The sequence below is a fragment of the Schistocerca gregaria genome, chromosome 3 (assembly GCF_023897955.1).
Source record: "Schistocerca gregaria isolate iqSchGreg1 chromosome 3, iqSchGreg1.2, whole genome shotgun sequence".
NCBI lineage: Eukaryota > Metazoa > Arthropoda > Insecta > Orthoptera > Acrididae > Schistocerca > Schistocerca gregaria.
Window position 1 is genome coordinate 246,059,855 of NC_064922.1, and position 72,089 is coordinate 246,131,943.

Below are 72,089 nucleotides of genomic sequence, written 5' to 3' on the forward strand. Positions count from 1 at the left end.
TATTTGTTGTTACATGTTTTAGATGGAAGGTATCGTTGTTAGTTATCCTGTTTGGGGATTCTTGTGGACGGAAATTATCAGCCGTGCTGGTATTCAGAGGTGCAGAGAAGAATTCATTTAATTCGTTAGCTGACACATGAAAAGTAGTTTCCGATTTTGCCTTTCCGACCCCCAAGCTACAGAGATTCTTCCATAGAGTCGTGGGTGTCAGATCGCTGCATACAAGGGAGCAAGCGTGCCTGATTTTGGCATTACGAATGCATTGTTTCACTCTGTTCCGTAGCTTTCTATATTCTTCGAAACGCTCGGGTTTCGGATCTGCCTTGAAACGCCTGTGGGCAGCATCCCTATTAGTCATCATTTGACGTAATTCAGCTGTCAGCCATGGAGCAGGAGATTTTCTTACACGGACTGTGCGCACAGGTGCATGTTTGTCATAGAGGGCAGTGAGTTTATCACCAAGTTCATTAATTTTGCCGTCGATTGTAGGTTCTCTGATTATTTGATGCCATGAGATTTCTGAGCAATCGGCTGTTAGAGCGTCAAGGTCAATACGTTTCATGTTCCTACAAGTTATATAAGGCGATTTGATCCTTGGGGGCTGCACAGTGTAGGCCAGGAATGTTACATCATGTGCTGAGAGGCCAGGGGCCGATGATTGACCAACATCTCTTACTCTGTCAGTCTGTTTCGTTGCGATCACGTCTATAAGAGTATGACTGTGCGCCGTATGGTGTGTAGGTTGTAATGGAAGAATGTTCATGCTATTGCAACTAAGCAGTCTTCTTAGGGCTACGAGAAGTTGGATATTACTTCCGCGATTTTGCCGAAAGACATGGAAGGAATGAAGCCATTGTACATGACTGCAGGCAGCGGTGGTCACGAGAATATACAGCCGCATGAAGCCGGGGCTCTGGATAGCCATGTGCCACTACCAAGAGGGAAGATCATCGTGTTTGTTCTGTGGATCTGGTGCTTCGTACTTCAAGGAGGAGGCCAGTTGAAGGCCTGCCACCAACCTGTCTTCCTGCTAGACACAATGAACCAATTCCATTAAGTTTCCGGTGTGCAACCGCAAGAATTCTTCTTCTTCTTCTAATATTTCTGTCGTATAACGTTCAGCCATTTTCAGAGTGAGCCACAATACTGTCGCTCCAGTTTTCTTTCCTTTATTGTGATTTCATTCCCCTGCCCCATATGGGCAGGGGAGGACTGTCAGTGTCACAATTCGCCGCTCTTTAGCCGAGTGACAGGACAACTTAAAATAAGAATAAAATGTTACATGCATAAGGTGATAAAGGGGAATGTAAAATAGAATAACGGTGTAAATGGAGGTAAAAAATATAGACTAACACGGAGATGTTCATGGAGGACAGTTAAAAAAGTCACCAGGAAGTTAAAAAACACAGTTGGCGATTCTTCAAAACTCACAGAAGACATTGAAAGGGCACGCACACGTTAAAAGTCGGCCACAGTAGTAAAAACACCCCGGAACAACACACTTAAAACCCACTTGGAGCACTCACGACGAAGAATAAAACTGCCAGGCGGGATCTGTCGAGGGAAAGGGCAGAGAGGATAGAAAAGGAGGGGAGAGCAAGGGGCAGCAGGGGAAGCGGCGGGATGAAGAGAGGAGGGGCATCAGTGGGTACACGAAGAGGCAGGAGATACAAGGGGCGGGAGATGAAGAGCGAAAGACAGGGCAGGAGGGAGTGCAGAGACACTGAAAGGAGGCACAAGAGATGGAGGGAGAGTAGGAGCGGGAAGCCACTCAGGAACAGGGAGGGGGAGGAGAGGGAGCCCTGAGGAGGAGGCAGAAAGAAGGGGTTAGAGTTGGTAGGAAGGGTAGATGTCAGGGCGAAGCTCATCATCCGGGAGCGGTAGATGGTGGAAGTTGTGTTGGGAAAGGAGATGGAGGGTGTGGAGATGAAGAGAGGGTAGGACACAACGGTAAATGTGCAGCAACTGGTTGGGGGTGGAGAGAAAGGGCGACACCACGGGGTGAGGGGGATCAAGGCGGCGGACAATATATAGTGTGTGGATGTGTTCAAGGAAAAGGAGAAGCTGGGGGAAGGGGATGAGGTCGTAGAGGATGAGCGTGGGGGACGGAAGGCAGATGCGGAAGGCGAGGCGGAGTGCATGACGTTTGAGGATTTGGAGGGTTTTATAGATGCGGGGAGGAGCTCAAATTCAAGGTACGGAGGCATAACAGAGGATGGGGCGGATCAAGAATTTGTAGGTGTGAAGGATGGTGGAAGGATGAAGACCCTACGTCCGGCCGGACAGGAGTTTCAGGAGGCGGAGGCGGTTGTGACCTTTGTTTTGGATGGTAAGGAGATGGGGAGTCCAGGTGAGGTAGTGGTCGAGTGTGAGGCCAAGGTATTTGAGGATAGGACGGCCATAAATGGTGAGGTAGAAGTCATGGAGGCGGATCCACTCCAGTGCTAGCTTCGTCCCTTTATACTCGTGTACCGCGCAAGTGCACATGCGGCCACAGATGCAAGTGCGCCAGAGACGTTGGTCGGTGACCGAGACGTGCACATGCGCGAGTTATATCTATGACTCCACAGTCGATCTGTGTTGGCATGTCGATGTATCATTGTCAGCTGCACTGTGACGGCGTCTTTGTGAGTTTATTACAGCAAGTGCCGGCTTCCATGATTTACCAAGATTGAAACCACTATCTCCATTAATTAAATTCGACTTCAAGCGAATTTCAATTGCCTCCTTGGCTTTCGAGTCCCAAAAAGATGATGTAGTTGCCAAAATTTCGCCGTTTTCATACAACATACTGTGACCAGTGTCAATGTAGTGTTCTGCCACAGCCGACGTGTTAGGTTGTAAAAGCCGTGTGTACCTCCGGTGTTCTGTACATCTTTCTTGGACAGAACAAGTTGTTTGTCCAAGGTAAAAAAGGCCACATTCACATGGAATCTTGTAAACTCAGGATTTTCGGAGCAGCAAATCAACTTTGACGGAGCCCACGAGTGCAGCTGTCTTGGGTGGAGGACGAAAAATCACTTTGGTGAGAATCCGTCCTATTTTTGGTGAGAGGCTACCCACATATGGCAGGAAGGACATCGATTTAAAGGCTTCATCGTCTTCTTCTGCTTTCTTCGTGGTCTCTTTCGGTTTCATTTTCAGTGCCTTCTGTATTTGCTGTGGGGAGTACCCATTGTCTTCAAACACTCTTTGTAAGTGGGAAAGTTCATCTTGCAGGCTGCTTTCGTCAGAAATAATATGCGCTCTGTGGGTCAAAGTTCGGAGAACACTCATCGTCTGGGCAGGATGGTGGCAGCTATTTGCACGTAAATACAGATCCGTGTGCGTCGGCTTCCGATACACTTCATGTCTCAAAGTGCCATCCTCTCTGCGCCGAACCAGAACATTCCAGAATGGAAGGCATCGCTCCTTTTAAATTCCCATTGTGAACTTTATTTGGTCGTGGAGGGAGTTCAGATGTCTTAAGAAGTTTTGCAGGTTATCTTCGCATTGGGGCCAAACTACAAAGGTAACATCAACGTACCTCCAGAGTACCGTGGGTTTCAAGTCAGCAGATTCAAGCGCCTTTTCCTCGAAGTCTGTCATAGATAAATTGGCCACCAGAGGGGATAAGGGACTATCCATGGCGATTGCGTCCGTCTGTTCCAAACGCACCAGCAGTTAAGGTCTGGGATGCGATTTTATATAACAGCAGGAGCACTCACGTCGCTATCCCACGCACCATGACTGCAAATTTGTACATGAGTCAGGTGATTCGACCTGTTGTCCTGTCTTTCATGAGCAGCATTCGAGGAGATGTTTTCCAACAGGATAACGTTCACTCAGATACCGCTGTTGTAACCTAACATGTTCTACAGAGTGTCGTGCCTTGACTTGCTAGATCGCCAGATCAGGGTCCAACCAAACACATACGGGACATCATCGGACGACAACTCAGCATCATGCACAACCAGCATTCACCTCCTAAGTATTGACCGACCAAGTGCACTAGGCATAGAACTCTATCCCACAAACTGACATCCGGCACCTGTACAAAACAATGAATACGTACTTGCATTCAGTAGTCTGGTGGCTACAGTGAATATTAATGTACCAGTATTTCACACTTGCAATGGCTTATTTTGCACTTACATTAACCTGTGTTCTGACATTATTAATCGCTTAAATTAGTAACCTAGACAAATGTATTCACGAAATTTCAGTACTTCGCTGAAATGCCTGGGCTAGTAGGACAGAGCGGATTAGGTCGTGGAAATGGGACCAAAATGAGTTCCTGTCAGTTGCACTCAACATACGAACTTTATTTATCAACACATAATATTACAACAAGGATGCACAACACTCAAACTTTAATCTACCTCCTTTGATTAACTTTAGATCGGCTGAAGACCACGTTCAAAATTCAAGACTCAAGGCTTAAGCAAAATTGAAATACAAAGTTTTTCTGGAGGTTTCACCCAAGAATATTTTCTAAATCTTCAAACTAATCGGCTGAAGGCCTTAGCTATTTAATTTTAATGGAACTATGCCGGAGGTCGCATGTTAAGCCATAAGAGAAGTTTCAATCGAAAGACAGAAGGCCTTATCTTAAAACATTTCATGCTAATTGGGCTGAATGCCCCATTCAAAAGCATAACAATCACATGCCTTAAGGGCAAGAGAAGAAGATTTATTTAAGAGATATTAAAACTCGGCTGAAGGCCACATATCAACAAAATATGTTTAACAGCATAAGGCCTAGAAAGAGTTACAATCTAAAAAGCAGAAGGCCTTATCTTAAAACCTCTCTAGGAAAAATTCTGATAAAGGCCCTATATAAAAATATAACAATCTCATGCCTTAAGGGCAAGTCAAGAGAGATATTGATACTCGGCTGAAAGCAACACATCAACCAAATAACTAAAATCCAAACAGGGAAATGACTACATAAAACACAAGGAATGGCGCTCAGAAGTTTCCAAGGGTCAGCCTGGGATTGTAACACTAACGCCCATTTAGGTGAGACAGGCAACCTGTCCAACGACTTCTTAGTCTGGAACCAAACCAACCGACAGACAGCTGACCGACCAAAATTAGTACCGCTCCACGCAACCAGGAAAACGACCACGAGGTTTCTATACACGACACATAGAATATTGGCGCCCACAACGACCAGCAGCGCCTCAGCTGTCGAACACCGAGCTGGACAGCAACAATACGACGAGGAAAATACACTGCCTGAAATTACGTCAAAGACCAGGGCAGGAACCGGAACGTCAACGGTCACAAGGCAGAAGATACCGCTTATGAACTTCCATAACAGAGAATAAATTAAGTTAAATTTCACAGGAAGACGGCTGGAATCTTAGCCAACTTAAATATACACACATTGTTACTCACGGGAATGTCCCATAAGGGACAACCAGGATCAAACGAAGAAATGTAAACAGTTGAGGCTCGATAGTAAGTTAAGTGAGGACTCAACTTTCATGTCCAAGATCGGTGGGCGACGAACTTCGTAGCTCTTGCAAGCAGCACCTCCACACTCCACGCACTACAACTCATGGGCAAGACAGGAAGTTAGTGACGCCAGTAAATGGAATAAGAAAACGAGGCAGCACTACCGTAATAGAAGATGACAAACAATTAACGGGATGAACATGAGCTGTGCACGGCTCATTTACATTTATTATTTTTTGGTGTTGCTATTTTTTCTGCCATTGTATTTGACATATTATCATAGGACTTTTTTCCGTATTACTAGTGCTTCATATGTACACTTACTGATTCTGCAGATATCAAGCCGATAATCACGTTTGGCGCAGCACGTTCCCATCAACCTATTCAAAAGCTTTGTTCATGCCAGCTCACAGTTTTGGCAGGTTTGCTAGTAGAGGAGGTGTTATCACCGAATCTCTCACGTAACGCCACACAAAAAGATCGCATGGGGTTATATCGGGAGAGCGTGGAGGCCATGAAATGAACTGCTATTCGTCAACCCCACCAAGACCGATCCATCGGTTTCTCAATTTGCTGTTTAAGAATTCACCAACACCATGATAGAGCTGTGGTGGAGCACCATCCTATCGTTAGAGTCCACACTGTCGATCTCCAGTTGTGCCATAAGCCGATAACCTAGCATGTCCAGATACACATGTCCTGTAACGACCAACCGTTTCGTTACTCACAGCAGGCCTACGTAAAGTGTAGCTGTACTGCTACGGTGAACTGATGTGGATGCATATCAAACACAACACACATTTTGTCGGCGCCTAGCGCCATCTTGCCTAACTGCCATTACAGCGCTCTCGCGGCAGGAATCTGAATTGCGATTGCAACAATACAAAACTTTTTTAGTTTTTCTGTAAGACTGTTGAGTTTTGCTACGATATATTAATTAACGAAGATATCGGTGAATTTTTAAAATCATTTGTCATTTACAATTACCTTGCATGTTCACCATTAACGTTTCAGTACACTGCATGCGATTGGTTACTAGCAACTCCCAATCACCAGACCAACAAAACAGGAACACAGTTCAAAGTCAATTGGGAAAAATTCATACAAAACACCACACTCCTATGCCCGCATCTCGTGGTCGTGCGGTAGCGTTCTCGCTTCCCACGCCCGGGTTTCCGGGTTCGATTCCCGGCGGGGTCAGGGATTTTCTCTGCCTCGTGATGGCTGGGTGTTGTGTGATGTCCTTAGGTTAGTTAGGTTTAAGTAATTCTAAGTTCTAGGGAACAGATGACCTAAGATGTCAAGTCCCATAGTGCTCAGAACCATTTGAACCACACTCTTATTTGCGTGGAACCAAAAAAACTTTTCTTTACAGTTAACCCTACACAAGCCCATCACTCGTGATAGCTAATGTTACAAACTCTGCTTTGCAGGGTCTTGCTACCCAATAAAAACTCATTCACTAATGAACAGCAGCCACAGAGAAAACGGTTAAGTGCCTAAGCAGAAATCCCGGTTTACTTTTCACAGGTGTTCAATGTGCCCTCCACTGAATGCACGAGAATCATGTACACTGACGGAAAAAACTGTAACAGCAAAAAAAACTTAATATATAGTAATGAAATTTCGTGAGTCTAGGAAAAATATTTAAATGTTTATCACTGCCAGATCACAGGTTAGTGTAAGCACGAGATAAAGCATTGCAAATATGAAATGCTCCTACCTTAATAACCAGTGTAACAGCAACGCAAGCATGAATACATGCATGCATTTTGTTGTACACGTGCCACGTGTTATTTGTGGGATGGAGACCATTACCTGTTGCACATGATCGGTCAGTACTAGGATGGTTAATGTTGGTTGTGTATGGCGCTGGAGTGAGGCTGGAGTTGTCATCCGATGATGTCTCATGTATGCTGGACTGGAGACAGGTCGCGATCGTGTAGGCCAAGACAACCTGATTAAATTTTTCAGGCTTCCAGTCGTGCCTACAGGTTTAAAATCCACGTTCTTTCCGTCGAGTTCTCCTCAGCCATTGTCCAGGGGCGGCTGTCGGGATTGAACCGGCGTCCTCCCGTCTGCGAGTCCAGTGTGCTAACCACTGCGCCACCTCGCTCGGCAAGCTGTTTAGTCGCGATTCTAACACCACAGTATGTGCTTAGTAACAGACTCATCCCAGTTAACATTGTGATAGCCGGACTCTTTTTTTCCTTGCTGCATTATTTATAATGATTCTTTGTTCACTTGGAGAAATAGAAGTAAATATTCTGTTTGTTGTGTTAATTTGTTCGCTAGTCATTTTTTAACCAGCCCGGCTTTCCCACGACGACAATTACCGCACCACTCTGTAGTCCAACTCTCCTTACCGTTGTAAATGACAAGTTGAGAGGCTAAGTGATATTATTTCAGTGATCAGGACAACAACAGAATCAAGAACTTGGCTACATAAGCCCACTTATCAGTATGACTTTGCACCCTCTCTGTCCTGGATACATGCACTGGTTCGGTTAGAAAGTGTGTCACAAATCCATTGTTTCCTCTCCTCAGATAAGCTGGACAACAACTTTTGTAGCTACCCCTTGCACTGGTTCGGTTGGAAAGTGTGTCACAACTCCATTGTTTCCTCTCCTCATATAAGCTGGCCAACAACTTTTGTAGCTACCCCTTGCACTTGTTCGGTTGGAAAGTGTGTCATAACTCCATTGCTTCCTCTCCTCAAATAAGCTGGCCAACAACTTTTGTAGCTACCCCTTTATACTCTACATAATGGTAATGACAAGGATGATGTCCGAGCTGTACCTAGGCTTGTTCTGTCAGACATAGATCAGGGGATATTGCTGGCCATATGAGTATTTCAACATCACACAGATAGTGTAAGTAGGATGTTTAGGTTTTTTTATTGGTAACGCCGCCGCCACGTACCGCTCTGTATGAAAATCACTGGCTGTGCCGTGTGCAGTCTGTGGCTGGTTTGCATTGTTGTCTGCCATTGTAGTGTTGGGCAGCTGGATGCTAACAGCGTGTAGCGTTGCGCAGTTGGAGGTGAGCCGCCAGCAGTGGTGGACGTGGGGAGAGAGATGGCGGAGTTTTGAAATTTGTAAGACTAGATGTCATGAACTGCTATGTATATAATGACTATTAAGGTCAATACATTGTTTGTTCTGTATTAAAATCTTTCATTTGCTAACTATGCCTTTCAGTAGTTAGTGCCTTCAGTAGTTTGAATCTTTTATTTAGCTGGCAGTAGTGGCGCTCGATGTATTGCAGTAGCTTGAGTAACGGAGATTTTTGTGAGGTAAGTGATTTGTGTAACGTATAGGTTAATGTTAGTCAGGGCCATTCTTTCGTAGGGATTTTTGGAAGTCAGATTGCGTTGCGCTAAAAAATATTGTGTTTCAGTTTAAGCACAGTCGTGTATAAATTTTTCAAAGGGGACGTTTCATAATAGTTGCTGGAGACACAGGCCCTGGGTGGATGAGCATTGTCCAGATGAAAAATGGTGCCATGGTAGAGTCGTATGAGAGTTGTGTGTCGCGTTTATGCCACGTCACTGCCCAAGTTTATTACATTTCGTTCAAAATGGCTCTGAGCACTATGAGACTTAACTTCTGAGGTCATCAGTCCCCTAGAACATTGAACCACTTAAACCTAACTAACCTAAGGACATCACACACATCCATGCCCAAGGCAGTATTCGAACCTGCGACCGTAGCGGCCACCCGGTTCCAGACTGTAGCGCCTAGAAACGCTCGGCCACTCCGTCCGGCTATTACATTTTGTTGCTATGTTTTGAAGTGCTGTATAGGAAGATTTTGTTACGAGACGTTAGGGAGTAGGTAGGATCAAAAGGCAGACTAAACGAACGACGCGCCAGATAGTCGCATAGTGTGAGAATGGCCATGCGAGCAAGAGCCGAATCGTACTGGAGCAGCGAAAGACAGTGGGCATTCACCTTGCCTCGCTGGACGCCAAGAAGTGAATTTCTATTATTTGAATTTACTGGTTAGATACTAACATACAACTCCAACCATGCTGAAGACATTACTAGTACTGGGGACTTTTTAATAATAATTTCAATATTATCCAATTCATCAGGAATTAATAATTACAAATGCTTATTGATGGAAAGAGCGGACAAGGCCTTGGACCAGTCACTAAAGCGCCGTGAGAGGGCAAGCACCAAACTATTACCATAGCTCGCTTTCCGAGGAGGTAATACATGAATTCGTGTATAAAAGCTGATCTCATGTAAGCCGGCCGCTGTGGCCGAGCGGTTCTAGGCGCTACAGTCTGGAAACGCGCGACCGCTACGGTCGCAGGTTCCAATCCTGCCTCGGGCATGGATGTGTGTGATGTCCTTAGGTTAGTTAGGTTTAAGTGGTTCTAAGTTCTAGGGGACTGATGACCTCAGAAGTTACGTCCCATAGTGCTCAGAGCCATTTGAACCATTTTTTTGATCTCATGTAAACACGGAACAGTTCGTAAAAAAAATGCCTAATGTGACGAACTTGTCCGATGTTATGCTAATTCTAGTCAGTCTACGATTGGTTTTAGAGGAGGTAACGCGCGAACTAATGTGTGAAGTGCAAGTTTGTTAAACTTGCTTCGATAAGCATATTTGTGCGATGCCATGACGATTCTAAGATCTTGTGAAGCATTTATGTGATTTTTGCGGTGCTCGGGAACTAATGGTTAATGACCGGGAATCTTATTATGTATATTAATGATAGATTGCCTCTACAAATCGTTTCAATAATTTAGGCATGAAACATAAGTATTTAACATCTTGACATTTTACGATACTTATTAGGCTTAGCATTTATACTTACATTCTTGTCACATTATTATGCAATGTGTATAGCACAAGCGTCAGAGCTCGGGACCTGCGGAGAAGATACCAACTGGGGCAACGTCTACGAGACGCGAGGTAAGCAAGTTGTCTACAATTCAGTTACGAGAAGTTGGAGGCGACCGCACTAGACTTCCATCGGTAAGTCACACGTAACATCACTGTGTGCCTTGCGTACATACTGTGCCAGACGATTGTTCGAACATTCATTCCCATGTGTACTGTGATAGTGCTACACGTTGTAAGCGGGCGACGTATCTTATGGTCTTTATGCAAGTGGATAACGTACCATACGCGCCAATGGATATTGTATCGGTCAGGGATTTTCTCTGCCTCGTGATGACTGGGTGTTGTTTGATGTCCTTAGGTTAGTTAGGTAGTTCTAGGGGACTGATGACCATAGCTGTCCCATAGTGCTCAGAGCCATTTGAACCATTTGATAATGTGTCTTCACTGTCGTCTCAAGCCCAGGATAACAAACAGGCATTCCACATACACTCAGTCGCAAAAGTATTCGGACAGCACGTAACGGCTCATAATTGTGCAGTTTGCTGCATGAACAAATACAGAAATTGCACTTTGCAATGTATTTGGAACTCTGGATACATGTCGCAACGTGAAACACGAGTCAAATACGAAAAATTGTCGTTGGACATGTGTCTGTTATGTAATATTCCCTAAAAACGGCATGGGAAGGTGCAACAAAAGTATTCGGACGAAAGGGGACACCGTGAGAGAATAGTTCATTCCGAGACGCACAGAGGGTGAAGCGACTGCAGTGTGTCCGACATTTCCGCGAGACGATAGCCATGATCAGTAAACACGTATCGCGAGCCTGCACGGAAATTGCCGCAATAGTGAACATGAAGAACAGTACAGTGCACGGCATTATTAAACGGTTCGACAAAGAAGACCGATTTGAATTCCGTTGCAGTACAGGACGACCACGGACATTTTCACAGAGAGATGAACGTGTGATTGTGCGAAAGGTACAACAGAATCGGAAAATATCTGCCACACGAATTGAAAGTGAGCTGGAGGGAGACCTTGGTATAAAAGTTCATCCCGAAACTGTGCGGAGAGTACTACGACGATCGCAGTACCATGGTCGAGTGGCACGCCGAAACCCATTCATAAATGCTGTGAACCAAAAGAAACGTATGCAGTTTGCGAGGGAATACGCCGAATACGATCAGGCTTGGTGGAATCGGCTGATATTTTGCGACGAATGTAAATTTACATTATGGCAAAGCGACGGAAAGGCAAATGTGTGGCGAAAGACCAATCAAGAGCTGAGTCCCAGGAACCTCAAACCAACAGTAAAGTTTGGAGGTGGGAGCATCATGGTGTGGGGATGCATGTCCGGCAATGGTGTGGGTGATTTAGTGTTCATTGATGATACGATGAACAACGTTCAAAAATGGTTCAAATGGCTCTGAGCACTATGAGACTTAACATCTATGGTCATCAGTCCCCAAGAACTTAGAACTACTTAAACCTAACTAACCTAAGGACATCACACAACACCCAGTCATCACGAGGAAGAGAAAATCCCTGATCCCGCTTGGAATCGAACCCGGGAACCCGGGCGCGGGAAGCGAGAACGCTACCGAACGATCACGAGCTGCGGACACGATGAACAAGGAAGCATATTTTAATATACTGCAAGGACATTTGAAGCAGAGTGCACGACATCTAGGTATTGCGAACAACCTTCATTTTTATCAGGATAATGATCCCAAGCATACCTCGCATATTGCACAAATGTGATTGCTCTTCAATTGCCCGAAAGTATTGCACCCCCCTCCCCAATCACCAGACCTTAACCCAATCGAACATTTGTGGGATAAATGGAAACGGACCCTCCGCGCAGACAGCTTCTATCCGAAGGAGACCTTGAAAGAGAAACTGCGCCAAGAATGGGCAAATATAGGCCCAGATTTCACGAAAAAACTCGTGGAAAGTATGCCTCGTGGATTGGAGGAGGTATTGAAAATGAAATGTGGACCCACAAGGTATTGACATTTTCGTCGTACAACTTATGAACATTTATTGGACAGTGTCCGAACACTTTTTTAGCAGCAGGGTGTGCTGGATGTTTCATTTTTGTTGTTAATTTCTCTGTTATTTGTGTTTTGGAAACGAAATTATACAATAATTCTTTTGTAATTAATGTTGTTAAGCATGTATATTGCTAGTAAATATGTTTGGGGTTCATAGTCAGTGTGAAATTTCCCACTGTCCGAATATTTTTGCGACTGAGTGTAGTTATAAATTTTGGCCCTGTCTCAAAATTAATTAAAATGCCACTGTGTCATTACAAGAATACTCAAATTAATATAAAACGCAAGTTTTGGATTTATCCTAAAATGAAACACAACCTCTCCTTTTCTCATTTTACATTTTAATTTGTCAAAGGTTCAAGTCATAAACAACAAAGGTTTTAATTACATTCAACTCTTAACAAATTAATTCAAATTTAGACGGTGAATATATTTCTATATGTGCAAGTATTATGACAAATGAAAAAATTTAACCTTTATCAACGATATTTACGTTATCATAGCTGAGCAGTGGACTAAGTTGGTGGAGAGCGAACTTTATCTTTTGAACTAATCAAAACTCACATGTACTCAATGAAGGGTATGTTAGTAATTAACTCTTGAATTTCTGTATTAAAAGCACACGCAGGCTGGAGTAAACAAAATTTCGACTTAACATTTAATCTCGCCCAACGCGCGTTGGTACATTACCAATCGGGAACTACGGCAGCGTTGCTGGATCTGAAACGCTAATTCCGTACTCTGGCGATTGAATTCAATCAGTCTTAACTTCCCTGCGTTCCGTAGAACGTTAAATTTTCCCAGGTCGACATTAATGGCAATTGCACACTCGCTGTGGGACGGAGCGGTGTGCACAAATCTCAGCCAGCAAAAATTCCTGCAGGAAGATCAACTACAGCTTTACGTTTGTGGCCACGATATGTGAAGTGTACTGACCTCACTTCGCAAACGTAAATTTTGAGTCTCAACGTCTTCGCTAATTTCCCGACATGCATGTGTGTGGCCCACCGCGAGACAGGAGCTCTCTGTGTGTTAAATTAATTCTTAAACTGCTTTAATATGACGTTACTCTCCCCGCCGCGATACTACTACGTCACACAGTACGGCTTCGGCCAACTGCTTCCTCGTTACAGGTGAATTCTTATTTTTCTTGCCCGGATCGCCGCTAGCCTCGTTAATGTAGTCTCGCCATTTACCCATGGTCTCGGCTGTGTGTATTTGTTGTGGTTGGCAGAAGAGCCAACCGTATGGTTAAGGAGGCCGAAATGCACGCGTCTCAGCTCACGCAGGCTGGCGTGAGGTCTGGAACATGACAAGGGAATTAGAATTGAGAAAAACGGACGTAGCTGGTGGAATACTTAACTTTAATCCATTAATGGAGAACGTCGGTCTTTATGGTACATGATTCACAATATCAATAATACGGATACTGGCACCTTGCAAGGTCGTAGCAAATAACGTAGCTGAAGGCTATGCTAACTATCGCCTCGGCAAATGAGAGCGTAGAAGTCGGTGAACCATCGCTAGCAAAGTCGGCTGTACAAATGGGACGAGTGCTAGGAAGTCAGACCTGCCGTGTGGCGGCGCTCGGTCTGCAATCACTGATAGTTGCGACACGCGGGTCCGACGTATACTAACGGACCGCGGCCGATTTAAAGGCTACCACCTAGTAAGTGTGGTGTCTGGCGGTGACACCACAGTATTCTAAAAAGGCATTATATTGCACGTGCCTTATTTCTTTCTACGCTCCAGATGGGCCTTCAGTGTTAATGTTAATTGGGGGTTTCCCAGTTCCATTAGCCATGTGCGCTGGTTTCCAAGTTGCATTCACTTTATCTCATTTACGCATGCCCCTGTCGTTATAAGGGTAGGTATTGTTTTGTTATTAGGTACATGAAGTTTCCATTTACTTCCTGTTGACAATACAGAGATATTTTCTCGCGATTTTATTCTATATCATACGCATGAAGCTTATGTAAGGTCCAAAGAATGTGAACACCTAACAATGTGGCACACTGGTGTGCCGACGGAATCCCTCAGTTACTATCAGTAGTGGGCCGAAGTCATGCCCAATGGCTCCACACAATTTGACGCCAGGACAAGTGTTTTATATCCGTTACTGATAGAATGAGATTGACAGTATCAGTAAATAATGCCCGTGAATATCTTAAACTAGCCTTTACAAATAGCTCCAGATACATGAATATTCACTCACTTCACCAAAAGAAATAACTTCCATAATAAAATCTTTAAAAACAAAGCATTCTAGTGGTTACGATGAAATATCAACAAAGATAATTAAGGCATGTTCTTATGAGTTTAGTACAATTCTAAGTTACTTGTGTAACCAGTCAATTATAACCTGGACATTTCATGACTGGCTAAAATATACAGATGTTAAGCCTCTATTCAAGAAATGGGATAAAGAAATATCATCAAACTACAGACCGATTTCACTTTTGCTAGCATTCTCAAAAATTTTAGAAAATGTAATGTACAGGCAGCTTCTCAACAATCTGACCACAGATAACATATTATCAGGAACACAGTTTGGATTTATGAAGGGTTCTGATATCGAGAAGGCTATTTACACCTACAGTCAAAATGTACTTAATTCATTATATAACAAATTACAAGCAGCAGGTATTTTCTGCGATTTGTCAAAGTCATTTGATTGTGTGAACCGCAACCTCCTTTTAAATAACTTAGAATTATATGGTGTCATGGGCAGTGCTGCAAAATGGTTCAAGTCATACCTCGCTAACAGGAAACAAAGGGTGTCAGTGCAAGGGACTAGTGAATTAAGTCATCAGTCATCATCAGAATGGGAAGAAATTACATGTGGTGTCCCACAAGGATCTGTCTTAGAGCCATTGCTTTTTTTGTGTACATTAATGATCTCTCATCAGTTACACTGCCAGAAGCAGAGTTCGTTTTGTTTCCAGTTGACACAAGTATTGCAATAAATAGTATGTTGAGTGTAGTTCTAGAAAGATCTGCTAATGATATTTTCATGAATATTAATAAATGGTTTAAAGCCAACTCACTGACATTAAGATTCGAAAAGATTCACTGTATGCAATTGAGACCTGTAAGAGGTTTCCACCCAGCATATGCATAAAGTATGAAGAAGAGCAGATAGAAGAGGTTGACAATCTTAAATTACTGAGATTACAACTTGATAATAAATTAAGTTGGGAGGAACACTCCACAGAACTGCAGAAACTCCCTAACAAATCTGTATTTGCAATTCGAGTGTTAGCAGACATAGGCGACATAAAAATGAAAAAGCTTGCAATCTTTGCCTACTTTCAATCCATAATGATGTATGGTATAATATTTTGGATTAACTCTTCAAGTCCAACAAGAGTTTTCAGAGTCCTAAAGCGTGTAATACATATTATTTGAGGAGTAAATTCACGAACGTCCTGTACAAAACCTCTTCAAAGAACTGGGTATACTAACAACTGCGTCTCAGTATATTTACTCCTTAATGAAATTTGTCCTAAATAATCTCTTTTTCCAACAAACAGCTCAGTTCATACATACAATACCAGGAACAAAAATTATCTGCACAGGAACTTAAACGCACTTACTTTAGTTCAAAAAGGGGTTCACTACTCAGGAACACTCATCTTCAATAATTTGCCAGCAAATATAAAAAATTAGTTACAAATAAAGATCAGTTTAAAAGGAGTCTGAAAGACTTACTAGTAGCCAACTCCTTCTACTCCACTGACGAATATTTTAATGGAAACAAATGATGTATTGTATATATTCATAGTGTTGTTATTTCAGCTTAAAAAAATTGAGATGTTCCTCATCAGGGATCTATGGAACTAAAAACTAATGTAATCTCATACAAGAGTATCACCGCAGTACCTCTCTAAAAGTTTGAAGAATGGGAACACTCCCAAGTCACCGCCGTAGTCGCCGACAATGATCACCTATGGTAGTGCAGAACTGCGAATCCTCACTGAACACAGTGCGACACCCTCATAAGCAGTCCATGTATCCCTGTCACGGTACCACGGAGCCTTTGTGTTGTGTTAACAGTAGCCTGCGCATGGGACGGTAATGCTCAACGTAGGCTGTTGCTGGTCTACTACCAGTGGTGCAGAATGCTGCTGGGAGACCATTACTGGTTCTCAGATGGCGGTTACAGGTGTGTAGGGGTTACTGGGTGCTTGGTGTACAGTACGGCGATTCTCCCATTTGTTGGTCTGGCGTGGTCTCTTGGAACCTTGATGACGTGGAAACCTGCTATCACGTTCCCATGCAGTCCAGCATCAGACCACTGACACATCCGATTGCTCTGAAAATGTGGATGTTGCACGAATCGACTAGCCGGCCAAAGGGGGACACACAATAAGATTCCTATTAAACTCTGACAGGTGCTGATAACGCTGTCTCATGCTAATATGTGACATCTCGGATTCTTTCATAGTAATCACTCAACATCTGACGCCATTCACGCCCCTTATATTACCTACCAGTGCTTGGGTAGCTCAGATGGTAGAGCACTTGCCCGCGAAAGGCACAGGTCCCGAGTTCGAGTCTCGGTCCGGCACGTAGTTTTAGTCTCCCAGGAAGTTTCATATCATCAAGCAATTTACCGTGACAATATAACTGTGCAAGCATCTGACAATTGGAAAAGGAAACAGCAGCGTTTTCTACATTTTATCATGACATCATTTAGAAATGGCAAATGAAACTTACTGTTAGAGCCAAGAATACATTAGAGAAAGCTGTCATTTACAAAAGAAAAATACCTCCGTCAGTTTTAAGCGATTTAGTGGAATTACAGAAGATCTAAATCTGCATGACCGAACTTGGAAATGAAAACTAGAAAGTGAGTGTAGTGACTATAACCACTTTGTAATCTCGATCGATTAGAAGAATTTTAGACTTTTAAATTCTGCAGACGAGAAAACGATTAAAGTGATGTCCATATGTTTTACTCAGCTGTTGTCTCAGACTGGTTGTGGATTTATTTTATACATGTGCCTGATAAGTTGTGTGACCTTAGATGCTGTATTTGAAAATGAAATATTAGCTCCCAAGTATTCAGTCCTAATTATACACTAATTTTTTCTTGAAAAATTCACCAACGTAACTACGTTCGTATCTATCACATCTTTGCGAGATACTGAGACTCTCAAATTAAAAATATGTTAATCAGCAGTAGAAAAAACAACAATGACAAACGGTGCAGAAATAGTAAGCGTCAAATAAACACAGAGTCCATTTATTTACCGACTTCGCTACAAAAAGGTCATTTTTAAATACAAATATAATTGCACGGTACAACCAACATCCACTATTTGCACAAAAAGGAGACCGTTGTGGAAAGCAAATAGAGTGGCATCAAGCCAGCAAAAACCTCTGTTTGCGTGCCGTGATGTTAAAACTAAGCCTACGCAGTTGACATATGTCGATCAAACGAGCCGACTCACGGTATTCGATATTGTATTTACCTACGATATGCTCTTTGGTTCGCTTTGGAGTAGATATTTTGCTACTAACACTTATTAAAATTCAGGTATTAATTAACAACGAGAATTCTAATAATATTTCAGTTCTTATTCGCTCATGTTTCGTGTGTATCTAGTACCTTTGAACTGAACGGTTTCGAGTATACTGAATGTCAGCAACGCACTCGTAAGCGCTCGTGTTACAAGTGTACTGAGACAAAAAATAATAGAGATTAAAAACAGGAATTTCGTTGCGACTGACAACTTTAGTTACTGGATTAAAAAAAAACTTTATTCACTACCGGTTTCAATTTAGATGCCCATCTCAGTTAAAAAAATTGATATTGTGTCAGCAGTATTAACATTGCCACAGCCTGGTAACGAACCTTTTGTAAGCTTCGATTTATGCGATACCAATATACTGACTGTACTGCACACATACACACTGTACAACATACGAGGGTTAGTCAAATGAAAACCTTAAATTTTTTAAAAATATTATTATTGTGCAGTAGTGGGACAAAGCTGTATCACTTTTCAACATAATCTCCCCCACACTCAATGAAAGTCCTCCACAGCTTACAAAGTGCAAAATTCCTTTAGAAAAAAATTCTTTTGGTTGTCCGCGCAACCACTCATGCACTGTGTGGCGTACCTCTTCATCAGAACGGAACTTCTTTCCTCCCCTTGCGTCTTTGAGTGGTCCAAACATATGGAAATCACTTGGGGTAAGGTCTGGTGAGTATGGTGGATGTGGAAGACACTCAAAATGCAGGTCTGTGATTGTTGCAACTGTTGTACCGGCAGTGTGGGGCCTTGCGTTGTCATGTTGCAAAGGGACACCTGCTAACAGCAGTCCATGTCGCTCTGATTTGACTGCAGGCCGCAGATGATTTTTTAGGAGATCTGTGTATGATGCACTGGTGACAGTGGTCCCTCTATGCATGTAATGCTCCAAAATGACGCCTTTTTCGTCCCAAAAGAGAGTCAGCATAACCTTCCCTGCTGATGGTTCTGTTCGAAACTTCTTTGGTTTTGGTGATGAGGAATGGCGCCATTCCTTGCTCGCTCTCTTCGTTTCCGGTTGGTGGATGTGAACCCAGGTTTCATCCCCAGTAACGATTCTTGGAAGAAAGCCATCCTCTTCTCGTTCAAAGCGCTGAAAAAGTTCTTCACAAGCATTAACACGTCGTTCTCTCATTTCGGGAGTCAACTGCCGTGGCACCCATCTTCCAAACACTTTGTGAAACTGGAGCCCATCATGCACAGTGTGGTGTGCTGACGCATGACTAACCTATAAACATGCAGCTATGTCATTCAGTGTCACTCGGCGGTTGTCCTTCACTATGGCTTCAACTGCTGCAATGTTCTGTGGAATCACAACTCGTTGTGCCTGACCTGGACGAGGAGCATCTTCTACTGAAGTCACGCCATTTGCGAACTTCCTACTCCATTCGTAGACTTGCTGCTGAGACAAACATGGATCACCGTACTGAACCTTCATTCGTCGATGAATTTTAATAAGTTTCACACCTTCACTGCGCAAAAACGGGATGACAGAACGCTGTTCCTCCCTGGTGCAAGTTGCAAGTGGGGCGGCCATATTTATACCGATACTGCGACGGTATGTGTGCATGTGCACTATGCTGCCACCTACGGGCCATTCTACAACCTGTCTGTAGCACGATTACCAACTTACAGGATAACGGCGCGAAATTTCGATTTGTTATTACAAATTTAAGGTTTTCTTTGACTCACCCTCGTGATTAAACGGTCATTTTTCGGAACATCATAATTGTCTCCCATTGCGATGCAGAAGTTTGAAATTTAACTCAAAGGTAACTTCAACCCTTCTCTGTAATGGTGCAAAAGAATGGCACCCTCGGGATCGCCAGCACTTCAAATAGCAAGATGTAGACTCACGCAAGAAAAGCTCCACATCCCAGAAGTTTATGTGAGGTGCAAGGTTGGTTTATCATATCGCATTGTCGCCAAGTTTCACCACAATTTTGCCCAACACCTCCGTGGACGTGTCACACAATGTGAAGTTCGTCACATCTCCTTTAACCACATTTCACCCCTCCTTTTGACATCTCTGCGATGGAGGTCAGAACCACTGTTTAAATCACGTGGTTCTCTTATGGGTTGCCGAGGTTAACATTTCAGACACACCTCCGCTGAGTATTGACACGGAAAGGCCTTATGGGGTATTATTAAGGTCGTCAGTGACACAACCTCTTCCCTTGACTGCCAGACATTTCGCGATCGGAAATATTCACAGTGCGATGGCCAACAGGATGACGTTTTTCACAACCTTTGACACTGCTAGAACGTTTCGATCTTTCTCTATTGTGGACCTGCATCACCACTGGAAATGATCGCATCCCTTTGGAGATTAGCGCGACAATTTTTGCTGTGGTGTAGCCCACAGGAAGGAACGTGTAAAAAGTAACAGTATATACCGAGGTGAAAAAAGTCATGGGATAGCAAATCCACATATACAGATGGCGGTAATATAGCATGCACACGGTATAAGAGGACAGTGCATTGGCGGAGCTGTTATTTGTACTCAGGTGAATCATGACAGGATTATGGCGCACGGCAGGAATTAACAGGCTCTGAACCCGGAATGGCGGTTGGAGCTAGACACATGGGACATTCCATTTCGGAAATATTAAAAGGATTCAACATTCTGCTACCCACAGTGTCAGGAGTGTACCGAGAATACCAAATTTCAGGTGCTACCTGTCATCGCGGGCAACGCACTGTTCGACGACCTTCAATTAAAGACTTGGAGCGGGCGCATTTGCGTAGTCAGTGCTAACAGACAAGCGCCACTGTATGCAATAACCGCAGAAATCAATGTGAGAAGAACGACGAACCTATCTGAGCCGTGCTGCGGCTCTCGTTGGTGTCGTTTGTAGGTTTCCGCCCTCTGTTGGAGGCCAGACGGTATCGTTTAGTTGGCGTGGCTGTGGGTGTTTGTCTTCTTCTCGTGTTGACTGGCGCCACTTGGTTTCGCAAGTGTTGCCTGTCCACTAATGACAGCAGCGGCGGTTGTCGATATGTAGTAATTGTTGCCCCATCTTTGGGGCGACGTCGTTGTTTTTCCTGGTCGTGTGAGTGGACCAGTTCGGTTGGGGACTCAGGAGGAGCCAGGTCCGCGCAGTGCCAGAACACGCCGGGACCGCTGGCGGCACGTACGGAGTGCCGGATGGAAGGGCTGTGGTCAGGAGGGTGCACGACCTCGTAGTAAACAGGATCCAGCAAGATTTAAGATGAGTGCATTTCAATCTAAGTAGAGCAACCCCCACCATTGTGATATCTCACGATTCTCCAGTGAGTTGGATTCGTGTTGCTGCTCGTAGTGTCGCGCGACCGCTACAGTCACAGGTTCGAATCCTGCCTCGGGCCGGTCGGTGTGGCCGACCGGTTCTAGGTGCTTCAGTCTGAAACCGCGTGACCGCTACGGTCGCAGGTTCGAATCCTGCGTTGGGCATGGATGTGTGCGATGTCCTTAGGTTAGTTAGGTTTAAGTAGTTCTAAGTTCTAGGGGACTAATGACCTCAGATGTTAAGTCCCATAGTGCTCAGAGCCATTTTTTGAGCCTGCCCAGGGCATCGATGTGTGTGATGACCTCAGCAGTCATTAGACAGCAGAATGGGGCGCTCCGCAGAACTCGCGGACTTCGAACGTGGTCAGGTGATTGGGTGTCACTTGTGTCGTACATTTATACGCGAGATTTCTACACTCCTAAACATCCACAGGTCCACTGGTTCCGATGTGCTAGTGAAGCCAGAAAGTGAAGGGACACGCACAGCACAAAAACGTACAGGCCGACCTCGTCTGTTGACTGAAAGAGACCGCCGACAGTTGAAGAGGTTCGTAATGTGCAATAGTCAAACATTTATCCAGACCATCACACAGGAATTCCAGACTGCATTAGGATCCAGTGCAAGTTCTATGACAGTTAGGCGGGAGGAGAGAAAACGTAGATTTCATTGTCGAGTGGCTGCTCACAAGCTACACATCACATCAGTAAATGCCAAACGACGCCTCGCTTGGTGTAAGGAACGTAAACATTGGACGATTGAACAGTGGAAAAACGTTGTGTGAGTGACGAATCACGGTACACAATGTGGCGATCCGATGACAAAGTGTGGGTACGGTGAATGCCCGATGAACGTCATCTGCCAGCGTGTGTAGTGCCAAAAGTAAAATTCTGAGGCGGTGGTGGTACGGTGTCGTCATGTTTTTCATGGAGGGGGCATTCATCTCTTGTTTTTTTGCTTGTCAATATCACAGCACAGGCCTACATTGATGTTTTAAGAACCTTCTTGCTTCCCACTGTTGAAGAGCAAATCGGAGATGCCGATTGAATCTTTCAACACGATCTAGCACCTGTTCATAATGCACGGCCTGTGGCGCAGTGGTTACACGACAATAACATCCCTGTAATGGACTGACCTGCACAGAGTCCTGACCCGAATCCTATAGAACACCTTTGGGATGTTTTGGAACGCCGACTTCGTGTCAGGCTTCGCCGACCGACATCGACACCTCTCCTCAGTGCAGCACTCCGAGAAGAATGGACTGCCATTCCCCAAGAAACCTTCCAGCACCTGTCTGAATGTATGCCTGCGAGAATGGAAGCTGTCATCAAAGCTAAGGGTGGGCCAACACTGTACTGAATTCCAGCATTACCGATGGAGAGCGCTACGAACTTCTAAGTCATTTTCAGCCAGGTGTCCGGATACTTTTAATCACATAGTGTTGGTAGTTCGAGAGCGAGATGTAATTCTAAAACCACTCATCAGTGATTCAAATGTCGGTAAGGGCAGAAAGTGGTGCCGAAACCATGAAACCTGGACTATGGAGAAATGAAAGAATGTAATTTGGTCGGATCAGTCTTCTTTCACATTTCTTCCAACTTCTGTCCGGGTTCAAGTCCCAACAGAGAAACATGGTGGTGGTTCGGTGATGATTTGTCAGCCATATTGTGGTATTCCATGGCCGTTATTGTTATTCTGCAAGGTCGCATTATTACTGAGGATTATATGACCATTTTGGCGGATTAGATCCACCCCATAGTACAATGTTTCTTCCCCAATGGCGATGCCATGTTCCAAGACGACAAGGCCCTTGCCCACACAGCTCGCATCGTCCAGGAGTGGTTTCGTGTGCTTGACGATGAATTTTCGCATCTTCCGTGGCCACCACAGTCACCAGGCATTTATATGTTGAAATGTGTGTGAAATCTTATGGGACTTAACTGCTAAGGTCATCAGTCCCTAAGCTTACACACTACTTAACCTAAATTATACTAAGGACAATAACACACACCTATGCCCGAGGGAGGACTCGAAACTCCGCCGGGACCAGCCGGACAGTCAGGCATTTATATCATTGAGCGTCTGTCTACTACTCTGGAGAGAAGAGTGCTTGATCACTGTACACGTTCATCTTCGTTACATAAACTTGTCACTGTTTTGTACGAAGAATGGTATATTATTCCTTTGTAAACCGTACAGGACCTGTGGTCATCCATTCCGAAACGACTGGCAGCTGTTTTGAATGTCAGTTGTATTCCTACAAGGTATTAGGAGTGCTAATGTTTTGCGTTTTTGGCGTTTCCACATATCTTTCACCCCATATACACACGGTAAATCATTTAAAACTTGCACCGCAAATGTTTTTATAAACAGAACGCTGAACGTGCACAAGTATCGCAACCTGCTAACAGACCAATAATTCAAAAACATCTACATCTAAATCTACATTTATACTCTGCAAGCCACCCAACGGTGTGTGGCGGAGGGAACTTTACGTGCCACTGTCATTACCTCCCTTTTCTGTTCCAGGCTTAATCGCATTTATTTTTATTAATGTAGCGCCAACCGGTTTCAACCTGACGTAGGGGTCATCTTCTGGGCGTTTACACCATTGGTTGACTGCTGGGGGTGTCACTCCTGTCTAGATAACGGCAGAAAAGTATAGGAAACTATAGTTCGTTTCAGATCTCAGCCGTACCGCATCCAATGGCGAAGTTGGTAGAGGGTGAGAAAGCGATAGTCGGTACTAATGGGCAACCCGCCATGGCCTGTTGACGGTCTCCAAATTTTACTCTGAGAAACACCGTGCTAGAAGAGCCTGCCATATAAGCGTCCTCAGTTCTTCGTTGCAGTATACTTCGACGTCACTAAACACAAGATGCAGTTCTTTTCTGAGAACTTTGCATTTTCTCATTAGAATTCTAACGGTATGAATCACGTCTATAGTGCCTACGCCAGTGATAAAGCCAACTTTTGTTGGACATAGTTTTTTCCCTGGTTTTTGTATTAATTTTCAAATTTATTACTATACTTGTTTTTTCGTAGTCCAAAAGTTACGTATTCTGTCTCTTTCCAAGCAATAATCCCCATTCATGGGGTCTGCTAGTTAACCAGATGTGGCACGTTAATTTTAAGGTGTGGCCAGATGCCCTTCCTGTCGCCACCCCGTACCCCCAGAAAGGAATTAGTGTACCGAAACTGTCTGCACATAGTGTAATCCATGGTGTAATGCGAATTTGTTCAGTTGTTTGCGAGCCGTGTAACTGAGGAGGAACGTGGGGACCAGCCTGGCATTTACCTAGCTGGATGTGGAAAACCGCCTAAAACCCCATCCAGGCTGGCCGGCACACCAGCCCTCGTCGAAAATCCACCTGGCAGATTCGATTCGGGAACCGCGAGCCTACCCGAGTCCAGGAAGCAGCGCGTTAGCGCTCTCAGCTACCCTGACGGGTTCCAAAAGTTACATATTATTTCATGTTTACTAGTACTTGTTTTTTGTATGACTTTGTCTCGTTTTTCATAAGCAGTATCACACAGTTTTTTTTGTTTTTTTTTTACTAACTTGCGAATAGCGCCTTTACTTACATCTCATACACATATCCTTTGCAGCATTGATCATAGTCGGTACCAATGGGCAACCTGCCATGGCCTGTTGACGGTCTCCAAATTTTACTCTGAGAAACACCGTGCTAGAAGAGCCTGCCATATAAGCGTCCTCAGTTCTTCGTTGCAGTATACTTCGACGTCACTAAACACAGGGATTAGAAAAAACGTCTACTAACCATGGGACCTTGTGATAATATGCCGAACTCGGCCAGCCTATCAGCTGGAAAATGCAATCCAGTACAAGACCAGCCTATAGATTTCGGCTCTTATGGTTCTCCGTTACGTAACGGATTAGTAAACATCTGTTTGGAACAACAATGACCCCTTGACTGAGTGGGTAGCCAACTAGGATGACTCTACTACGTTCCAGGCGGCGTCATTTAATTATACACTCATGACAGACGTTAACACGAAGAGATCAGAAGCCGCCTATGTGTAGTAACGACCGTACTGACATCGCGTCCTGTCAATCCTATGGGTCCGCAGTGATGTATGGTCCATCTTCACTGTCCTGCGGGTATGGTTTTATCTGGAGAAGCATATTTCACCATTGTGGCATTAGTCGTGTTTTATTTTTCTGCTGAGCTTACGTACGCCACACTCGTGAAGAGCCATCTACTCAGATTTTTGACGAACGTTTAAACAAGCAGGAGCAAATATCAGTTAAGGACGCTCATATCTGTTTACTACTCACTGAAGTGCACAAGTCTACCGTGTACTCTGCATTATGTCGTTATGGTGTTAATATGGTGTTATTTCTCTTGAAATCATATTGTAGGGCCAATTGAAATGCTTTGTGCACGGGACACCTGTAGAGTTGGTAAAGGATCTGCTGGTAAGAATGGCTGTAACAAAGTCTAACAACAGTACGGTTGTTCGATAGGGTACAACAGCATTTTGTGCGACGGCTTCGTACCTGCGAAGAAATTGGGGAATACCGCATCCGACGTAGTTGCGGAAGTATCACAGTATTTACGAGCAAGTTATATAGGCAAGAAAACTCATTTTAATATTTGTACTTTCTTGGAATTTCACTAACATCGGTAAAGCAACGGTTGAAGTTATTTGATCTTATGCTTACTTGTAAATATCAGACCACATATCAGCACCACTCCTTCCAAAATTTGATATATTTGCCCTTCTAAATCGTCCTTGAAAATTTGTTCCATCGGCTGTCCAGCTTCAGAATGAAGCACATCTAGCTATTACTGGTAATGATGGTCATCATTAGGTGCGAATGAAAGTTTTTAGTCAAAGATATCATTCGAAGTCGTCCCAAAATACACGAAAAGGCATGGACATTGTTGAAGGCAATTAGAATGGACTGAATAGCGGTGACAAATTGAAACTGTGACAGTCCTGTCTTTACGGCTTTCCTCGCTAAACGCGTGTGCTTAAAATGCACTGAGGTGAGTCATGGGTCAACGATGTACACAAACACAGATGGAGATAGTGCCGCGGACACAAGGGGTAAAACGCAAAGTGCATTTGTACTCAGGTTTTTCGTGTGAGAAGGTTTCCTACGTGAATACGACTGCACGACGGGAATTAACGCTGAATGGCAGTCTGAGCTAGACGCATGGAACACTAAATTTCGGAAATCGTTATGGAATTCAATATTCCGAGATCGGCAGTGCCAACAACGTGCTGAGAATGTTACACTTTAGGCATAACCTTTCACCATGGTCAACGCAGTGGACGACGGCTTTCACTTAACGACCGAAAGCAACAGCGTTTTGCCCGCATCTCGTGGTCGTGTGATAGCGTTCACGCTTCCCACGCCCGGGTTCCCAGGTTCGATTCCCGGCAGGGTCAGGGATTTTCACTGCCTCGTGATGGCTGGGTATTATGTGATGTCCTTAGTTAGGTTTAAGTAGTTCTAAGTTCTAGGGGACTGATGACCATAGATGTTAAGTCCCATAGTGCTCAGAGCCATTTGAACCAACAGCGTTTTCGTTTTGTCAGTGCTGATAGAAAAGCAATACTGGCTGCAATAACCCCAGAAATCAACGTGGAACCTACGACGAACGTATCAGTTTGGACAGTGCGGCAAAATTTGGCTTTAATGGGCTATGGCAGCAGACGAACGACTAGAGTGCCATTGCTAACAGCACGGTGTCGCCTGCAGCGCATCTCCTGGCCTCCTGACGATATTGGTTGGACTCTAGTCGACTGGAAAATCCTGGCGTGGCCTGGTTTAAGTTGGTGAGAGTTCGTGGTAGGGTTAGATCGTGGCGCACACCCAATGAAGCGATGGACCCAAGTTGTCAACAAGGCACTGTGCAAGCCCGTGGTGGCCTCAATGTGCTGTGTTTACACGAAATGGACTGGGTCCTCTGGTCCAATTGAACCGATCATTGGCTGGAAATGATTATGTTCGGCTATTTGGAGACCATTTGTAACCTTTCATGGACTTCATGTTTCCAAACAACGATGGGATTTTTATGGATGACAATGCGCCTTGTTACGCGGCCACAGTTATTCGCGGTTAGTGAGATACATTCTAACAAATGTAATAAATGATTTGGCCCCCCATGTCGCTCGACATGAATGCCATCAAACATTTACGGGACATAATCGAGAGATCAGTTCGTGCACAAAATCCTGCACCGGAAACACTACAGCAGTTATGGAATGGCTATAGGGGCAATACGGATCAATATTTCAGCAGGGGACTTCCAACGATTATTTGAGTCGATGTCACATCGACTTGCTGCGCTAAGCGGGGCAAAAGGAGATCCGACACTATTATGAGGTATTCCATGACTTTTTTTCACCTCGTTGTTCATTTTCGTTGGTACTGAATGTAATGTAACTTAGTCATACGAGCGAGTGGGCCTGCGGTTCGCTTCTCTATGTTACCACAGATGGCAAGTACCTGCCTCCGTCTGTACCGGAGTAGCAGGACGCGTAAGGGATTCAGTTTTGATCTGCCACACCAAAGAATGGCACTGAAATTCTGAAAGTGTCCACCAAACTGGGACGAAGGTCGTGCGAGCATTACTCTTGCTGTGACCCTCTAATTGAACAAGTGAAAGTAGCCAATGCTGGCTATCACTGAAATTATGAGTTTCAAAGTTTATTTGGATTCCATCTGTTTTTTATTCTTCACGCTGCATCAGACATCAAGGTAAACTGGTGATATATACTTACGGTGTTGTATAGCGTACGCCTACAAGAATCACTTGGTAAGTCGCTAACCACTCTCATTACTCACATGCTCACAGACTAAAGACCGGGTTGTGTGGCGCGGAACCTGAAACTGAACTGTATGCCGCGACCCAGCTCGATAGTTGGTCAACCGTGGGAGAACTCAAATGAAGTACCTTTTTTTCTATCTCAAATGTTCTCCAAAAATTGACCGTGAAATTAAGTTTTGTTTATGGTGTGATATCTAACAAACGCACCATATGTCGCTCTTTGATGAAGTCGAGACCTGATGGGGTGAAAGAGAGATCAAAATAAAGGGATACCTGTTTGGCTTAGATAACACAAGCACCTGCACAAATGGTTGGGTGCAAAATAATTAATGCATGGAAAAATCATGGCTTCAGCGTGGAATGTTCCATGTGAGTGAAAATAATGACTTTCTTTAGCACAGATGTTCTTCAAACCATAAGCCAACAATTGTCATCCGATATTGTCATCCATAGAAATTCCATCGTTGTCTGGGAACATGAATGCAACAGCCTTGCCCCAGTGGATACACCTGTTCCCGTCAGCTAACCGAAGTTAAGCTCCGTCGGGAATGGCCGGCACTTGAATGGGTGACCATCCGGGCCGCCATGCGCTGTTGCCATCTTTCGGGGTGCACTCAGCCCCGTGGCGCAAACTGGGGTGCTACTTCACCCAATAGTAGCGGCTCCGGTCAAAGAAAACCATCGTAACGACCGTCAGAGTGGTGTGCTGAGCACACGCCCCTCCTATCTGCATCCTCAGCTAAGGATGACTCGGCCGTCAGATGGTCTCGATGGGCCACTTGTGCGCTGAACACGGAGTGCCTATTATGGGAACATGAAGTCCATGGATGGTTGCAAGTAGTCTCCAGGTAGCTGAACATAACCATTTACAGCCAATGATCGGAACAGTTGGACCAAAGAACCCGGTCCATTCCATGTAAAAGCAGTCCACACCAATATAGAGCCACCACTACCTTAGACAGTGACTTGCTGGGGTCTGTGACTTCGTGGAGTCGGCGCCACCCTCGAACCCTACCATCAGCTCTTACCAACTGAAATCGGGACTCGATTGACCAGGCCACAGTTTTCCAGTCGTCTAGCGTCCAACCAATGTGGTCATGAGCCCAAGAGAGGCGCTGCAGGCGAGGTCTTGCTGTTATCAAAGGCCTCACGTTGATCATCTGCTGCCATAGCCCATTAACGCCAGGTTGCACGGCAGTGTCCTAATGGACATCTTTGTCAAACGTCCAACATTAATTTCCCGTGGGTTATTCCACGAAGTGTTGCTTGTTTTCTAGCACTGACAATTCTACACAAACGCCGCTGTTCTCGGTCATTAAGTGAAGGCCGCCGCCACTGCATTGTCCGTAGTGAGAGGTAGTGGCTGAAATTCAATATTCTCATCACGCTCTCGAGACTGTGAATCTCCGAGTATTGATTACCCTAATGACTTCGGAACCGTAATATCCCATGCATCTAGCTCCAACTAGCATTCCATTCCACGTTTAGAGTCTGGAAATTGCCGTTTTTCAGCCATAATCAAGTCGGAAAGCTTCTCACATGAATCATCGGAGTACGAATGAGTGCAATACACTGTCCTTTTATACCTTGTGTACGTGATACTACCACCATCTGTATTTGTGCATATCGCTATACCATGATTTGTCAACTGAGTATATATCGTGATTTTACAAGAGAGAGACAGAAAGAGAGAGAGAGAGAGAGAGAGAGAGAGAGAGAGAGAGAGAGAGAGAGAGATTAAAAGTCGTCGTATTCATAAACAAAACGTGACACTTCCTTCCAGTCCTCTCCTTAATACGAAGCAAAATGCGACATGGAAAGTTACTTCGATCATGCATTGTTGTGATATATATATAACAGCGAGCTACGTAAATCATACGCGAATGCACGCAGCAAGCTGCAAGTAATCGAATCCTGCGATATATCCGCCTGAGTGCGCCCATCTTGTAACACACTAGACAAGCGTCCCTATTACATCAGTCCAACGAAGAGGCAGCCACAAGAGTAATATGAATTTTGGCGGCTCGTGCCCTGATTGGCCGTCAATGGTCAAAGCGTCCCGAGCGACTAAGATATACCTCGCAATGCTTTGCAAAGACACGCTTCGCTAGCAGACGAATCCGCCATCGATCGAGATTCTCCGAGGAAAAAGTGACTCGCGGTTGGCGGGCAGGTATGCGGAATGTGAAACCGGGCAGCGCAAGAACAGCCGTGTTGCACTTTAAGAAATATTCAGTGCATTCCACTCGTCTTACGAAATTCCTATGGGTTGTCCAATATGATGACAGTTCAGCAGGAATTTGAATAGAAGCTGTTCAAGACACAAAAAGGAGATACATTTATAGCAAGACCTATCCTAAGTTATGTACTTCTTATACTCTGCTACAGAGTATTTTTTTATCGAGTCACAAGCAAACAACCCACAACATATATATTTAAAATAACATTTTTTTTCGTTTCGTGTAAAATTTGAGGAAAGCATTCCGTAAAATAATCCTTTTTATTTTTGCAGTCCGATATCACAGCTTGATAATGAACCGGTTTTCTTTTCAAAATCGCCCATAGCTACAGTGATTATTCGAAATTAAGTAACACAAACAGCATATTTTGCAAAGTTTGCAGTAAAAAACGTAGTCGCTGGTAGGTTACGTTCAGTGTGTTTTTATATGAGATGGCGAACGGCCGTCAGACATGTTGGACAAAGAAGACCTTGTTTGAGATCAAGAAAAGCTTTGTCACATGCAGAAGTCCAGTTTCATTTCACATTCTTCCGCAGTAGCTGAAGGAGTGGTTCAGCGAAGACCATCGCATGGGGAAAGAATTTTCCGTAGTAGTTGAGCTGTCAAACGACGTATGTCCTTGTAACATTTGAAATTCGCCCACTGGAGCACGTCAGGTAGGGAATCGAGTTTTTTCACTATGTATTGAGGTTTCTTACCAGTAACTAAGTAGTTGTCCGCCGCAGCAACTGTCGAGTAAGGTGCTCTAAGTAGCACTGAAAGATAGCCGATGCACTGGCAGTGCCAAAGTAGAATCTTATGAAGTCGTCATGTCCTCCCCTTTAGGCAAGCTGGGTGAAAACCGTTGCAATTGGTTCTTCATGTCCTAAATACTGGCTTGTACTGGAACAGAGCTGACATTCTCACTGGCACCACACAATATCTGCCGGGAAAAGATGTCGAGATCTTGCTGGCCATGGAACTACCTCGACATCACACGGACAGTACACAGAGACACGTGACACGTGGGTGAACATTGCCCTGTTCAAAACTGGGACCCTGATACTGTTAAATGAGAGTTAGCACATGAGGACACAGAATGTTCGTGACTTACCATTGTGCCGACGGAGTTCCCTCAGTGATTACCAACTATGACCTCAAGTCATACCTGATGTCTTCGCACACGAGGCATGACACAAACATTATCAACACTGTGCCCTTACTAAACATTAGAACTATGGGACCTCTCCCTGAATCGTCGCAGTACTTGATAACAGTCATACAGGATAATGCAGAACTTTAATTCATTGGTGAATACGCTGCAATATCATTCATCAGCAGTACATTATACCCAGTCACCGTACCACTGCGTGTTGTGATGTCACAAGCAGCCGTCGCATGTGGCGGTAATTTTTTATTCTGGTTGCTGCTAGGATCCGACCAATGGTGCTGAATGATAAAAAATGTTTGCAGGATCTTTGTTACTTGTTCTCGGATGACAAAAGGAGATCTGAAGACGTTACGATATGCTTGCTACAAAGTATGGCGATCATTCCATGTGGTCCTCAGACATGGTTGACTGGAATTTTGACACACCTCTTCCAAACTCTGTCATGTGCTTATAACGCTATCTCAAACGAGTATGTGGTATCTTCACAGGGATCACTCATCATCTGCCCTCACGTTCCCATACAGTCCGACATCCAGCTATTGTCACATCCGAATGCCCCACAAATCTGGATATTGCACAATTCGTCGAGCTTAACAAATGGAGACGAGAACTCAACACATTTCACGAGTGTACCGTGAATATCAGGAATCCGGTAAAACATCAAATTTCCGACATCACTGCGGTAGGAAAGAGATCCTGCAGGAACGGGATAAACGACGACTGAAGAGGATCGTTCAACGTGACACAAGTGCAACCCTTCCGCAAATTGCTGCAGATTTCAATGCTGGGCCATCAGCAAGTGTCAGAGTGCAAACCATTCAACAAAACGTCATAGATATGGGCTATCGGAGCCGAAGGCCCACTCGTGTACCATTGATGACTGCACGACACAATGCTTTACGCCTCGCCTGGACCCATCAACACCTACATTGCACTGTTGATGACTGGAAACATGTTGCATGGTCGGACGAGTCTCGTTTCAAATTGTATCGAGCAGATGGACGTGTACGAGTACGGAGACCACCTCATGAATCCATGGACCCTGCTTGTCAGTAATGAATTGTTCAAGGAGGTGGATGCTCTGTAATGGTGTGGGGCGTGTGCAGCTAGAGCGATATGGGACCCCTGATACTTCTAGATACGATTCTGACAAGTGACACGTACATAAGCATCCTGTATAATCACCTGTATCCATTCATGTCAATTTTGCATACAGACGGATTTGGGCAGCGGCAGCAGGGCATTGCGACACCCCACATGCCCAAAAATTGCTACAGACTAGCTCCAGGAACACTCTTCTGAGTTTAAACGCTTCAGTTGGCCACAAAACACCCCAGACATGAACATCATTGAGCAAATTTGGGATGCCTTGCAATGTGCTGTTGAGAAGAGATCTCCTCCTCTCGTACTCCTACGCACTTACGGGCAGCTCTGCAGCATTCATGGAGTCAATTCCTTCCAGTACTACTTCAGACATTAGTCAAATCCATGACATGTCATGTTTCGGCACTTCTGCGTGTTCGCTGGACCCCTCCACGATATTAGACAGGTGTACCTGTTTCTTTGGCTCTTCAGTGTAAAAGAGTGTACCATTTGTTTAATGTTCTCGAAAAACAAAGACGATTGAAATTTCACTGCATTGTTACGAAAGTTGGCTGTTTTACGCCCCTTATATATCCTACCAGATCGGGTAACAACACTAATGCACACTGGCCACCGGTCTGCCTGTCACAGAGAGTTGCAACTCGAACCATGTCTTCTGGGCGCTTCACTTTTTTTGTTAGGTAGTGCACTTGTCATCGAATTCAGCACTGGCAGGTCTAATAAGACATAGTATACACTCACGTTCGGAGAAGAACAGAGCATCTTGAACAACAACAGATAGGACAATCATATACATAGGACATCTACTTTAGCATGTTCTGCCGAAATTGGCACTTCAGTCACCTTGGTTCAGCATGTGTCCTGTTGCCTAGTAAGCACACTGTCCGGCATGGGCCCTGGTAGCTTGTCCCATGTGTGATGCGCCGACAAGTATAAGGCGCGAATGGTGTCGTGTCGTATGGCCATCCATGCTGCATTCACCTTCTTCCAAAGTTGATCTGTGGTGGTCGCGCTGGGTCACAGCGCTGCACCCATCGTTTCACCATATCCCACACATTTTCAATTGGCGACAAGTCTGGTGATCTGGCACTCCAGGGCAAGAGGCTGACATATTGTGGTACCAAGAAGGCACGTGTTCGTGCAGCAACATATGGTCGTACATTGGCTTGCTGAAAAATGCTGTCTGTGGTGCTGTGCAGAAACAGTATGTCTACAGGTCACAGGATGTCAATCGCGTAGGTCACATTGGTCACAGTGCCCTTGAAACGCACCAACTGTGATTTCTGTTTGTACCCAATACCACCTCACCCCATGAGGCCTCGAGTTGGCACTGTATGTCTTGTGCGAATGCAGTCACTGCGATGCCACTCCCCCTATCTGCGGCAAACCAAAATGCAGTCATCATTCTCAAACAAACAGAACGTGGATTCATCCTAAAACACTATCTGATGTCATTCCTGTTCACAGTAACGTCTTCCGATTCACTTTTGCAGTCTTGTGTGTTCATGCACATTCGTCAAAGGTAGGCGGAGCAGTGGACGATGCGAACGTAACCCATGCCACAATAAACGGCGATGGATGTAACCCCTGATAACGTACTATGTGTTACACTGTTCCACTAGAGCCGAGGAGGACGCAGATCTGTCCTGCAGTGCCATTTGGATGAGGTGTCGATCTTCTCGTGGGGTGGTCTCGTCGTGTTCTACGGCCTCAAATTGTTCAAATGGCTCTAAGCACTATGGGACCTAACATCTGAGGTCATCAGTCCCCTTGACTTAGAACTACTTAAACACATACATTCCCGAGGCAAGATTCGAACCTGCAACCGTAGCAGCTGCGTGGTTAGGGATTGAAGCGCCTAGAACCGCTCGGTCACAGCGGCCGTCTACAGCCTCCTATGAACCATCCTGCACATACACAATGCAGTGCCGAAACACTGGGTCCTACAAGAGTAAAAGTTTTCTGGATGAATGCATCACATTCTCTCATCCCAATAATGTACCTTCTTTCAAACTCAATGATTGGGCGGTTTGGTTAGCACATAGCTCTGTGAGGCATCCTGCGCACCTGCTCAACTCACACTGATCCATTAATTTTTTTTATTTTTTTATTTTTAATTTTTTAAAATTTTTTATTTTTATTTTTGTTTCTTTTTTTTTTTTTTCTTTAACAGTGAGGAACAGAAAACTAGTAAGTGCACTCGTTGCGTCGAGTTGGGGACGCACGAAACTAAAACCATGCTAATAGTTGTAGAAAAAGGCATAAAGAAAGAGAGCAAAGTGCGGGGCAAAGGAAACCATGAAGCAAAACTGAAGGGTGGAATCCATACCACCATTAACCAGTGCTACATCTTGCACCGGATGAGAAAACTAAAACTGCGAAGACCTTTTCGCACCGGGGACAAAAAGAGGAAATGGGACAAATACAGCTACAGAGTGTGAGGGTTCACAACGAAACTCTCCATCTGCTGTATCATCCAGGTATGACTTCTCGAAATGATGAAAGTAGATTCCACGTTGTACCGTGTAGTGTTCTATTATCGTATTGTAATTTTAGCTTCTCTTACCCGTGATGTTCCAGCTACGTGGAGGGTCGTGGAACGCATTCCACAAAAAAATTGTAAAAATATTGTCGATACTTTCGGTTACGGAGGATCTTGCAATGTCGTTCCTGCAAATAGTTCCAAAAGTCTAAAGTGTCCTTAGTGCCGTCTTGAAACAAATAATGCACTGCATGTCCACGAAGCCACGTCATTGCATTAGTTTTAGTGCGTGGGTAATACGTTTCATCCGGGTATAAGATAGTCTTGGGGTCGATATGATTCGGCGTTACCCGAAGGAAGTATGCTGACATTTGCCTCACTAAGTGCCACACTGCTGTAGACTCGCCACAGCTAAGACGGTGTTCATCGTTGTCTTGAACGCCACAGCTCGTGCGCGTGGGTGAGTCTACCATGTGGATCGCATGTAGCCTTGATTTGGTCACCTGCTTACCGTTGACAGTGATATACCACATCGCCGTGACGTCAGTGTCTAGTGTTACGTGGTGAATTGTCCTCCACACTACTCGCCAGTTGACGTTCGGGTGCTTCCTCTCCACTACGTTGTCGGGTCGTCCACGTTGCAGGACCCTATAAACCGTCTTTGCCGTCGCCAGTTGAATCGCAGGTAAGGCAAGTCGAACGTAACTGAGTTCGAGGTAAAAGACACCGATGTAGAAGAGCGAAGAGGGGACGTGGTGTATCGGCACAGGCGGCAACAGGGAGGGCGGTGCTAGTTCTTCTATTAACAAACTGGTCAGACTGTCCGGACGGCGGTGCCATAGTTTGACTAATGTGCTCACAAAATAGGGCGACCGCTCTGTCATAAACGTGATAAAGGCTAAGCCCTCCCCGATCCGGGGGAAGGGTGAGAGTCTCATATTTGATCTTGAAAAGCATTCCAGAACTCACGAAGGACCCAAAAGCCGCAAGTATACGGCGAGCTAACATCACCGGTATAGGTAATATCTGGGCGTAGTGCGGAATGCGTGACGCTAAATGTGTGTTGACATACTGGGTCCGTTGGACGATATCCAGGGCTCGTAGGCGGTTGTTGGCAATTCCAGGCCGAACATTTCGTAAAAGCCGTCGAAAGTTGTGAGCAGCGGTCCGTCGTATATCGTCTGTAAAATCAATGACGAGACATTTCAAACTATCACTGAGCTGTAAGGGGGTGACACTGTTCTCAGACAATCCGACCCCGATGTTCATCGCCACCGATTTTGCGACGTTGATACGACTACCAGTGGCCATGCCATATTTCGCTATCCAAGTTAGTGCACTAGCGGCGTCGTCACCGTGGCGGATGACAATCACCAGATCGTCAGCGTACGCTTTACATCGGAAAGTGTGGCCTCGTAACGTTATACCCGTTACTCGTTGGCGCAGGCCGCAGAGGAGAGGTTCCATGGCCACAGCGTAAAGTAAAGTGGACAGAGGGCAGCCTTGGCGTATCAATCGAGAAATGGTGAGGGGCTGCGAAGGTCGGCCGTTGACCATCATCTTGGACGTCGCGCCCCGGAGTAGTCGCATGACGACAGTGACGAATGGCTGTGGGTACCGCATATGTTGGAGGACCACTTCCAAATAGTTGTGGTCCACTCGGTCGAAAGCTTGACTAAAATCGATGGCCGCCAGTGCACCCTTCAGACGACATGCCCTCGCCAGTGAGATCAAGTCACGATATTCGCTGAGTGCCGTTTGAATATTATTGTCGCCTCCTAATGACGTCTGATCGGGTGAGATAACATTGCGTAGGGTCTGGCGTATCCGCGCCGCCAAGAGTCGAGAAAAGCTCTTAAAGTCGCAGTTCAATAGCGTCAACGGGCGGTAGTCCTGCATTCGTGAGCCACCGGACGGTTTGTGAATAGGAATAATCATCCCTTCCACAAGGGCCGCAGGGAGCGGCACGTCCGGGGATAGTAGTTCGCGACAGATGTCCGTCCATCGGGAGGCTAATAAATATTGAAAAGTCCGGTAAAATTCCAAGGGGAGGCCATCAGGACCCGGAGACTTGTTGACAGCTCCTTTCTAATGGCGTTGATCACTTCTTCTTCTGTAATTTCTTCCATCAAGGCCGCTTCCATTACCGGGGTGACGGTGCCTAAATCGTCTGAGAGACGTCCTCCAGTGCTGTCGGATCAGGGATCTGAGCGGAATAGAGCTGGGAATAATGATTGTAGAACGCTGTGTTTATGTCTTGTTGCGTGGTGAGGCGATGACCGTCCTCCGTGTCGATGAAGCGTATCAGCGATCGTTGGCGTCGTTTACGTTCACGAAGGATGTGGAACATTGACGGGCGTTCGCTAGGTATCCGATCCTGCGTCCTCGAGCGGATGGCTACCCCCTCTAGGTGGCGTCGCATATGAGCGAGGATCTGAGCCTTAGCACGGTGGACCGCCGTTTGTCGTTCCGGAGATGGCGCCATAGCATCGCAGTCGCGCAGGACCCGGAAGTAAAAGTCGAGTGTATGTCTTCGCCAAGTAGCGTGGTCGCGACCGTAGGTAATCAACGTTCGCCTCAGTGCCGGTTTGGCGCAGTCCAACCACCAGCGGATCGTCGTGGGATATGCACGGAGGCGATTTTCACACGAATGCCACGTATCCTCAACGGCTTGGCGGCAATCCGGGTACGACAGGTGAGCGATGTTTAATTTCCACGGGCTACGGCTTCTCCACACTGGTTGCCGCAGCAGGGTGACGGCACAAATGTAAGCTGAGTGGTCCGAGAATACTGCAGGCCACAGTTCCGCATCCTGTGTTCCAGCGGCGAGAGAGCGTGAGACATAAATCCGATCGATACGACTGGAAGAGTGACTCGTGAAGTGCGTGAATCCCGGTCGGTGGCCGTGAAGATTTTCCCAAGTGTCCACCATCTGCAGGTCTCGAATTAGCGTCTCGAGTTCCGGGCACGGATTATGTCGTGGTAGTTGGTCTCTGGGCGCCAGTACGCAATTGTAGTCACCTCCAAACAACAGTGGATCGTGGGGGCCTTGGAAGAGCGGGGCGACGGTTTCCGCAAAGAATCGTGAACGTTCGCGACGTTTGTCCGTCTCGGAAGGTGCGTAGATATTGATAAGGCGGACACCCAGTACTGTGAGTGCCATTCCTCTTGCCCCAGGCAGAAACAGGATATCGTTCGCCAGTATCCCTTCCCGAAGAAGTACAGCGACACCGCTGCCTGTTGGGGAACCTGGAGAGACGCAAGCATCGTAACCGTACATGCCTGGGAAGTCGTCGACGTACACTTCCTGGAGGAGGGCTATGTCGATGGAAGCAGAGTTCAACATATCCTGAAGCAAGGATAACTTAGCGCGTGTCCGTATAGTGTTGATGTTTATAGTGGCAATGCGATAAGTTTGAGGTCTATCCACAGCATCCGTGTTGGCCATCAGTACCCCTGTAAGGCTGTCTCGTCACTCTAACTGATGGCGGGAAAGGGTCAGCACTGGTGGGATAAATTTCCCCCCGTGTCGTCCGACACGATGGACAAGGAGTGTGCCTCACAGTCGTCTGCCCAGTCGCCATGAAATACCATCGGCTGTTGGTGGCTGTTAGTGGCTGCTGCGGCACTCGGCGCTGACTCCATCGGCTCTTCTGGCTGGGAATCGGCAGCGGCTGTCTGCTTGTGATCGTGCTGTTCTGTGGGGTCGGAGGGGCTGAAGCCGTCACCACGGCGATCTGTTGAGTTTGAAGTTACAGCGGCCTCTGTACCGCCGGTACCGTTGTCGGAATTTCCACAGTCCATGTCAGACGATCGCTGCAAACACTCGTCCGATGGAGCACGCCGCCGTCTCTTGTGTTTTCGCGGGGAACGCTGTTTACGGATGTGTGCTTCAGTATCTGAATGTGGGTGGATTTCTTCAGCTGCTCCGGTGTCTGGAAGAAAAGCCGCTGTCGGCACAACCCGGGGGTCAATGTCCATCCTGGCATCCACGCCTTCTTGCAAGGTCGGTCGGTGATTATCTTCAGGTGGGGGTGCCGTTGTAAAGGCCGGATCCTGTACTGCAGAAGCCATTACGTTCTCGCCATCGGGGGCGGCTATCGGACTAATGTCGTCAGTATCGGTAAAGGTTGCTGCCCGTGTAACCCGTGTAACTTCGGCATAATTGAGAGGAAGGCTCGTCACCGTAGAAGGAGTCATAGATTCACCTGTCGGGATTTGAGTAAGCCGTCGTCGGAGACAATCCGAACGGACGTGCTCTACTTGGCCACAACCAGAGCAAGTGCATGGCTGACCGTCATACATAATGATCGCCCTACATCCGCCGATGACAAGATATGACGGAACATGTTTGGTCAATTCAATTTTAATCTGTCGGACCCCGTTAAGAACGGGGTACGTTGTAAAGGTAGTCCATTTTTCGGCCATATGGCTGATCACTCTGCCGTAGGGCTGGAAAGCCGCGGTGACTACGTCCGGTGGTACTTCAAAAGGGAGTTCGAAGACGCGTATCGAACGTAGGCCAAGCCCCGCGTGATCGATAGAGACCGCCCCAATATGGCCATCAGAATGTTTGAATTTAAGACCGTTCGCATGTGCGCTCACGATTCTGTTGCACACCTCGTCACTTACTAGCTTGACGTAGACAACACTGCTCGTGATAGAGAGATGGATACCAATTATGTCTCGCGGGTCAATTTTAACGTCGTCACGTAGGAAACGTTCCACTTCAAAAGCTCGCGGTCGTGCATGATAGGGTTGAAAACGGATCTTGATGGTGGTTTGTCTGTATGAATGTGCCATGTTGCGTCGGCATTGATGGACTCTAAACTAGCGACAACGCAGTACAGCGACAACGAAAGCCGCACCCGGGGGCCGACATGGTTCAAATGCTAATCATTTCTGCAGAACATGCTAATGTTCATGTCAAAATGAAGGCTTATCTCTAGTCGTTCAAGGTGTAATGTTTTTTTGGGAACATGAGTGTAGATTTTACAGAGGAACGATTGTGCGCTTCCTAAATTTATATCGCGTTTCTCGTTGATAACTACATCCACTGAAATCTGGAGCATACAAGTCATATGTGTTAACTTGTAAAGTAGAAAGCGACCGTAGAATTCCTCGCAGTATTTGGATGTGCTCAAACATCTGGTAGCCCGCATCTCGTGGTCGTGCGGTAGCGTTCTCGCTTCCCGCGCGCGGGTTCCCGGGTTCGATTCCTGGCGGGGTCAGGGATTTTCTCTGCCTCGTGATGGCTGGTTGTTGTGTGTTGTCCTTATGTTAGTTAGGTTTAATTAGTTCTAAGTTCTAGGGGACTGATGACCATAGATATTAAGTCCCATAGTGCTCAGAGCCATTTGAACCATTTTCAAACATCTGCTACCAATTTTATTCCTGGCAGCCACTTTCAGCTTGATGTTCACGCAGTGCTGGTTAAAAAACAAAGGAGCGGGCTAATGTGGCTCGTAAGTATTTCGAAGTTGCTCAGTGTTCCACTGCTTTTCCTCCCCAGGAACTTTTAATCACGTTTTGGGTGTTAATTCCAAACACGAGAAACACTTGTTTTCTAATGGTTCTTTTGTCAAAGGGTGGAAACATGTCGTCTCAGCCTCACATAATCTCAAATACTTAAATATCTAGTCACGTCACGAGACGTTGTAATAATTCAGTGACGTTTTTCTAACCGACAAGAATATTTAGGGTTCGTAATTCTGTCGTTGCTCATCCGAACTCTCTTGAATTCTAGGATGCCATTCTTGCTGTCAGTACTTGAGATTCTGTGTGTAGTCATCCAAATTGCTACACCAAGAAGAAATGCAGATGATAAACGGGTATTCATTGGACAAATATATTACACTAGAACTGATATGTGATTACATTTTCACGAATTTGGGTGCATAGATAATGAGAAATCAGTACCCAGAACAACCACCTTTGGCCGTAATAACGGCCTTGATGCGCCTGGACATTGAGTCAAACAGAACTTGGATGGCATGGACAGCAGCTTCAACACGATACCACAGTTCATCAAGTGTAATGACTGGTTTATTGTGACGAGCCAGTTGCTCGGCCACCATTGACCAGACGTTTTCGATTGGTGAGAGATCTGGAGAATGTGCTAACCAGGGCAGCAGTCGAAAATTTTCTGTATCCAGAAAGGACCGTACAGGACATGCAACGTGCGGTCGTGCATTATCCTGCTGAAATGAAGGGTTTCGCAGGGATTGAATGCAGGGTAGAGCCACGAGTCGTAACACATCTGAAGTGTAACGTCCACTGTTCAAAGTGCCGTCAATGCGAACAAGAGGTGACCGAGACGTGGCTCCCCATACCATCAGGCCGAATGATACGCCAGTATGGCGATGACGAATACACGCTTCGAATGTGCGTTCACCGCGATGTCGCCAAACACGGATGCGACCATCATGTCGTGCGCCGACTACAATATTACATTGAAACTCACTCAAATAATGATAATGTGCCATTGTAGCAGCAGTAACCGATCTAACAATTGCGCCAAACACTTGTTGTCTTATATAGGCGTTGCCGACCGCAGCGCCGTATTCTGCCTGTTTACATATATCCGTATTTGAATACGCATGCCTATAGCAGTTTGTTTGGCGGTTCAGTGTATATGGAAACCAGTATGTTATTCCGTAGAAGAACGTACGCGTATGTTTCGATACACATATGTGAATGACATCAACAAATTATGCACCAAGTTCATTGTTGGGGATAGGGAAATTTTAACAACTATTCTTGTAATGGTAAGGAAATGTAGACACGTAACAGGCGGGTAGCGACGCAGTCAGGCTATCGCACGATCAAACGCGAGCAATGTCATACAGGCTGCACACGTCCATCGCAGAGCACGAGATGGCCTGCTGCACGCCTCATTCCCTCTAAACGCCTTTCTCCTTCAACTCTCCCTCCCTCGTCCCAGCCACCCTCACACCCTGCTCCCACACCCATCCGCTGCTCTTCATTCCGTTGCGCGCCCTTTTCTGCTTCCAGCCTTAATTTAGACGCAGGAGGTGGCGAGGGCACGCGCGCAGAAACCTCTTTAAATTAATTTATTGCGTCATTAATATTAGTTACGCTCTCGTTTTAACTCCCCGGACGAGATAAGTTCCGCCGCAGGATAATGAAGAATATGAAAAGCTACCCCGAGGAATGAACTGTGTAAGGATACGGTCTGTTTATGTTTATCTTTTTTCCGGAAGCTGACATCGTATCTACGGTTTGCTACCAGGCATAACTAAGAGCAACTGCCACAGCCACCGAAGAAGAGGGTAAGTGGATGTGGGGTATGGCCAGTCTCATGCCGAAAGTCGGTATTGTTATAACCTTGCATATTCGTCACATAACGCACATCACAGCAAGGTGCTGCGGTCAAATTAAATTGTTGGAGGAACCGAAGAAACGTCTCATTTGCCGAGGGCATATTTTAGATTAAATGAAGGCCTGATTCATATCCTGCATCACTGCTAACATCAGTAATACCCTGACGCAAAAAATAGTAAATAAATTAATAAAATAAAAACAAAAAATCACAAGGATTTGTGCGACTTAAACGAAAATTGATAGGCGCGTTTCTATATCAGATAGACGATGTCTATTCAGATTTCGTGCCAGTTTCATAAGAAAGGTGCTAGTAGCACCAGATTTATTTATTTATTTATTTATTGATCAATCTTCTGACTCGTCTGATGCGGCCAACCACGAATTCATCTCCTGTGCCAACCTCTTCATCTCAGAGTAGTTCTTATAACCCACGTTCTCAATTATTTCCTCGATATGTTCCAATCTGTCTTCCTCTACAGTTTTTTTTTCCTTTACAGCTCTCTCTAGTTCCATGGAAGTCAATCCCTGCTGTCTTAACAGATGTCCTGCCATTCTGTCTCTTCTCCTCGTCACTGTTTTGAACACATTCGTTTCCTCTCCGATTCTGTGCAGACCCTCCTCACTCCTTACCTTATCAGTCCACCCAATTTTCAACATTCGACTGTAGCACCACATCTCAAATGCTTCGACTCTCTTCTGTTCCGGTTTCTCACAATCCATGTTTCACTGCCATACAATGTAGTACTCCAAACGTACATTCTCAGAAATTTCTTCTTAAAATTAAGGCCTATGTTTGATACTATAAGACTTCTTTTGGCCATGAATGCCCTTTTTTCCTGTGGTAGTCTGCTTTTCATGTTTCCTTGCTCCGTCCGTCATTGGTTATTTTGCTGCTTAGGTAGCAGAATGAGCCGCTATGAGGCTGCAAATCAGGCTTGCTTTAAATACACGCTGTAACTGGCGTGAGCTTTAGTTACCTTTGAGATTAGACTTGCTGAGTTGACATTAATCAAGAATGCCTTTAAGGCAACGAAAACGCCATTATCAGCACTTAACTTATTTTGACCGAGATCGTGTCATGGGACTACGAGAAGCTCGATGTCCCTTTCGCGATTTTGCACAAAGACTTGGCAGGAATGATTGCTTGTAGCGGTGGTCACGGGAATGTACGGCCGCAAGAAGACGTGTGTGTGTAATCCTCATCATTCATCTCATCTTCATAAGATGTCCTAGAGAAAGCCTTACAAGCGGCAGCCGAACAACCATGTAAACGATCTTCCCGTCAGTAAAGCCAAAGTATAATTTTCGTTCAAATGGTTCAAACGGCTCTGAGCACTATGGGACTCAACTGCTGTGGTCATCAGTCCCCTAGAACTTAGAACTACTTAAATCTAACCAACCTAAGGACATCACACACATCCATGCCCGAGGCAGGATTCGAACCTGCGGCAGTAGCAGTCGCACGGTTCCGGAGAGCGCGCCTAGAACCGCGAGACCACCGCGGCCGGCATAATTTTCGTAGCGAACACTTGTGTCATCAGATCTTTCACGTGATACACAAAATGAAGCAGTATCATCAGATCTGTCTCCAATCGAGTACATATGGGACATCATCGGACGACAACTCCAGCGTTATCCGTGAACAACATTAACCGCACCTGTATTGGCCGACCACGTGCAGCAGGCATGAAATCGATCCCACCAACTGACATCCGGCACCTGTACAAAATTATGAACACATATTTTCATAGTTGCATTCTGATGGTTACACTGGTTGCTAATGTACCAGCATTTCACATTTGCCATCGCTTATCTCACGCTTACATTAACCTCAGATCTTGTAATGTTGACCACTCAAACATTTTACCTAAGCTAATGTACTCCAGTTATAAGCGTCGAGGGACATGAAAGGGAAGCTGTGGTTGGGAAGGGAGTAAGGCAGGGTTGTAACCTCTCCCAGATGTTATTCAATCTGTATATTGAGCAAGCAGTAAAGGAAACAAAAGAAAAATTCCGAGTAGGTGTTAAAATCCATGGAGAAGAAATGAAAACTTTGAGGTTCGCCGATGACATTGTAATTCTGTCAGAGACAGCAAAGGACTTGGAACAGCAGATGAACGGGATGGACAGTGTCTTGAAAGGAGGATATAAGATGAACATCAACAAAAGCAAAATGAGAATAATGGAATGTAGTCGAATTAAGTCGGGTGATGCTGAGGGAATTAGATTAGGAAATGAGACACTTAAAGTAGTAAAGAAGTTTTGCTATTTGGGGAGCATGGTCGAAGTAGAGAGGATATAAAATGTAGACTGGCAATGGCAAGGAAAGCGTTTCTGAAGAAGATGAATTTGTTAACATCGAGTATAGATTTAAGTGTCAGGAAGTCGTTTCTGAAAGTATTTGTATGGAGTGTAGCCATGTATGGAAGTGAAACATGGACAATAAGTAATTTGGACAGGAAGAGAATAGGAGCTTTCGAAAGGTGGTGCTACAGAAGAATGCTGAAGATTAGATGGGTAGATCATATAACTAATGAGGTGGTATTGAATGGGATTGGGGAGAAGAAAAGTTTGTGGCACAACTTGACTAGAAGCAGGGATCGGTTGGTAGGACATGTTCTGAGGCATCAAGGGATCACCAATTTAGTATTGGAGGGCAGCGTGGAGGGTAAAAATCGTAGAGGGAGACCAAGAGATGAATACACTAAGCAGATTCAGAAGGATGTAGGTTGCAGTAGGTACTGGGAGATGAAGAAGCTTGCACAGGATAGAGTAGCATGGAGAGCTGCATCAAACCAGTCTCAGGACTGAAGACAACAACAACGACAATGTACTCCAGAAATTTCAGTAATCTACATTAATTATTTTTTTGTGCTGTGATTTTTTTTCCGTCCGTATATTTGGACATTACTTAACAGCTTGCTTTTTTTGAAATGTAATATATGGCCAAAAATATCTCACTGTGCGCATTTGTTATTTTCATCTCTTACTGGAAAAATCTCCAAAAATAATTCGGGTTTGGTATGTTATTTATTGTATATCTGTATGCTTTCGTTGCCGTTTCCATTGAAGGTGAAGTTTACTACTTTGTTTGGCCTACGCGATCAATGCTTCGACATCTTTGCTGGGATCTTCTTCAGGTGCTCATTGTTAGCTGAACACTGTCATTAGTTTTTAATAAAACAATTTTGGGTATTAGGTTGCGTCATTATTAAACACGAAAAAAAAGAAAATTACCAACGTTCCACCGACTTTGCAACGATTTCCTTTAGGGCACTTGACTGAAAGTTGGCAGTTAAGTTGCTTTAACGCTTTAGAATAACGCGACCTAATACCCACAATTCTTTTATTCAGAATGACACTCCGTGGAAGCCTACGAACTTATGCTGTTCTCAGTGTTCAGATGACTATGATCACCAATCGTTAATGAAAAAAATCCCAAGAGAGAGTGTGAAAAGCCGATCGTGTAGAAGAAATTGAAGAGGGACATGACGCAGCCTTACAACCTAGAAGATTTTTAGCCTCAGTTTATTCACTATTGGCGATCTGCGCAAAACTGAATGCATATTGACTGTACTTCACTACGCTATTTTGTATCAGATTTGCATAATATGCGGGAACGGATCTGCTTACAAGGGTGCACAACAAACTCTGAGATATGAAAGTGTCGTGGTATCCGCGAGGGAAATGCAGCATTGCTTAGAGTTTAGACAGGGAAACAGCTCGGCACTCACAAGGGAACCTCCCCATCGCACCCCCCTCAGATTTAGTTATACGTTGGCACAGTGGATAGGCCTTGAAAAACTGAACACAAATCAACCAACAAAACAGGAAGAAGTTGTGTGAAACTATGAAAAAATAAGCAAAATATACAAACTGTGTAGTCCATGCGAAAGATAGGCAACTTAAAGGACAATACGAGCTCAGATGTGCCGTGGTCCCGTGGTTAGCGTGAGCAGCTGCGGCATGAGAGGTCCTTGGTTCAAGTCTTCCCTCGAGTGACAAGTTTAATTTTTTATTTTCAGACAGTTTTAGTGTGGAGTAGACATGATTACCGTTCCTCTAGGTTGTACACCTCTTGTGCAACAGTTAGATGTGTTTGGTTTTCGGCAAGTGAAATACTTTGTGAAAGGATTCGATGATTTTGCCAAGCTGCACAGGTACACAGAGCAGTATTGTTTACGTGATCGTGCGTCAATTATCAAAGTTCAGGCACTCACACACAATCAACTTCTCTCTCCAAAATTCCAGGACATGTTCACATTTGCTTCGACATATGCAGGATTTGACGGTCTACACAAGGAAAAATGTGAAAACGTTAAAAACATATGTTTTGAGAGAGCACAAGGAAAACTGTGAGACTATGAAACTGTTGCATTCATTTGTTGCAGTTTATGTGACAAACTCTTATGTTTTCATCTATTTTTTGGGAGTGATTATCACATCCACAAGAAAACCTAAACCGAGCAAGGTAGAAGAATCTTTTTACCCATTCGTCAAGTGTACAAATTAGGTGGGTCGACAAAATATTACTGTCATGTGACGCACATGCCGTCACCAGTGTCGTATAGAATATATAAGACGTGTTTTTCTGTGGAGGAATCGGTTGACCTACGACCTTGCGATCAAATGTTTTCAGTTCCCATTGGAGAGGCACGTCCTTTCGTCTACTAATCGCACGGTTTTGCGGTGCGGTCGCAAAACACAGACACTAAACTTATTACAGTGAACAGAGACGACAATCAACGAACAGACAGATCAAAACTCTGCGAAAATAAAGAAAGCAAACTTTTCACTAGAGGCAAGACATGAACCAAGGACCTCTCGTTCCGCAGCTGCTCACGGAACCACGGAACTCCTGCGCCCATATTGTCCTTGATGTTGCCTATTTTGTGCATGGACTACTCAGTTTGTAAATTTTGCTTATTTTTTTCATAGTTCCACATAACTTATTCCTGTTTTCTCGATTGATCAGTGTTCAGTTTTTCAAGGCCTATCCACTGTGCCAACTTATAACTATATCTGATGGGGGTGCGATGGGGAGGTTCCGTTGTCAGTGAAGTGTTTCCAAGATAAAGAGTACGTACTAGCGGCGAGTAGCAGTCTGCCTCCGACGACCTGTCAACGAGTCATGGTTGTAGTATAAAAGGTCACTGCTTCCAAAGGAACAATTGTGTTTCAGGCGTGCTAATGAGATACACGGAGCCACGTGTTTACAATAATTCTGACACGGAACGCTACGGGCAGTTTTACAGTGACAACGGACGAGTGGTATTGATTTATTTAAATTATTGAAATTTTAACGGCAAGATAAAACCATTGTAATAAAAATGGAATATTTTAGTGATGACTATACGAAGACCAGATGAATGGCGGACACTCGATTTTCTGTTGGCGAGTGCTACTCTATTAAAAAATTAAGTGGAGCCAGCGAGGAACGTATTTTTTTCTTCAATAGGTGCGACCCAGTGAAAGCACTATTTTAATAATTACGCAAAATATCGCCCATCGTTAGTATGATACAGTACGTTTGTTGGATGTGGAGGAGTGAGCAGAGCTCTCTCGTGGGCATCCAAGGCACTAACTTGAGCGGCGCTGAAGGCGGACAATGACGTCATGCCAATGGGCCCAACCACTCAGGCAGCACGTGCGTCCTGTAATTAAGTTCGCTTGCGTATTGCGTAAGACCTGTGCTAGCTACACAGTCACTCGTGCACAAACACTGCAGTATACCTCTCAGCTAAGGACACTACTAATATTGTCCGTCTATGACATCCAATACCGATTCAATTTGTCCTGCTGTGGGTTCTGAAAGTTTATGTTTCGTTTGCCGGATGTAGGTGACACCAGGGTTTGACGTAAATAATAAGCAATACTGCATAGGACGTTAGATTAAACGTTGGGATTGATAAAGATAAATATCTCTATAAATGAGTGACCTGAAGCCTAATAATGTTCGTCAAAGCCAGTATTTTAACTTAATAAAATCCAACAGTTACTTTGCGAATGAAATTGTTACCTTCGATGTTTTCGTGAAATTACGTAAAAATTCTGTAACTGTTTTCACCGTAAAGACCAAAGATACACTTTAAACTTTACAACAATGAAACTAACTGCTTCGACTTCCACACTATGAGTTCTCGTCTGGGTCTGGGATATTCCCCGATTAGGATTGGTTGTGTGTGTTATCCTCATATTCATAAGATGTCTAATACACACATCAGAAAAGGTTTCGCATCACCTCGGTTCCGTGACTTCTGGAGCCTGTACAGAAAATTGGAATTGAAATCAAGATAAACATTTCCGTCCTTTTCATGGCTCATGAAACCCAAACATTGCATTTTGTACCACCAAACAGCGAGACCTTCAGAGATGGTGGTCAAGATTGCTGTGCACACCGGTGCACGATAGGGGCACGAACTGTCGTCCATGAAGACGAATGCCTCGCCAATATGCTGCCGACATGGTTGCACTATCGGTCGGAGGATGGCATTCACGTATCGTACAGTCGTTATGGCGCCTTCCATGACAGCCAGCGGCGTACGTCGGACCCAAATAATGCCATCCCAAAACAGCAGGGAACCTCCAAAATGGTTAAAATGACTCTGAGCACTATGTGACTTAACTTCTGAGGTCATCAGTTGCCTAGAACTTAGAACTAACTAAACCTAACTAACCTAAGGATATCACACACATCCATGCCAGAGGCAGGATTCGAAACTGCGACTGTAGCGGTCGCTCGGCTCCAGACTGTACCGGCAGGCTGTGAACTTCCATCTTGGTGCACTCGCTGGACAGTGTAAAGCGTTCAGCCTGATCGGGTTGCCTCCAAACACGTATCGAACCATCGTCTGGTTCAAGGCATGTGCGACATTTATCGGTTATGAGAACGTGATGCTAATCCCGAGCGGTCCATTCGGCATGCTGTTGGGCCCAACTGTATCGCTTTGCATGGTGTAGTGGTTGTAAAGATGGACCTCGGCATTAACATTCGGGCGTGAAGTTGCACATTATGCAGCCTGTTGCGCACAGTTTTTAGTTGTAACACTACGTCCTGTGGCTGCACGAAAAGCATTATTCAACATGGTGGCGTTGCTGACAGGGTTCCTCCGAGCCATAATCCGTACGTAGCAGTCATTCACTGCAGTAGTAGCCCTTGGGCGTGAGCGAGGTGAGCGAGGCATGTCATCGACAGTTCCTGTCTCTCTGTATCCCCTCCATGTCCGGACAACATCGGTTTGGTTCACTATAAGACTCCTGGACATTTCCCATGTTGAGAGCCCATCATGGAACGAATTAATAATGCAGACGCGATCGAACCATAGTATTGACCGTCTAGACATGGTTGAACTACAGACAACACGAGCCGTGTACCACCTTACTGGTGGAATGACTGGAACTTATCGGCTATGGGACCCCCTCCGTCTAACAAGCGCTGCGCTTGTATGAATGTTTACATCTTTGGGCGGGCTTAGTGACATCCTGAACAGTCAAAGGGACAGTGATACAATATCCACAGTCAACGTCTATCTTCAGGAGTTCTGGGAACCGGGGTGATGCAAAACTTTTTTGGTGTGTGTAATATGTATTTGCTGGTTAGCGTGGCTCTGTCATAAGCAATTCACTTTAAAAAACTGAAACTGAAATCGAGTCAGGTTCAATTACAGGTAGTGGCCAGCTTTTCCACATCAAAATTGAATCCCTACATGGAAATAACCAATCCAAAATTTAGAATACTTTGAGAGAGGTGCGTGGGAATAGTGTACTAGATCGTAGCACAATATTAGGGTGGTCTGTTCCTTTGCGTGAAGGTCGGGTAAACACTGAGCACAACCCAAAGTGTAGAAGGCCATCATCTGCAACAGACTACAACCCTCAGTTTATTGTTAATGACAGTTTAAGAGAGGATCGACGAAAAACGTGTGAGAAAACTGCATACGAGCCCAGAATGTTCATCATTTCAGGTTATAGCATCATAACTGGTAAGCTATAAACGAGAAAAGTAGCTGCTACATGTGTTTCGCATGATCTGAGTGAAGACAAGAAAACAAGTCATAATAAACAGTAGTATTGCTACGACGTTATCGACCAGAAGAAGAACAATTTCTGACAAGGATTGTTGTACTTGATGAAACCTGTATACGATATTTTGAGACAGAAGTGAAGTCTTAGTCGTCACAATGGAAAAATTCAACGTCCGAAGAAATGACGTCGCAATCAAAGGTGAAACTAATGATGATCTTTGCATATGACAGGAATGGAATCATAGCTACAGATGGACTGCCCAAGGACGCGTCTGAAACTGGAACGAACTACAAGCTATTTCTGCAAAATGTTTTGCGCCCGAAAGTTCGTCAAACATGGACTGACATAACTGCAGCTGGTGTCCTCATTTTACTTTAATGCAGGACCACATACTGCCCTACCAGTGAGAGAAACGCTCGAAAAACTTTGATAGGGAATGCTTATCCACCTACTATACAGTCCTAATACGGGACCATCAGATTTTGATTTGTTTCCAAAACTGAAGGAACAACTCCGTGGAAAACGGTTTAATATAGGTGACGAAGTTCCAGTGAAGTGACCCGAGTGATCAAATAACTCAAAGTGATGGTGCCCTATCCAGTACACAGAAGTATCCAGAACGTTGGAGTCTCTGCTAAGCAAGAATGGAGCGTATATTGAAAGTATGTAAAGGTATTACATATTTTCTTCAGTTATATCTTACAGTGTGCGGAACTTTTGAAATGATTCTAATAGGCAAGTGAATATTTTATAGTAGAATAGGATTGTATTATCATAACTTTTGAAAGTAAAGTATTACTTCGTTATTTGCAATGTTCATGTGGGCCCAGATTGAATAGGTATGTTTTACTAATTATTGTTGTCATTACAAGAAGATACCTTGAGTTGTTCAGTCCCTGTTTAAATTTATTAGGGCTTCAGTTCGGAATAGCGTTTTTTATCTTGTTAAATTGCTCTTTGCTTATCAAATAAAGCGGTAATAAACACATTGAGCTCTATGTATGTACAACCTACACTCCATGCCTCACTCCACCTATATTCCACGCGACAAACGTTTGTGAAATAGACTTAAGCGATTAATTACAACAGCAGAATTCATATTATGATACAGATGGACGGTTTCCTCCCAAAATGAATGTGTCCTTTGTAGCAGAGAGTGCGATGATTAGCTATGTATTTTTGTTGATTGACCTATGTACGTTTCTGCAATTCCTTAACTGCATGGCAACAAGGTTAATGGGGCATCTCTCTCTTCTGTCCTCTTTGGACGTTTCTTACTAGAGTTTTGGAAGTTCCTTAGTTCTGTTTTTGGAGAAGATAGTATTTTGTGTGCATTGTTCAACCTCCGTATTAATCTCCATGGTTAATTAATGCGTCATCGCATAAGAATGTTGCCGAAAGCTATGCTTGCGCTCGAAGAGCAGTGTATGGGAGATCGCACTCTCTCAAGACCAAAGTGACTACAAACCGAACTGTAGGTCATTATAAACGACTCAGGGAGGGAACGCCGCTTACTGAGACAGTATATGATGTCAGTGCATGTAAATGGGATGTCATGTTTCGCCAAACAAAATCGATTGAATTCAAGTTTAATTTTATTTCAGAATGATTACTATCGACACATATAATCCGTCATTTTAAGCAAGACAGTTCTGAATTGAATTTGTTGCTTGTTGTCCTAGACAAAGTAAACTGAAGCAAACAAAGTATTCAGTTTTTACTAGTGACTGAGGTTTAATGAAGTGTATCACTAGAGGTACTCGGGACTTGAATATTTGTTCACCATGAAGTAAAAAGGCATGGCGCGTCAGTTTGAAAAATGTCTGGATCAATATATGAAGTCATCACGGGTTGTCAGCCGAGTAGCATCGTCGTCTCGTAGCAACATTTAGATGGAATGCGTCTCCATCATCTTCAGGCGAAGATGGAGGTCTTGCTTAAAATGACGGATTATATGTGTCGCTAGTAATCTTTTTGAAATAAGATTAAACTTGAATTCAATCGATTTTGTTTGGCAAAACACAACATCCCATTTACATACACTGACGTGATATACTATCACAGTAAGCTATGTCTTCGCCTGAAGATGATGGAGACGCATTTCATCGAAACGTTGCTACGAGACGACTATGCCACTAGGCTGACAACCCGTGAAGACTTCATATATGAAATTCGCCGAGAAAGCCTGCACTCGAATATGTCTGGATCAATGTAAACGAATAACTGAATGGATCATTCGAAGACTTGAATGGATCAACGAAGATTGAATGACAGTATGGTACGTAAAAAATGGTTCAAATGGCTCTGAGCACTATGGGACTCAACTGCTGTGGTCATCAGTCCCCAAGAACTTAGAACTACTTAAACCTAACTAACCTAAGGACATCACACACATCCATGCCGAGGCAGAATTCGAACCTGCGACCGTAGCTGTCGCACGGTTCCGGACTGCGCGCCTAGAACCGCGAGACCACCGCGGCCGGCAGGTACGTAAAAAAAAATCGTTCTCTTATACCATTTTGGGAAAGACGTTTATATTAAATGGGCCAACAACATACATACGATGAATCGATACTTTGTAGAACGCGTCCCAGTACTACTACAAATTCGCCAGTCACCCATTTACTTCATGTAGTACTGATACACCGTATTTATTCGAAAGTACTGCAGGAGTTCCTCAGGATTCCAGTCGAACTCTTGCAAGGAACATGAAACGCCACGCATTTGTTACTTTTCAAATTGATTGGGCGATCCGAAGTTTTAGTTTGTACCTCAACGACGATAAGCTAAAATCTACGGCAGCATTTCTTCCATTCGATTTTTCTGCTAAAAGACTAGAAAGGGTTGAAATGAAGGGTCCAATGAACAGTCATTTTGTGCCGTGCACTGCAGAAACCGGATAAGTTCAGAATGTGCAGAGGAATACGCGACTGGCAGTGGGGACCGCTGAAACTATAGACAGAATTCGCATGGATTTTACGAGAAGTCCTAGCAAGTCGTACAGGGGGTTATCGTAGCAGGTTGATGTATCTGGTACATCGTGTCGTCGTGTACTAAAGGCTATGAAATTAAAAGCCTATCATGTGAGTGTGGTGTAAGACTCGAAATTAGAGGATCAGGAAAGAAGAGTTCGTTATTATAACTGACTGTTAACATCAATTACTGATTGTTAATTTGACCTCTTGCTTTACTTCGTATCAGATGAGGCCTGGTTCCATTTGTCAGGTTATGTAAACTCCCAGTATTGCAGATACTGGTTGCAGGAAAACCTACATATTGTGAATGAAGAACCTCTCTAGTCAGAGAGGTGTGTGTTGTCTGGCTTGCATATTTCTGGCCCCGTATTTTTCAATTACACCTTAAACACTGTCAATTATGTCGAGATATTTGACCCTTTCTATGCAATGTTAACAGATGCAGAGAAGCTGTAATCAGTAATCCGACGAGATGGAGCAACCGCTCACCCATCTAACCAAAGCATGGCCCACATCACCGACGCGTTCCCTGAAAACAGACTTGTTAGTACACACAACAGACGGTCTTAAACGAAACACTACTAAAGAAATTAACAAGGCGTTTGCAGAATTCCGGCGTCAGCTATGCCAGGATGCCAATGTTCATCACTTTCAGCATCTCTCGTAAACAGGAAATTACATTTTTTTTTAACGTTCATTAAATTTATTCGCAGGTGCGAATATGAACGACCGTCAGCTGTTATGGAATGAGGACAGTAACAATATGAACAGGGGCTCGAACCCAGGTTTCCGGCTTATCGCGAGCGGTCGGCTTACCGTTAGGATACCAGAGCACCACTCACGACCAGACCCAAACATCGGTATGTCGTCAACAATGTGTCTACAACCTATACTAGTACATTCATAATATGTGCATTCATGCTCATAAATTAAGGATAATGCTGATACATGGTGAAACAACGCACTGGTGGGCGGTTTGCAGGTTTAAATCACTTCGGGGTATGACCATGCGGTGCATTTGGCCTGCGGTCGTCGCACGGTGGCTCTGACAGCAGTGCACATACGCAGAGGTGTGTTGGTGCATGTCAGAGTACGGTGCAGCGAGTAAGTGTGCAGACGTTTTCAGACGTGCTAATGGTGACTGTGTGTTGGAAATGGCTCAGAGAACACATATTGATGACGTTATGACGGGTAGAACACTAGGGCGACTGCAGGCTGGTCAAACACAGCAGGTCCTAGCACGGGCCATCCATCTGCCACAAAGTGTGATCTCAAGATCATGGCAACGATTCCAGCAGACAGGAAACGTGTCCAGGCGCTACAGTGCGGGACGTCTGCAGTGTATAACACCACAAGAAGACCAGTATCTCACCATCATTCCCCGCAGACGGCCACGAAGTACTACAGGCAGCCTAGCTCGGTACCTTATCTCAGCGACTGGAACAGTTGTCTCCAGACACACAATCTATAGAAGACTGTGTAAGTAGGCTGTTTAGGTTTTCTTATTGGTAACGTCGCTTAGCGCTCGGTATGAAAAATCACTGGCTGTGCTGTGTTTGTCTCTGATTTTGTTCCATTGTGTCTAACTTTTGAACATTTTGTCCCATTTGTTTCTGATTTTGTTCAAGCGTTGTGTCTAACTTTTGTAGCCTTTGTCCCATTTGTTGCATTAACTGTAATAACAGTGCACTGGTGTCTGAAACATGTTCCTCAGTGCTTTTCGGTAGTGCATTTGAACGGGCAATATTCGCATTTTGAAAAGCAGAAAATGTGTCTTCATTTATTTGAGAAAACGGTGAGGACGCAAAATCTGAATCTACAGTATTTGCAAGATTGTGTCCTGTCATTTCTGAATCCTGAGGCGAGCTGTTGCCGACCGATAGATCGATAATGCTTCCCTGTTCACTAATTGTTTCACTGCCTACACCATTATTTGCAGCCCGCTCCATTTCCCTATGCGCTATTACCAAATTACTACTTTGAACGTTAGTGAATTCATTACATGGTGACGCTAACACACTGCTTTCGTCTTCACTGTCATTTCTCAGTTTACTTTGGAGCCTAGTGTTACGTTTTTCACACGCCATTATTGTCACAATTTTTCACACGACAACACAGAAAAGCACAATTTGAAGAGCAAAATAAGAAAACACATTAACATAGCACTGAAAATAATAACTAGTTAATTGCAAGCGCAGCTGCGAGATACTTGGTGCAAATTTACATGCGTGCCACACCTGTTTTACTGTACAACAATGAGAGACTGCAACTACAAAGGAGATTCTCTCTATGATTACGCGTTAGCAATAAACAAAGGCTACACTAACTACACAAACTACAAGAAAAAATCAGAAGATTCCAGTGAGGTATCCGTGGCTAATGGTCGACATATGAAACGTCCCCTTAGAAAAAATTTATACAGGACTGTGCTTAAACTGACACACAATAGTTTTTTAGAGCAACGCAATCAGACTTTCAAAAATCCCTACAAAAGAATGGCCCTGACTAACATTAACCTATACCTTTCACAAATCACTTACCTCACAAAAATCTTCGTTACTCAAACAAACTGCAATACAGAGAGAGCCAATACTGCTAGCTAAATAAAAGATTCAAACTACAGAAGGCACTAACTACTGATAGGTATAGTTAGCAAATGAAAGATTTTAATAGAGAACAAACAATGTATTTACCTTAATAGTCATAATATATATATATATATATATATATATATATATATATATATATATATATATATATATATCAGTTCATGACACCAATTCTTACAAATTTCAAAACTCCGCCATCTCTCTCCCCACGTCCACCACTGCTGGCGGCTCAGCTCCAACTGCGCAACGCTACGCGCTGTTAGCATCCAGCTGCCGTTGCCCGACACTACAATGGCAGACAACAATGCAAGCTAAACACAGACTGCGCACAGCACAGCCAGTGATTTTTCATACCGAGCGCTAAGCGGCGTTACCAATAAGAAAACCTAAACAGCCTACTTACATCTGAACAGATATGGTTTATTCACCCGGTGACCTGCAAGGTGCATTCCACTGACCCCTGGTCACAGGAGAGCCCGTAAAGCCTGGCATCAAGAACACAGCACACGGTCATAGGAACAGTGGTCCCAGGTTATGTTCACTGACCAGTCCGGATAATCTGAACAGTGATTCTCGCCGGGTTTTCATCAGGCGTGAACCAGGAACAAGATACCAACCCCTCAATGCCCTTGAAACGGACCTGCTTGGAGGTAGCGGTTTGATGGGTTGGATTAGGATTGGTGCATGTACACCCCTGCGTGAACCAGGAACCAGGTACCAACCCCTCAATGCCCTTGAAACGGACCTGCTTGGAGGTAGTGGTTTGATGGGTTGGATTAGGATTGGTGCACGTACACCCCTGCATGTCTTTGACAGAGGAACTGTAACAATTCAGGTGTATTGGGACGTCGTTTTGCACCAGTATGTGGGCCTTTTCAGGGATGAATGACAACGCACGGCCTCACCGAGTTGCCATTGTGCAAGAGAACCTTGAAACAGAAGATATCAGACGAATGGGGTGACCTGCCTGTTTTCCAGACCTAAACCCCATCGAGCATGTCTGGGATGCTCTCGGTCGACGTATCGCCGCATGTCTTCAAACCCATACGACACTTCAGGAGCCCCGGCAGTCACTGGTGGAAGAATGGGAGGCTATACCCCAGCAGCTGCTCGACCACCTCATCCAGAGTATGCCAACCCGTTGTGCGGCCTGTGTACGTGTTCATGGTGATCATATCCCATATTCATGGCGGAGTACATGCGCAGGAAACAGTTCCGTTTTGTAGCACATGTGTTTCGGGATGGTTTTCTCAACTTATCACCAATACCGTGGACTTACAGATCTGTGTCGTGTGTGCTCCATATGTGGCTGTGCTATTAGCGCCAGTCTTGCTTAGTGCCACGTTATGTGGCACCACATCCCGCAATTATCGTTAATTTATGAACATAAGTGTATATTCCCGTACAGGGGAGACATTTTTAATTGAAATTCGCTCAGCAGAGTGCCTGTGTTATTACGAAATGCAGTGCAATAATCTTTCGGACATGCATCGCGCACTGCGGCGACTATAGGCGTTATGAAATACATTAAATATATTCGCAGTTGTAAATATGGATAATTATCAGAATGACGATGATGAATGTTTTTGCCAGACCGGGAATATACTTATGAATGTACGAGTGGAGGAAACACTTGGTTGGCGATATAAGGTTCGGCCGTGAGTCGTGCTCATACGACACAATGGTATTGGTAGCTCAGCGAGTTCGGCCAGAGAGCTGGTTGCCCTCCGTAATAATAAAAAAAACTGAGTGGAAGGATCAACAAACGAACTTAAACGGATGTCATGTGACGTCCGCCCCGACCAAACACAACGAGCAAAAAAAAAAAAAAAAAAAAAAAAAATCTTTGTCCTTATTCTATTATACAGCTGATGAGTGTCCATATTTGCAAGAACAAATACATTTAATGTATTTCATAACGGCTGTAGTCGCCATAGTGCATGTGCCTTCGGACACACATGTATGTCAGAAGGAACATTGCACTGCAGCACGGAATAACTCTGGCTCTGCAATATCGTTTTTTTACGTACCTATTATCTATTCGTTTTTTAGTAACTTTGAATGGTCTCTGTTGGATTCCTTTCATGTTAATTTCTTAAATCTGTTGTCATTTACGGCATAAATTCCAGTTCTAAATTTACTGTGGTGTTTCTGACTATCTGGGAGGAGACTGAGCAGTGGAACGTGGTACTTTTACACATAAACAAGAACGATCTGTCACACTACTTTATAACACAGTTTATATGTAATTCATGTCACACAGTCTCATATGGAACCTACATGCTCTTTCTTTTATATAGTGTGTAATAAGATGCTGTCATCCCTCTTCCCCTCTGTGTGAAAGAATGAATAAGCAAATATATTTCTAGTTGCATGCTTGATGGTGGCAGACAAGCCTGTCTGCTAGAGAACGGTAGGGACAACGTCGGAAAAGGTAGCTACGCTTTCTAAAAGCAAAGACGTTTCTACTCTTGGTATGGTTCTGTCCGCCACTTGTCATGTTGGTATAGGAAGCTGCCTCTCTGGTCACTTCCGTTTGAATCTGTGAGGCACCCTCAGTAGGGGCCCATGCCAGTCCGCGGCGAGCGTCTCAAGTGGTAAGATCTCCGCCTAACCGCGTTTCTGCTAAGTCCGTAGGACAATGGATTTCTTAAATTCAGCCTAACTGGAAATTTAATCACCTTTTTTCAGGTTTAGATCTAAAATATCTTATGTTATCTTAAATTGCAACGCAGCGCAATTCGAGTGTGAAGTTCAGAATATCTTCCAGTAGTTGCTTTGTCACTTCTTTGTGAGCAAAGTGTAACCACTTGTTGATGATCCATAACTCTAAGATCATCAATCTTAAATGCGAATGTGCGTGAGATTATAACGTCACGTCTAGACAATATTTTTCAATATAGCAACTTTTCTTTATGTTCAACCCACGTGGGGTGTACTTTGTGAGATTAGTACCACGTGCTTATATATTTGTTGCCCCATCACTTTAATAGTATGACAATAGTAACGAGTCCGAGGTTTTTCTTTTGTAAATTGTGTTTCGATGTAATTTATTTTAATTATCAAAATTATTGTGGAGTTAAACTCTTTGTGTAAACCAAGTTGACGACATGAAGCATGTGGTGTAATCATCAAAGTAGCCTTTAGCTATTCTTTTTCGAGACGATTTCACAGACAATTAGTATGAATGTAGTATACCACTGTGTGGTAATTTTATGACGGACAGGATTGCGCTACGACCGTAACTTCTTTGGGTGAAAATTGAATTTGTTGGTTGTGGTTAATTTCCTCTTGCATATGTTTCCACGTTCTTCGTGTGTTATTTTATGAATGCAGTGTTGTATGCAGTCTCCCAATCTTGGCACCATATTTGATGTGTTCCATAAGATTACAAACTCACATTTTCACAATCCTAAATAAGGCACCAGTTTAGTTATGAATCAAGTTTAATATGCTGAAATTCTAACGGAACAATGATCAATGTTAAAATAAATGGTCAGTAATGCAAGGATAAGTTCCCCAGATAGCTCACAGCTTTCAACCCGCTTTTATCATCTTGAAGATCAGCACTGCTTTCAGAACAACTTAATGCATCAATTTTACAAGTTCCCTGTTACTTGAATCTCGGGAGTGAAGCGTAGAGGTTGTATGTGGGACCCTCTGTGGTATGTGTGGGCAGGTTGGGACGTAACTCGGCTACAGCGTGGCGTTCACCCACCCTTACGTAAGACTGCGCGCGGGCGTTATTACAGGATTGGCGCAGCGGAGCGCAGGCGGGCGAGTAATCGAGCAGAGTAGCTACAGCCGTCCTTCCCCACAATGGACGTCGCCATGGAGACGGCGCCACGCTGCCTCGTGCCGCCTCTCACCGCCGCGGGCTCATTTGACTGCTGCCTGCTGCCGGAGCAAAGCAGCGGGTGTATTTGTACTGTCTATATCCCCGTGTCCTGGTCAAATGCTGCCTTCCCACTCTTACCTGCAGCAGCGCCCTTTGTGAGCTCCTACCGGAACTTTTGTCGGGGCGCTGAGAAAAAGCGAGTTGTAGAACACTGAAATGGACAACAGCGCCTCTGCCAGTCAGACATGTAAACAGAGGAACGACGCAGAAGTTTCATCTGGGCACGGTACAACTCCTGCCTCTCCACTAAACCTCTTTCCACCATCACCACTAGAGCATTCAGTGGAAAACCTTAGTATGCAGTGTAAGGTCGGCAAGTCATTTTGATTTTTGTAAGTTATCGGTGTGCATGTCAGAAAGAGGGAGCAAGTTATGTTACTGTTAAACAATATTTGATCTTGTTGTGGCACAGTGTTTTTCTCAGCGTAGTCTGATACTTGCTTAGCTGAAGTGTGGTACGTGATGGACGAATTCAGGAAAGCTGTGTTGACTTGCGATTGTATCTATTAAATGAAGAAAAATTTATTGTAAAAGACAGAAAGGATGAACATGATGTATATATTGCAAGCCGAAAAGAATACTAATTTTGAGTAATGTTATTATTTATGAATAGAACTAGTTTGAGGTAAGACTGCAGTACTGCCCAATTAGTTTGACGGAATAATAATTGACAGCGATTTAACTTCCTCGGAGCAAAGAGAAAGACCACCCCACTTCCCTGAATCACGCATTAATATATCAACTGACTAAGGTGCTTGATTTTAATAGAAATTCTCTGTTAGCATTGTACCCTTTTAAATCATTGTTCACTTTGTTAAGCATAGTATTGTTCAGAGCAACGTTATTTGTGAAGATCACGCGAAATTTTACTCTGTCTTTTTGAATACATATTTCATTCTAAAATCTTTGGCCTGGAATATCAGTTCGTATCAATAGTTACCATCCCAATCCCGCTGTTTAAAGAAGCGTCACCATTACGTGTTACCACATTGCACCGTCCGGTACACAACAGTTTGGATATTTATTTAAAAACAGAAATCTAGTTCAGCCGTTACGTGCTTGTTCTTTGCTGTTGTGCTTTCGAGAAATCTGCATCATGTTATCAAAGCGCGAGGTAAGTGGAAATTTGGATTAGGGTCAGATAAATGTTTTACTTCAAAAACAGTAACATGAGAAATTGAGTCCACCTTGATGCAAAACATCTTGTTATTCGTTTATTTCTTTACTATCCCAAAATAATTTCTGCAACAAATATCACCATCCTCAGTGGGGTTTTTTAATCTAAAACATGCAGAAAATGGCATGGTTATACAAACACAGTAAAACACTATTACGTTTTTACAAATCGTCTCTTGAAATATAGTTTTATATTGATACTTTCATACTACCTTATTTATGGTATGTTACAGCATGTTTTAAGCAATTATTGGCGCTGTTTGTGACATATTTTCTGTGCTCTTTTTTTCTGTTGCCGTCTTTTTACTTAGCGAACATCATGTCATCTGCAACCACGTGAGCGGCTGTTAGTAACCAATACGAAGTTCACCGTTTCGTATTTGCAAACACGGACCAAATGGAAGAGTTACAAGATAATATTATTGTTTTACTTCATTTACGTATTTAATACAAAGAAACGTTGTATTTAGACCCGTAACACTTCAATGCAAATTAGATGCTGTTTAGTCAAAGGTTAGCATACGAGTTTAAGTTGGATAACAGTTTGTACGGACATAGTTTTGGTAATAAGAGCACTTTATATAGATCAGGAGGTAAAGTTCAGCTAAATTTCATACAGGAAAATATAATGGGAAGGTTACAGATGGAATGATGTTTCCAGGTAGAATGATACTGCCAGACATTTTTACTCCCTAAATGTTTCTCTGCCGACCCAAGTCACAAAGTAATGTGCCATGTGTGTACAAAGAAAGTTAAACGTAACTGACAGGGTGTTTTAAAAACACGGGCACATATTCCCATTGGATGTGGCATTGGTCAAAACAAGGAGAGAAGATTCTATAAATATATGTCTGTTGAGGTATAATCCAATCAGTCCTCTCAAACCTATCTGTCTGTTACGTAGAAGTAGACAATATTGGAAGCGCTGCATGTGGTTACCGCGCATCCTGACACATCTCTCAGATCTTCTTCGCAGTGAACCACGCACTTTCAAATACACCTCGTTCCGCTAGGATTGTATCTCATGAATTGTTAACATGCTGCTGCAATGTCTGTGCATTGTCAGTGGGTTGGAGACCAGCAATGCATTTAAATCCACATAGCCAGAAACCGGGTGGATTAGGTCCAGTGAATGGGGAGGCCATACTATTGGACCTCCTCGATTAGGCCATCACCGACGAAATGTTGCAGTGAGGTACAGTCGCAGGAACCGTAGAAAATGTGATGTGTCCAGCTGTGCACTAACCACAGTCGTTGTCTTTCTGGTGGGGTAACGTTCTCCAATAGCCCTTTCAATGCATCATGCAGAAATCGGCTACACACAGTACCTTTGAATCAGTCTGGTAAATTTATTGCCGTGTAAGTCTGTCGCTGACAATTCCTGCCCATACATTAAGGCTCAAGCACTCTGACAGCTCACTTCTACATTTGCTCGAGGATTTGCATCTACCCACACGAGAGTATTGTGACTATTTATTATGCCATCTCTTGTGAATCTTGCCTAATTTTTAAATAAAATGCAGGCTGTGAATTTCGTATCTTCAGCAATCTGTGGCAGAAATGATTGGCCGAATTGCAATCGGTCTCGGTGGTCTGCTGTCTGAAGAGTTTGCACAAGTTGCATAACTATTAATAGAATACGGCTTGCCATGGCATTTCCACCTGGCGCCTCAGTTGGACCAGCGTTCGTGCTGGACGTGCAGACCGCGTGAGACGACGCTTCATCCAGTCCCAAATATGCTCAATGGGGGACAGATCCGGAGGTCTTGCTGGCCAGGGTAGTTGACTTACACCTTCTAGAGCACGTTGGGTGGCACGGGATACATGCGGACGTGCATTGTCCTGTTGGAACAGCAAGTTCCCTTGCCGGTCTAGGAATGGTAGAACGATGGGTTCGATGACGGTTTGGATGTACCGTGCACTATTCAGTGTCCCTCGACGATCACCAGAGGTGTACGGCCAGTGTAGGAGATCGCTCCCCACACCATGATGCCGGGTGTTGGCCCTGTGTGCCTCAGTCCTGATTGTGGCGCTCACCTGCATGGCGCCAAACACGCATACGACCATCATTGGCACCAAGGCAGAAGCGACTCTCATCGCTGTCTGCGGGACCATAGCCCAGCTTCATGGAGACGGTTGCGAATGGTCCTCGCCGATACCCCAGGAGCAACAGTGTCCCTAATTTGCTGGGAAGTGGCGGTGCGGTCCCCTACGGCACTGCGTAGGATCCTACGGTCTTGGCGTGCATCCGTGCGTCGCTGCGGTCCAGTCCCAGGTCGACGGGCACGTGCACCTTCCGCCGACCACTGGCGACAACATCGATGTACTGTGGAGACCTCACGCCCCACGTGTTGAGCAATTCGGCGGTACGTCCACCCGGCCTCCCGCATGCCCACTATACGCCCTCGCTCAAAGTCCGTCAACTGCACATACGGTTCACGTCCACGCTGTCGCGGCATGCTACCAGTGTTAAAGACTTCGATGGAGCTCCGTACGCCACGGCAAACTGGCTGACACTGACGGCGGCGGTGCACAAATGCTGCGCAGCTAGCGCCATTCGACGGCCAACACCGCGGTTCCTGGTGTGTCCGCTGTGCCGTGCGTGTGATCATTGCTTGTACAGCCCTCTCGCAGTGTCCGGAGCAAGTGTGGTGGGTCTGACACACCGGTGTCAATAAGTTTTTTCCATTTCCAGGAATATATATATATATATATATATATATATATATGAAGGTATCAGATAGATTATATAATGGTAAGACAGAGGAACCAGGTTTTAAATTGTAAGACATATCCAGGGGCAGATGTGGACTCTGACCACAATCTATTTGAACTGTAGATTAAAACTGAAGAAAGTGCAAAAACGTGGGAATTTAAAGATATGGGACCTGGGTAAACTGAAAGAACCAGAAGATGTAGAGAGTTTCAGGGAGAGCATTAGGAAACGATTGACAGGAATGGGGGAAAGAACTACAGCAGAAGAAGAATGGGTAGCTTTGAGGGAGGAAGTAGTGAAGGCAGCAGAGGATCAAGTCCGTAAAAAGACGAGGGCTAGTAGAAATACTTGGGTGACAGAAGAAATGTTGAATTTAATTGATGATAAGAAAATATAAAAATTCAGTAAATGAAGCAAGCAAAAAGGAATACAAACGTCTCAAAAATGAGATCGACATGAAGTGCAAAATGGCTAAACAGGCATGGCTAGAGGACAAATGTAAGGATGTAGATGATTATCTCACTAGGGGTAAGATAGATACTGCCTACAGGAAAAGTAAAGAGACCTTTGGAGAAAAGAGAACCACTTGCATGAACATCAAGAGCTCAGATGGAAACCCAGTTCTAAGCAAAGATGGGAAAGCAGGAAGGTGGAAGGTGGAAGGAGTATATAGAGGCTCTATACAATGGTGATGGAAATGGAAGAGGATGTAGATGAAGATGAAATGGGAGATATGATACTGCGTGAGGAGTTTGACAGAGCACTGAAACATCTAAGTCGAAACGAGGCCCCGGGAGTAAACAACATTCCATTAGAACTACTGACAGCCTTGGAAGAGCCAGTCCTGACAAAACTCTATCATCCGGTGAGTAAAATATATGAGACAGGCGAAATACCCTCACACTTCAAGAAGAATATAGTAATTCCAATCCCAAAGAACAAAGGTGTTGACAGATGTGAAAATTACCAAACTATCCGTTTAATAAGCCACGGCGGCAAAATAATAACGCGAATTCTTTACAGACGAATGGAAAAACTGGTAGAAGCCGACCTCGGGGAAGATCAGTTTGGATTCCGTAGAAATGTTGGAACACGTGAGGCAGCACTGACCCTATGCCTTATCTTAGAAGATAGATTAAGAAGAGCACAAACCTACGTTTCTAGCATTTGTAGAGAATGATTTTCACAATGTTGACTGGTATACTCTCTTTCAAATTCTGAAGGTGGCAGGGGTAAAAAACAGGGAGCGAAAGGCTATTTACAATTTGTACAGAAACCAGATGGCAAATATAAGAGTCGAGGAGCGTGAAAGGGAAGCAGCGGTTGGGAAGGGAATGAGACAGGGTTGTAGCCTGTCCCCGATGTTATTCAATGTGTATATTGATCAAGCAGTACAGGAAACAAAAGAAAAATTAGTAGTAGGTATTAAAATCCATGGAAAAGAAATAAAAACGTTGAGGTTCGCCGATGACATTGTAATTCTGTCATAGACAGCAAAGGACTTGGAACAGCAGTTGAACCGAGTGGACAGTGTCTTGAAAGGAGGATATAAGATGAAAATCAACAAAAGCAAAACGAGGAAAATGGAATGTAGTCGAATTAAGTCGGGTGATGCTGAGGGAATTAGATTAGGAAATGAGTCACTTAAAGTAGTAAAGAGGTTTTACTATTTTGAAAGCAAAATAAATGATGAGAATCGAAGTAGAGAGGATATAAAATGTAGATTGGCAATGGTAAGGAAAGAGTTTCTGAAGAAGAGAATTTGTTAACATCGAGTATAGATTTAAGTGTCAGGAACTCGTTTCTGAAAGTATTTGTATGGAGTGTAGCCACGTATGGAAGTGAAACATGGACAATAAATAGTTTGGACAAGAAGATAATAGAAGCTTCCAAAATGTGGTGCTACAGAAGAATGCTGAAGATTAAATGGGTAGATCACATAACTAATGAGGAGGTATTGAATAGAATTGGGGAGAGGAGACGTTTGTGCCACAAATTGACAAGAAGAAGGGACCGGTTAGTAGCACATGTTCTGAGGCATCAGGGGATCACAAATTTAGCATTGGAGGGCAGCGTGGAGGGTACAAATGGTAGAGGGAGACCAAGAGATGAATACACTAAGCAGATTGAGAAGGATGTAAGTTGCAGTAAGTAAAGGGAGATGAAGAAGCTTGCACAGGATAGAGTAGCGTGGAGTGCGTGTGTGTATGTGTGTGTGTGTGTGTTTTAGTGGGTCTGTGTGACGCGTCTTTTTATTGGAAAGATTTTTGACACCCTTTAATTAAAATTATTAATAACCCTTAATTGATATCTGTGTGTGGTGTTTGTTTTTTGGGTATATTCGAGGGAACAGACACCATTCATTGTCCTTAACCTGTACGTATACATGATGAAGTGAAATGAAATGAAACAATTTATGATTCGGTTGCAATTATGCAATGAAGTAATTGCATTGGCGCCAAGTGGAAACCTATGCCAGGTAGGGACTCTAAACGGAATTTCCCACTTCTCCCGATTGACCTTCTCGGCTATCGGGACTCTCGACCGCCACAAATTCCCATCTTGCCGCACACTACTGACGTAGCAACCCGCGTCCATTGTTGCGAATTTGGATCGGACAGGATTCGTATCCGTATAGCCGTGGCGGCCAAGGCATCCGTTCGCGTGAAGCGGGAAATTCGTTCTCGAATCACTGTCCAGCACAGTTTTTCACTTGTCGCCACTGAAATTATTTCAGTACCTAATTGCAACCGAGACATAAATTATTTTATTTCATCAAGAAAAGGTTTTCCTTCCTCGGCATCCAATGGCCCATTCCCTGTGTTGTATGGGTTTTGTATCTTAACTACATATGTTGAGAGAAGATCACTATAACGGCTGTGTGTACAGTGAGGTACTATGTCCCGTGTTGTATGATGCTGCCAGCGCACAGCCTATTCCTTTCGATTAACGCCAAGGGAGTAATTGAGCTTAACGTCCCCATTCACGGACGAATCACAATAAATTGTGTCATGTGCCCTCTCCTTACGAGTAACAGAGGTTTGAGAATTTTCTATGGTAGTGTCGCAAAATCTGTTGGTCAGGAATTAGAACTGTGGTTTTCCAGCCCTTGACAGACATATATGACAGGTGGTGTAAATGTCTTCTGCCAATGGGATTCGAACTAGTTACCTCCAAATCGAGCGCCACTGAAAGTGGATTAAAATGTATGCGAATAGAAGCCAGAAAAATAAAAAAATAAAAAAGGAACACAAAGAATCTTTGGCAACAGGGAAATTGTGGGGTTTTAAAATACTCGAATACTTTAACCATCCACCATTTGTTGTCTACTGATTAGCTATATTTCCTAGTCATGCGCAGGTGGAATCGCGCGACAGCTACGGTCGCAGGTTCGAATCCTGCCTCGGGCATGGACGTGTTGATGTTCTAAGGTTAGTTCTGTTTAAGTAGTTCTAAGTTCTAAAGGACTGATGACCTCAGATGTTAAGTCCCATATTGCTCAGAGACATTTGAACCATTTTTTTTGTGATGTGTTTGAACTGTTGTATAGCTATCAAAGAAAGCACCATCCTTTAGGGATCCAGTAAGAGACGAGTGGGCAGGATGACCACAGTAATGATTTTAGCGTTATGGTGATAATTACCATTTTGTCATTCAACTGTACAACTACCTTGTTGATATGAGTGCTTCTAATCCACCCACGATTGCAGCAGTTGGCAACACAGTGCACAGTCGATAATTCTGTTGCGCGTAAAGCATCTTCTTGTGCTCTCCAGCTTGTTATGGAATTTTCTGGGAATTCCTTCCGTAATTTTAACTTTTCGTCCAATTATATCATGATGTTTCATGAATGTTAGAGAGCTGTCGAGTATTACGTCTAGGTATACTACGCCGATGTAATGTGTCGACTATAAAGACTTCGAAGAAATGATGTTGACTTATAAGTGGACTACTTCGAATGATCACAGCCTTTGGTTAAAAAAAAAAAAAATAAAGACTCAGTCCTCCACCACCAGGCCTTTCATAACGTTAACATTACCTGTTACTTGCGCAATCGCTTTAACTGTCACGTATGCGGCTGTATCAGTAGTTATTAACCAAATGTCAACGGTATGTTTTGCTCGCTCGTAAACCAAAGATACTTAAAATTTCCTGCCACATTAAAGCTGTGTGCCGGGCCGATACTCGAACTCGGGACCTTTGCCTTTCGCGGGCAAGTATTCTACCATCTTTATTATTATTATTATTATCTGCTCGGGGCGGACGCCGCAAATCACCCGTTTAAGTTCGTCGTTGATCCATCAACTCAGTTTTTTTTTATTACAGATGGCAGTTAACCCTCTGACCGAACACGTTGAGTTACCGTACCAGCGTCCAATTGAGCTACCCAAGCACGACTCACGCTCTGTCCTCACAGCTTTACTTCTGCCATTACCTCTTCTCCTACCTTCCAAACTTTACAGAAGCCCTCCTGCGAACCTTTCAGAACGAGGTAGTGGCAGAAGTAAAGCTGTGGGGAGGAGGCGTGAGTCATGCTTGGGTAGCTCAGATGGTAGAGCACTTGCCTGCCAAACGCAGAGGTCCCGAGTTCGAGTCTCGGTCTGACACACAGTGTTAATCTACCAGAAAGTTTCACATCAGCGCACACTCCGCTGCTAAGTGAAAATCTCATTCTAAAATATTCTTTAGCTTACCATTTTCTGCCGAGGAAAAAGGTACTATCAGATTTCGGTATACCAGCACGTACGTTTTTTACTGTTGTTATTTTTTGACATTGTCAGTCTTCACTGGCGTGACAAAAGTCGTGGGATACCTCCAGTGTCGTGTCGGACCTCCTTTTGTTCGGCTTAGTGCACCAACTCGACACGGTACGGACTCAACAAGTAGTTGGAAGGTCACGTCCCCTGCAGAAATATTGAGCCACGCTGCCTCCATAGCCGTCCATAATTGAAAAAGTGTTGCCAATACAGAATTTTGTGCACGAACTGACGTCTCGATTATGTACCATAAATGTTGGATGGAGTTCATGTCGGACGGCCTGGTTGGCCAAACCATTCGCTCGAAAATTCCAGAATGTTCTTCAGAACAATCGCGCACAATTTTGGCCCGGTGACATGGAGCATTGTCATCCACGAAAATTCCATCGTTGTTTGAAAACATGACGCTGCAAATGGTCTCCAAGAATCTGAACTATCAGAGGACTCAGTCCTTTCCATGTACACACAGCCCACACCATTATGGAGCCACCACCAGTATGCACAGTGACTTGTTGACACCTGGCTTCAAGGTTTCGTAGTGTCTGAGCCACACTCGAACCTTATCATCAGGTCTTATCAACTGGGGCACATCTGACCAGACCACTGCCGGCCGCGGTGGTCTAGCGGTTCCAGGCGCTCAGTCCGGAACCGCGCGACTGTTGCGGTCGCAGGTTCGATTCCTGCCTCGGGCATGGATGTCTGTGATGTCCTTAGGTTAGTTAGGTTTAAGTAGTTCTAAGTTCTAGGTGACTTATGACCACAGATGTTGAGTCCCATAGAGCTCAGAGCCATTTGACCAGACCACTGTTTTCCAGCAGCCCAAGGTGCTATCGATATGATCTCACTTGCGTCGGTCGCTTGCTGCCATAGCACACTAACACCGTATTTTGTAGCACTGTCAAAAAATGGTTCAAATGGCTCTGAGTACTATGGGACTTAACATCTGAGGTCATTAGTCCCCTAGAACTTAGAACTACTTAAACCTAACTAACCTAAGGACATGACACACGCGCATTCCCGAGGCAGGATTCGAACCTATGACCGTAGCGGTCGCGCGGTTCCAGACTGAAGCGCCTAGAACCGCTCGGTCACACCAGCCAGCGCAGCACTGTCCTAACGGATATGTTCGTCACACGTCCCGCATTAATTTCTGCTGTCACTTCACATAATGTTGGTTGTCTTTTAGCACTGTCAATTCTACGCAAACGCCGCTGCTCTCGGTCATTAAGTAAATGCCGTCGGCTACTACAATATCCGTGGTGAGAGGTAAAGCCTCTCGACACACTCTTGAGACTGTGGATCTCTGAATACTGAATTCCCTAATAATTTCCAAAATAGAATGTCCCATGCGTCTAGCTCTAATCACCATTTACAGTTAAGAATGGCCGGCCGCGGTGGTCTCGCGGTTCTAGGCGCGCAGTCCGGAACCGTGTGACTGCTACGGTCGCAGGTGCGAATCCTGCCTCGGGCATGAATGTGTGTGAAGTCCTTAGGTTAGTTAGGTTTAAGTAGTTCTAAGTTCTAGGGGACTGATGACCAAGCTGTTAAGTCCCATAGTGCTCAGAGACATTTGAGCCATTTTGGAACAGTTAAGAGTCTGTTAATTCTCGTCGAGTTACAATTAAGAGTGGCCGGCCGCGGTGGTCTCGCGGTTCTAGGCGCGCAGTCCGGAACCGTGTGACTGCTACGGTCGCAGGTGCGAATCCTGCCTCGGGCATGGATGTGTGTGATGTCCTTAGGTTAGTTAGGTTTAAGTAGTTCTAAGTTCTAGGGGACTGATGACCAAGCTGTTAAGTCCCATAGTGCTCAGAGCCATTTCAACCATTTTTTGAACAGTTAAGAGTCTGTTAATTCTCGTCGAGCGGCCATAACCACGTCGGAAACCTTTTCACATAAATCACTGAGTGCAGATGACAGCTCCGCAAATGCACTGTCCTCTTATACCTTGTATAGTCGACACTACAGCCATCTGTATATGTGCATATTGCTATACCATGACTTTTATAACTTCTGTGTACAGTGGTTGCATTAATTTAGTCCGGAGGTTCATTCTTGTACGTGAGGCCTGCGTTCTGCTTCATGCGTGGCCAATTTGCTTATTAGGTCTCCAGGCATCCGTTGTTTAAAAATGGCAGCTGTCAATCTAATACCTTTGGTCTAACGAGAGTGCATGCCCCGCTTCGTGCGATGAAATGGCCGAAAACACGCGACGTTGCGTGCAGGGTTAACATGCGGTGCAGATATGAATGAGTCAGACCGAAAACGTTACTCGGTGAAGAACATACCATGTCACAAATAACAGTAACTTAATTCTGATTTGTATCTTGGTGTCCAAATGCATTAGTGAAAACCGGTGATCTTTATATTAACTTGAATTACCGCAGTTTGCTAAGCATCATACATGACCGAGTCTAACATTCGTAACACGACTACCCGTATTCTTTGAGATCTGGGAAAGGCTTCAATATGATGGTGAGTTGTAAGACATAAAAAAAAAGACAGCCCGTTTCCTGGGGAAGGTGTTGCGTCTAACAATTAATGCTGTCTGTTAATTGTTATGCTGATTATGTGGAATAATTTAGCAGTTTCTAATGACATAAAATGTAATCTTTCACACTTACGCGAAGTGTGACAACATACCATTTCATTTAAAAAAGAGTAGTTATTTTTTTTCTATTTCTTAGTTACCTTACTTATGAGTGATTTCATACTGTAAATGGAGCGACCAGGTTTACGTTGATTATTTTCTCTAGAAAATCCATGTCGGATAATATTTTAAAGGAAATCTTGTTTACAGTTAAATGTTCCGAGACAGATAGCCATGTTTTTCGCACAACGACTAATGAGAAAAAATTCGGTTCAAATGGTTCAAATGGCTCTAAGCACTATGGGACTTAACAACTGAGGTCATCAGTTCCCTAGAACTTAGAACTACTTAAATCCAACCAACCTAAGGACATCACACACATCCATGCCCGAGATGGAATTCGAACCTGTGACCGTAGCAGAAGTGCGGTTTCGGTTCAAAATGGTTCAAATGGCTCTGAGCAACATGGGACTTAACATCTGTGGTCATTAGTCCCCTAGAACTTAGAACTACTTAAACCTAACTAACCTAAGGACATCACACACATCCATGGCCGAGGCAGGATTCGCACCTGCGACCGTAGCAGACGCGCTTTTCCGGACTGAGTGCCTAGAACCGCGAGGCCACCGCGGCCGGCCACGGTTTCAGACTGAATCGCCTAGAACTGCTCGGCTCCAACAGCCGGCAAAAAATATAAAATAAATAAAAAATCGGTAATTTGTGGTAAGCTCCTATGGGACCAAACTGCTGAGATCATCGGTCCCCAGGCTTACACACTACTTAATCTAACTTAAGAGAACTTACACTAAGGAAACACACACACACAGGCCCGAGGGAGGACTCGAACCTCCAACGTGGGGAGAAGCGAGAACCGTAGCAAGGCGCCCGAGACCATGCGGCTACCCCGTACGGCTACAAATGAGAACTTTATGTTACATACAGAGATGTAAACAACGTAAAAAAAAAATGGAGAAGAGAAACTTGGAAAAGAAATTTCATCTCAAGAACTACTGTCACGGAATACAAGATATCTGCATTAAACGTATAAGAACGCCTCATC